Here is a 72,089-nt window from a genome sequence, read left to right as displayed (position 1 = left end):
CCCTAAATCCTCTGATAATCCAGAGCACAACTGCTGTAACAACCACACTTCCACGACAGAATCTCTCCTTTGGGACTGAATTGCCAAATCCCACAAGGACCTCTCCCCTGCAGGAGCCGCTTCCTACCTGACCCTATGACATGCGAGGCTGCTGCTTTTCCAGTGGAGTTAGGACTTCATGTTATTTTGTTGTTCTTATTTTTTAGCCACACCACGCGGCATGCGGGATCTTAGTTCCCCGACCAGGGATGGAACCCACACCCCCTGCAGTAGAAGAGCGGAGTCCTAACCACTGGGCTGCCAGGGAAGTCCCTGGACTTCACATTGTCTATGGAACATCCTTACTTCATCCCCTCTCTTTCAACTTGGCCCTGAAGACCTACCTGGAATAAGAAAATGGGTTCATTGCTGAATCATAGTTACAGGCTGTTAAAAGATACACTGAGGCATATTACAATTTTTAAGAGTTTATTTGAGCAAAAACTGATTCCAGTTGGGCAGCGCCAAACCGTTAATTGTTAGGGGGGCTCAGCCGACAAGAGCTGGGGAAAGACTGACACGGAGAAGGTAGGGAAGCAAAGCAAGGAAATGGTTGGACTGCTGCAGCCTGAAGCCTGGTTGGCTGTGATCCACAGGTTTCAATTTCTTACCCTTGAGGCATCTCAGGCTTCGGTTTTGGTTGGCTTGCAGAGACCACCAAAGCCCTGGAGCCACTTCTGTCTAATGGGCTCCTTGTTTAGTTGCTTTAACAAGGGCTACAGGCCGGAGTCCTCCTGGAGCAGGCTGTGGGGTCTGGGTTACATGCCTCCTAAGGGTCTGGCTAGACGGAGGGCCTTCCTTCCCCCAGGCCATGCTTATAAGACATACGGGGACCGGGAAAGCAGGACTCCGCTCTTCCAAATTCACTCAGAAATGAAAAATGGAAGCAAGAGAATAAAAAGGTCCAAATATGAAGAACAGGATGATCCCTATTTTATTTGAAAATGGAATAAAAAGCATAAAGTGTTGTCATTGGCCCTCTCTGTATGGATATTTTTTCTTTCATTCTATTTTTTTCCGCTTACTTATAATAAAAGAAAAAAACCCAAACAAACAATTAATATAGTACTTTGGAGACCCCAGTTGCTTAGAAACCGCTGGGAAATACAAAATTTGGAAGGACAAAGCAAAGGGGAGTGAGCACACTGGCCCAAGGTCACGGGTGCTCTGGTGGAGTCTTTGAATGCTGAACTTAACCGCAGGTCCTGTGTTCCAGTTGTGCACTCTGGGCCTTCCCGGCTTTACAGGACAGATAGTCATAGAGACTAAATCAGTAGCAGTTCTTCTTTTGGAGATGAACCGCCTTGGTTATCTTGGGTGTCGTGGGGTAGGTGATATATTCGCTTTCTGGTGGCAAGTGACGGAAACCCAACTCAAACCTGCTCCAGCAAAAATGGAGGGAGTACTGGTTCTTTTTTTTTTTTTTTTTTAAATATATATATATATATATAATTTTATTTATTTATTTATTTATGGCTATGTTGGGTCTTCGTTTCTGTGCGAGGGCTTCCTCTAGTTGCGGCAAGTGGGGGCCACTCTTCATCGCGGTGCGCGGGCCTCTCACTATCGCGGCCTCTCTTGTTGCGGAGCACAGGCTCCAGACGCGCAGGCTCAGTAGTCGTGGCTCACGGGCCCAGTTGCTCCGCGGCATGTGGGATCTTCCCAGACCAGGGCTCGAACCCGTGTGCCCTGCGTTGGCAGGCAGATTCTCAACCACTGTGCCACCAGGGAAGCCTCGGGAGTACTGGTTCTTCAAAGTGGAAATTCTAAGGGGACAAACTGCTTCAGGTGGGTGTGGGTGTTCAAACAACAACATCAGGACCTGATGTTCTCCACCTCTTGGCTCTGCTGCTCGTGTTGATTTTAGCATCGCTTGCTTCCCTGGCTTGTGATCACAGATAAAAAGTGAGCCTGTTTCCTAATAACTCAAACCAAAGTCCCTGGGAAGACTTTGACTGTCTAGTCATATGCCAATCCCTGCACCATCCTGAGTACTTGGGGGAGACCTTGCAGGCCTGGGTCACTTTGCCCCCCACAGCAGGGTCAGTGCCATGAAAGCATCAGAGCTAAGCAGGACCACGGGGGGAGGGGGAGGAGGGAAGAGGTGCTGGACAGACTAGCGTGTCTGCTGCAGGGGATGGCGATGACATTGGACACACTGCGTTGGACCAAGGGCTACACCAAGAATGTGGTCAGCATCAATCAATTCCCGTGAAAAACCCAACCTGATAAGAAGATGCCATGCACTTACCCAGTGCCTTTCAAACGCCCCTTCTCGTTTCATTGTAATCCAGTCTGATTTCCTTAAGTCTGTATCTATAGGACTTAGAAATCAAGATACTCCGTGCCTTATTCAAATGACAAATTATCTTATGGTAACACTTGAGTTTCGCTAAAGATGGCATACGGAATATGAATCCAAAGACAGCATGAAACACTTAGCAACTAGATACTCAGAAAGATGCAAAGGATATGAACAAGGTAAGACAATTTTGGGGTTTAAGTGACGCTTTAGAAATTAATTTTTCTGTAAGTATGAGCAATTTGATTTCATAGTGGGGATCTATACAGACTGTTCCTTGGATGATCAACACGTTTGTCTTTCTGAGGCAGAAATGTTCAAATAAATTATACTTAGCAAATATGGAAAAGATGTGGTCTATTGTTGCTTAGAGAATTCCATTGTGATTTGGGGCAGGTTTTTAAGATCTTGCAAGGGAACTGTGAAATGGTACATTCTATGGAGATAGAAGTTAACTAAAAAACAAAATAAACCAAAAAGTACAAGGAGAAGATGGCTGCAAATTCTGAAATAATAGTGACCCTTTAATCAGGAGATCCTTTAACACCCACAGTGAAAAGTGTCAACCAGGGCAGCAATGACAAACACTGGGGTCAGCATAGCATGGAGCCAGATAAAGCTTCACGGTTTAGGAAAATCAGGATTTTTCAAATTCTAGAATGGAAAAAAGAGATTGATGTGAATATGAAAAAATGGAAAGCCGTACACATGAAGTTAAGGTTGGTAAAAGGGCAGTGATTGAAACGTAAGAAGGTGAATTGTGAAAACTGAAAGAAAATGTGAGCATTCTGTCGCCTGTTGATAGGAAGTGTAGTGCTTTTATGCGCACCTGTTGAGTCATCTTCTTTTAGGTTAAGATGGCGACTTCAAGCAAGAGTGAGACCTGGCGTGGGAAGCTCGGAGAGAAGCAGGGTCGTTCTGGCATCGAACGTGTCTGTGGACTTGATTGCTGCTTTCACTAAGCACCCCGGGGGGTCTCTGGCCTTCGGAGACCACTTACTGGTGGGGCTTGAGGACGGTGGACAGAAGGGCTGCTTCTCTCTCCCTGCCCCTTGGTCTTTGAAAGGCAAAGCTAAATGCAGGTCTAATGACTCATAGATCAATATCTTTCAGGGACATTAGCACAACTTGGAGAAAGTCACCAGTCAGCTAATGATTCTCAGTGTAGAAATGGCAGAAGAGGCTAGCCGCCTCCCAGAGACGGCTTTAGAGAAGGTTTCCTTTAAATCATGCCAGTTAACAAGGGCCAGGCTAGGGTGTGTTGTCATGCTCTCACGGACAAACAAATGACTGGAACTGGAGCAGCGTCTCAGTAAAACGATTCAACATTAGTGGATTTGGGTGAGCTCCTCCCTGTGTTCATCCCCTTAAATAATTTGATCTCTCCCTCTGAGGGCGAAATCACTCGTATGATAGAGATGATTACTTTCAAATTATCTCTGCTTTTGCATCTGAGGTTTTTATAAAAGCATTTACAAAGCCAAATTATAATCCCACTTTATTTTGGATTGCTACGTTCATATATGTCTATAGATGTAAAAATGCTAAAATAAAATTGGTAGTTGTATATGTTGCATACCAGCTGCCATCGTTTCTCCTCTTCAAGCCCCATGCATGGTACCGATTCTTTCCTTGTGTGCTTTAAAAAGAAAGGGGCCAAGATTTATTATGTGTGGTTCAGACACTAAACACGTTTACAGTTGATATTCAGGTTGAAGGCAGAAAGATGGGTGCATACGCCAGAAACGAGCTCTATTCAGAATTGACAGAGAAACTGTTTTGAATGAGGTGAATAATCGGAAACCACAGGCCGTCCTCTGGGAAAACTGTTTACAGGTACATGGGACACCAAAAACTCCTCTGTTTCTAATTAAAATTAATAAATTGATTTGTAATTCTCAGGATTCTTCTCTACCTCATTGACTTGCTTAAATGTGAGATCTTGATAACCCTTGTTTATCCTCTTGGATGGAGATTCGATGCCTTTCCAACAATTCAAGTGAAACACATCCAAACGTCCCCTCTCCAGGAGGGAAGAGTTGAGCTGACCAGCAGGGGCATGGAGAGTTCCTGAAGGTCAAGGGCAAGCAGAGGTCTCTCTCATCCCAGGCAGCAGAGGACGCCAACAAGCTGAAAATGAAGCAGTGACGATGAGACCCAAGAAACTGGGAGGGGACTGCAGAAGTTTCTGAAGCCATAAGGGTGATCTGTGGGTAAAAAAGTCAGAACCTGGTTACCGGACATGGGAACAAGATGCGCTCAGGGAAGATGACGGGGCAAGGGGTGGGAAGTGGAGGAGGTTGTCACCTGGGACAACCAGGGATGAGTGGGGCACAGGTATGGTGCAGAGGTGGGTCACCCTGGTTTCAGGGGCCGGAGTCAGGATGGACAAGATCTTGGCATTTGAGTGCTGCCCTGGCTATTGCACTTACACTTACGATTTCTTAAGTAGATCATGGGGCTACACCAGAAATCTGAAATTGCATTGCTTATGAAAATTTGAGAAACTGGATGGCTGTAACTAGATTATGTTTACCAATCTCACTCTAAATTAAGTAATAGGATGGGTGACCAAAAAGTCCATCTGAAATACAAGATGTTTAATCCTGTAATGGGGTTTGCTGTCCCTTGATTAAAGACAAAACATAGTTTACTAATGTGTGGGGAAAAAGAATGAGCTTTGGGGTCTGAGTCTGCCTTGGGCATCCTATGTACTTCAACTTTTGATCATTTTCAACCTTATTATTTAAAGAAAAGAGAGACACCTGGATATGTATAATAATCACTGGCAAATTTACACATAATTTAGGTAAATACTATTTTTCACTATGCCTCAGTTATTTTTTTAAGGGAATTAGAGGCAGGGAAATAATTTTCACATTATGTAAAACAATCTGTTGATTGAATGTCTTTTATATTTTCAATTAGTGGTAATTGTATTGTCACCTCTTCATGTTATTACATTTCTCTACATTGGGTTATTTGTCAGAGACGATTTTAACCAAATTCGTAAGTTGATGTGAAGTTTATTAGTACTAACTCTAGTGGACTGAATGGTGGCTCCAAAGACATTAGGTCCCAGCCCCAGGAACCTGTAAATGTTACCTTATTTGGAAAAAGAGTCTTTGCAGATGCGATTAAGTTAAGAATCTTGAAATGAAGAGATAACCCTGGATTATCTGGGTGAACCCTAAAGGCCTTCACAGTGGCCTTATGCGAGAGAGGTAAAAGAAGACTCAACACACACACACACACACACACAGACAGAGGAGAAGGCCATGTGAAGATGGTGGCAGAGATTGGAGTGATGGGACCCCAAGGCAAGGACTGCCAGCAGCCATTGGAAGTTGAAAGAATTAAAGAACAGATTCTCCTCTAGAATCTCCAGAGGGAGTGCAGCCCTGCCCACACCTTGATTTTGGACTTCTGGCCTCCAGAGCTCGGGAATAAACATCTGTTGTTTCAAGCAACACTTAGTGGTAATTTGTCACTGCAGCCACAGGAAACTAATACACTAATGAATAAAATATTTTTGCAAAAGATGCATAAACATAAAATAGCAATGATAGGTCGGTGTTAGGATACACTTAAGGGCAATGTATATGTAATAAGCATTTCTAATATGATGTTTTCTTTAATGGCCTTAGAAGTTTGTATTCTGTCCAGTGATGAGAATATTATTCACACACATATTTTAATTTTCTCAATCATCATAGGATCAGGTAGCATGGACATGTTTGTTATTTTTTTCATAATCTATAAACCATTGCATGCAAAAAACAATTGTGTGTTTTACTGTATTTCTCTTTCTTTATACCAGTTTTCTGAACAAAGAGGCTGGTCAATATCCCGGATCACACGTGAAAGATGACCTATGAATATTTTTTTTTTTTTTTGACAAGGAGATTTTAAGGTTTTTTTAAAAATTAATTTTGGGCTTCCCTGGTGGCGCAGTGGTTGAGAGTCTGCCTGCCAATGCAGGGGACACGGGTTCGAGCCCTGGTCTGGGAAGATCCCACATGCCGCGGAGCAACTGGGCCCGTGAGCCACAATTACTGAGCCTGTGCGTCTGGAGCCTGTGCTCCGCAACAAGAGAGGCCGCGATAATGAGAGGCCCGCGCACCGCGATGAAGAGTGGCCCCCACTTGCCACAACTAGAGAAAGCCCTCACACAGAAATGAAGACCCAACACAGCCATAAATAAATAAATAAAATAAATAAATAAACCCAAAGTTAAAAAAAAAAAAAAAAAAAGTATTGTACCAATGTCAATTTCCTATTAAAAAAAAAAAAATTAATTTTATTCAAGTATAGTTGATTTAGAATGTATTAGTTTCTGCTGTACAGCAAAGTGATTCATTTATATTTATATATATATATATATATATATATATGTATATTCTTTTCCATTATGGTTTACCACAGAATATCGAATATAGTTCCCTGTTCTATACAGTAGGACACTGTTATTTATCCATCGTATATATAATAGTTTGCATCTGCTAATCCCAAACTCCCAACCCTTCCCTCCCTCACCTCCCCTCCCCCTTGGCAACAACACGTTTGTTCTCTATGTCTGAGAGTCTGTTTCGTAGATAAGTTCATTTGTGTCATATTTTAGATTCCACATATAAGTGATATCATATGGAGTTTGTCTTTCTCTGTCTGACTTACTTCACTTAGTATGATAATCTCTAGGTCCATCCATGTTGCTGCAAATGACATTATTTTATTCTTTTTTATGGCTGAGTGGTGTTCCATTGTATATATGCACCACATCTACTTTATCCATTCGGAAAGATGACCTATAAGTGTTCAATAACACATTCATTGGAAGGCAAACAAAGCTATAGGAAAATAGGAGATTGCAAGGTGGTGTTCGAACAGAAGGCATTTCTGGGACTTCACCCTGCATGGGTGAAAGAAAGGGTACGTGCGGGAACAGAGGAGCAGTTAGCCGAGGGGAGCTGCCCCAATAAAAAGCCACGTTCCTGTGCTCAGTTCAGAATCCACTGGTAGAAGAGATGGCTAAGTCCCCAGGAGGAAGGAAAGAAACACTGTGCGATTCCCTCAGGACTGCCCAGAGGGACCTCTGGCCATTGACTCGGGTCACTATACAATAGGGAGAAGGAGGTATCCAGACTTTCCTAGGGTTGTTGGGCCAGTCTCAGCTGACATGGATACTGGAGATCTGAAATGCCACCTGTGTGTGCCCCTCACCTCAGAGTCCTGGCTAAAGGGTGCCTTACAGTTGGCCCCTTACGGCCACACATCCACCTGACGGTCATTTTCTTGGGCCCTGAGTGTGTAATTGGCATCTCATGGTTTCATAAAAGAGAATGCACAATCAGGGACAAAGCATCATTTACTACACTGCTAACATGCAGTAATTTATATGTAAATATAAATTCTGGCATTTATGTACTCATTTCTGCGATTACTAGGTCATCTGGGCAGGCACAGTCTAATTTCACCTTAATGTATTTCTTCTGAAACTGAACCAAACTAGTAAGATGCATGAGTGATAAACCACACATTATCCAGGCTGTACTTTATATGGAACTATAGAAACTTAAAGGACGAGCCATTCACATTAAAATCCATAGCTCGCATCTGAATTGTGATTTCACTTCCATTCTTTGCTTGACAGTTCTTCAAAATTCATGATTCTATTGATCTTCGGCCAGATGAAAAATAGGAATAAGTATATCCCGTTTGCCACGTGTTCGTTTTATTTGTCTGAGCTTGTCAAATCACCTGGGCCAGGACAAAGGGGAAGAAGCAGCCTGGCTGACGGCTCAGCCTGCTTGCTGACTCTCGCTGGTCCTGAAGGTGAAACCGGCCAGAGCAGGGGATGGATGCTGCAGTGGAGCCCGGATGTGTGTGTCACTTGTCTTTGCCAGCAGGTTCCAGCCCTGGGGGTCAGTCACTTAAAGGGAGGTGGGGGGAAGTAAAGAGAGTGTGAGAAAGATAAGCCATGCGTGTGTGTTTCCAAGGGTTCCAGTAGTTTTTTAAAATCACATCTGTAAGGAAGTAAAATCTTGTGAACCACTGAGGCTAGGCTAAATTAAATTTCTCAGAGCCTTTTTTAAAAAATTGAAATATAGTTGATTTACAATGTTGTGTTAATTTCTGCTGTACAGCAAAGTGATTCAGTTATACATATATATACATTCTTTTTTAAAATATTCTTTTCCATTATGGTTTACCATAGAATATTGAATATAGCTCCCTGTGCTATAGAGTAGGATCTTGTTTATCCATTCTATATATAACAGTTTGCATCTGTCTCAGAGCCTCTTAATTCCAAAGAAATCCTCCATCTGAGGAAGCAGCTCAGTGAGTTTCCGTGATATAGCCATGTAATTGCATTGGAATAAAATTAAATCTACATACTTGGCTTCAACTGCTAATAAACATATAACAAATAGACAATGGCTAGAGCCATGGTACCAAGTAAAGTGCTAAGGACATTTACAGTTTTGGATGCTTCCTCTATCACGTTGTGCTATGAACTTGGTGTACACGTTTCATGGTACAAACTCTCCCGGTGAGTGAGTCCATGGGGGTCAGTGGGGTCCGGCCATACCTCCAGACTGACTTGAATGAACGGTGACTCTAGGGTTCCCACCCACCTCGCAGGTGCTCTGGTTGTGGTGAGTGAACTCATCACATCCATGTTTAGAATGAACTTTTCAGGTTCCTGATTGGTGACTGCCCAGGCCCCGCTAGGCTGGGTTTGTACTTAATCCTGGGGTCAGCCAGCCTTCATTCGGGCTATAGGCGTAAACCACGCTGTGAGGACTACAGGTCCTTGTTTATATCTGCATTAAAAGGTGACCCCCCAAACGCATTCATATTCTTATTTTTTAATCTCATGACTAGGAACTTAATATGCTGATGAGATATAGTCCAGACTTAGGCGACAGCACAAAGTTCAACAGGAGAACTAAAGAGAATTCCTTTGGGAGTAACTCTTTGCCAGATTGTGCTATTGAGTCTCCAGTGGTGACAGTTCAATTTTTTTGATTATTTTCTTTAGATAAAGTTATGATTCTAGTTATCCCAAGCTATATAACGTCTAAAAAGGGAGCCAAAAATGGACATTCATGCCTGCCCAAGAATGAGCAATTATGAAGTTAATAACAGCAATGGTGACATTTACTGGGCACTTACGAGTGCCAGGTATTGTGCTCAACCATTTACAAGTATCACCTCATTTAATTTTCACAACAACCCTGGGAGGTAACTAGTTGTATTATCCCCTTAGAAGTGAAAGGCCAGGAATTGAACCCGGATTGGAGTGAGCCTAAGCTCAGATCCCCAATATTGTTTAAAATGGCCAAGAAAAGTGAGGTAAAAAGAGCCCTTGAGGCAGAAGGAGACAGCCAGAGCACTATTACAGATGGAAATGATTAACCATGTGTGCTAAACAAAACCAGTGCTTTTATTCTTTTATTTTATTGGGGTAAAATATGCCTAACACGAAAATTACCATTTTAACCGTTTTTAAGTGCACATTTCAGTGGCATTAAGTACATTCACATTGCTGTGCAACCGTCACCATCATCACCTTCGGAACTTTCTTCACCTTCTCAAATGAAACCCTGCACGCATTAAACACTAACTCCCCCTCCCCCTCCCCCAGCCCCTGGCCACCACCATCCTACTTTCTGTCTCTACGAATTTGACTACTTTAGGTCCCTCATATATTACAGTAAATGGAATCATACAGTATTTGCTTTCTTTTTTTTTTTTTCTTTTTTGGCCACACGGCTTGTGGGATCTTAGTTTCCCAACCAGGGATTGAACCCCGGCCCTCGGCAGTGAAAGTGCCGAGTCCTAAGCACTGGACTGCCAGGGGTTCCCAAGAATCATACAGTATTTGTTCTTTTGTGTCTGGCCTCTTTCACTTAGCATAATGTCTTCAAGATTCATTTGCATTGTAGCATGTGTTAGAATTTCCTTTTCAAAGCTGAGTAATATTCTGTTGTATGTGTGTACCATATTTTGCTTATCCATGCTTCCAACTTTTTTGTTCTTAAGAAAAAACAAAAACGCTTTAGGAAAATAAATTAAAGGTTCTAGTAGAAAATCTTAGAGAGGTGAGTGTGTGTGTGTGTGTGTGTGTGTGTGTGTGTGTGTGTGTGTGTGTGTTTACCTGGCTATAAAAAAATGCCACGATCTTGAAATGGTCAGATATACTTGAAGCACTTCCTAACTCTCCCAGAGTTAATTTTTTTCAGCTCCTTCTCCTAACGCACGTCACGCATTGGATGATGCTTGCTTAAGTCCATTTAGACCATCAACCTCTTCAGTACTGAAATTAAGTATTCGTTTCCTTTGTGTCTGACCGAGCCTGTGCGATAGAGCACTTTGTCCCAGACAAGACATCAAGTAACAATTGGAATAAATGAATACAAAGAAACCAAGGCTCATTATTTTCAGAAAACCCTAGAAAACTCTCTTCTGTTTATGAAGTATCTCATTAAGAGATAACATTTGGTTGTGGATTTAAATGTCTAACAACTTATATAAACGTATGGCTGATATTTCAAAGGCGATATCAAATTGTGGGATCTATCATATAACAATCATTTAGTAAAAGCTTACTATTTGCCAAGCACCATGCTGAACACTTTGTACTCATAAGCAATATTAAATAGAAGTTGGACTGTTGCCATTTTATAGATAAGGTCATGAGTTTAATTGCATAACAGGGCAAAAAGTGATGAAGCCTGGATTCCAGTCTGCTGATGAACAAATGTGTGCTCTCCACCCGGTGTCTACTCCAGGTTTTGATAGGTTCGGAGACTAGAAGGGGTCAGATAAGGTCAGATGTGGATTTATTGTTCATAGGCATCCTTGGATTTCTTCTTGGTTGGTTTCCTTTAGGAATAACTGTATTTGTGGGAGAAAACACATTATTAACTGCAAAGAACCTGGTGCTTTACAGGTGCTTTGATCTTTGTAATCTAGAGAAATAAAATGGAATAAGCAGGAGGAGAAGGTGCATTCAATGAACAAGGATGGATTTAGGAAAGTGTACAATTTTGGAGACCAGAACTATTGCCCCAAACAATCCAAGGATACTTATACACGCCCCTTCTTCAGTTGCTGGTGTGAAGAGCGTCTAGCACTTGGTGAGGCTAGAGGAGATGGACACTCTCATAAGTTCCTGATGGAAGTGGGAACGGCTGCAACCCTTTGGATAAAATGTGTGCAATATATATCGAAATAGGAAATAGCCTTGATCTAGTGGTCCCATCACTGCGCATCTCCCTGCAGAAATAAAAGCATCCTATGATAAGGATGCGTGTATAAGGATGTTTCTTGCAGTGTTGTTTGTTGTGATAAAAGCCTAGATCAATTTACATGTTCATCAATAAGGGAACAAATGGTACCATAGTAGGGTAATCTATTCTATGGAAACAGCTATTAAAAGACTGAGTTAGATCTTTGCCAATTGACCTGATCAGATATCCATAATATACTGTCAGGTGAATAAAGCAACTGCATATGGTTTTACATATTTTACAAGAATTCTTATGAAAAAACGCAAAAGCCAAATAGCTATGTTTTCGTAAGTATGGATAAAGTTGGGGAGTGGTACACAACCGAGGCAGTTAGCATTGGTCACTCCAAGTGGAGTGAAAATTGGGAGATACAGGAGGAAACTTTTTATTCATATGCCTTTGGGTGGTGTCACTTGTTACAATAATCACACATTGCTTTTACAGAATAACAGATTAATTGAGAAAGCATTCTTCAAATTATTTTTCATAAACAAAGATTATTCATCTTATAGTTTTAACTGCTTTACATAGTCACACAAAGAAAAAGTCCCGGGATAAGTTTTTTTCTAACTCTTCTTCCAGCCTTGATTTTATCCGGTGAAGCTTCCACCTGCCTTCTCTTGGAATCTCTATTTCTCAGGGAAGTCTGACAAATATGCTATAACAAGCACCCCCATCGTACCACACTTCCATGAGCACTGCATCCCTGTGCTGCTTCCCGACCTCCTGCATGTTTCAGGTGGTTGTCACTCTCTATCCTATCTATGTGTTTTAGAAAGAGCCCATGGTGTGCAGTGACTGTGTTTCCTTCCCGTTGTAGCCCCAGGGTCCCCCTTTTACTCCGTGGGGTGGATGGCTTCCCGTCCTCACCTTACAGGACCGCTGAGCAGATTGCTACACCACTGACCTCCTTCTTGGTCCGCTCCTGGCTTCCCTGACGCCTCCCTCTCCGCAGCCCTCTATTATCACAGGCAGGAAGCAACGCAACAGGGGGAATTAGGTGCTTACAGAGTGTGGGGAGGGGAGGAGGGGCGGGATTTCCAGGAATGACTCCCAGGGGCAGACTGAGCCGCCCCACAGGGCAGCTACTCCCTCCCATGCTGCACGTCCGACCTCTGACCCAGGGATCTGGAAGCTGCTCTCAAGCAGGAGTCGCTGCTCCTGCTGACCCTGCAACAACTTACCGCCTCTGGATACAGGAAGCTAGTGACTGAGTGCTGGAACGCTGCTGCAGAAAGCTTCCAGGTTCCCGGCTGCCTCGGCAGAAAACAGACAGGGGCAGAAAGCCGGCCTCCGTCTCACTTTCAAATATCCCAGGAGTGTAACTCACTGGTCGAACTTATTCCAAGAACAGAATCCTACTTGCAAAGGAGCTATTTCACGTTCGTCTCTCTTGCTTGGATGTAAGCTTATAAGGGCAGAGACCATGTTTACTGGCTCACCACTGAATCACCCACATGCCGGGCACAGCAATCATTTAACATTTAACATTGATAAGGTAACAGTGCTGGAACAAGGCACTATTCTAAGCTCTTTGTGTGTATTAACTCATTTAATTCTCACAACAAACCTCGGTTGTAGGTTTCGTTATCCTTCCCAATTTACAAATGTAGAACAGGCACAGAGAGGTGAAGTAAGTTGCTATGACCACACAGCAGAAAATGGTGCTTGAACCCAGCCTGTACTCTGTATCCTTCTGCCTGACTGTCTGCTGAAGGTACGCTCATTTAAATGTTTACTGAGTTGAATTACGCAGAGGATTGATCATAAACAAATTCATAATTATAGACCACCTCTAGAGTAAAGGTTAACGTATTTAACTATGGAGAAGAAAGTAGTTGTACTTTGTTACCATTTATACTGGAAATTGGTGTGGTTTTTAAATTATTATTATTATTGCCAAATGCACAAGAGATAATCTGTGCAAAAGTGAAAATTATTGATGATTCAAGTAGGTTGAAGTAATATTCAAGGACTTTGTACCTCTTAGACTCATGAAAACTTGGGAGTTAGAGAAATATGCTTGAGTATATTTTTTGCTAATACCTTATTAAGGGATCTTTATGTAGCCACATTAATCAATGTAAAAAGAGCAATGAACATTGGGCCCCTGTTTCTCCATTCCAAATAATAGATGTCAATTACATTTAAAATTGTTGCCTTAATAACTTCTGGGTGTCATTTTTCGTGGCTTTGGGAAGAGCAAAAATGCACAGAGTAGAAAATTGGGCTACTTCCCTTCCCCACCTCCCTCCCCCCTCTATTTACTGACATAAGATGCTCTCACCTGTGTTTTCATTTCCATATTTAACAACAAAAGTTACACTTGCTAATTGTTATAAGGTTGTCCTGAGTAGCTGTGTTGTTTGTAAAGTTCTTGGAACTGTTAGAAGAAAGGTATTAATACCAAAGCACAAACCACTTAAATAGTGTGCTATTGAATGAGGGTATGCTGTGCTCTAAAACAGTAATAGGCGAATTATTCCAAAGAAGTTTCATGTATTCTTAGACCACCAGATCTGTAGATTCTTATAGGTTTAGACTCTATACCATTTTTGAAGCGATACTGTTAAGAGAAAAAGTGAAATGGGCAGAGGTTTCTGAATGATATAGACGTGGAAACTGGAATACATCCAATTTCGGCTTCCTCCTGAACTCACGGTGAACACGCCAACATTGCCCCACAGGGGAGAGACTGGCAAAGCCCTCAGCATGCTGGGCCTGCTAACTGGGGTTCCCAGTTAGCTTGCTGGGAAGACAAGTGTCCATCTGGCCGTGGAGGAACCAGTCCAGCCAGGCTAACTTGCCCATGGATAAGAGTTCTTAGGCAAGTAAAAAAAAAAAAAAAAAAAGAAAGAAAAGAAAAAAGGAGTTTGTGACAGCTTTAGGGTTGTCTGTTCACGACTAAACATATGTGGGAGCAAATCCCTTGAAGGGATTGTCAACCTAAACTTTTTTTTTTTAACCTTAAGGCCTCTTTTGGTAAACATAGAATTTGTGTATTCTTTAATGAGAACTGAAATTTTAAGATAATTTTGTGAATAAAAGGAACTCAAAGGAGACGTAAATTTAGAATAAGCTTTTCAAACTATTTAATAACCGCTCCCATCCTCCGAGGTTTTCCATTGCTCTCCTTTGGCACAGTCTGGTACGAATGCTAGGTTGGCTGTTCTGGAAAGCTATTCCCAGTTGGGCTCGGATGGCTGGACTGCTGTGAGAACGTAGACTTTGTGCCGCGCCTAGGCCGTGGTTCCATTTGTCTCATTTGTTTTCTAGACCCACTGGGCTGCTCCTTCATGGCAGCAGTATCAGTTTGTCCTTTGTTTCGTGGTGCTTCCTAGGGATTTGAATTTGAGCAGCACTGTAACGGTTTAGTTACGGCACATTCATCTTTTTCATGTTCTTGTCCCCGATTACCCTGGCAATCCGTTAAAGATTGGTCAGCAACTTTGCTGTTGGGATTTTTCTCCTTCGACTCAGTTTACTACAGGCTACCGTAAATGCTGCAGATGGAATTCGTTGCCAACATGTTAACGTGACACTGTTTTGGTTTGGGCTTATCATTATCAATCAAAACTGAAGAACAGATAACGGCAACAAACGTTGTAGATTTTGACTTTTATTTCCAGTTTGATAACGTGTGCCTCGTCAGATCCCCAACGACGCGTCTGCTTCTTAAAGGAGGCGTGTTTCCTCTTCGGCTTTTGCATTTCTGGAGAGAATTCAGGAAGGAGGAGAGCTTGGACTGGAGAGGCACAGAATTTAGTTCTACCGACGGAGGGATGGGTAGAATTAGGGAGCACGCTGACAGATCCACGCATGTTTTCCACAGGGCATCTTCTATATTTCTAACCAGGTGAACCTCGGGTCAGTCTCCAGAAGCTGTTTTTCTTTTTTAGCGCAAACGAGACACCCTCTGGGAACCAAAATGAGTGTTGGCGCGCCCCACCCCTGCCTCCAACCGACTCTTCTCCTTCCCGCCCGCCCACAGCCGCTACTACAACTCCCAGCAAACACCGCGCAGCGCCGCAGGGGGGACCAGCTCCGGCGGAGGCCCCGCCCCACGCGGAGCATGCTGGGAGTTGTAGTCAACAAAGCCTGACCACGCCTCCTTCTGCTATTAGGCATTCCCGCTTGGGAGATGGTAATTCGCTGCCGTAGCGGGTTCTCCAGTCTCGCAACCCTAACTGCGGCTAAACGGGACCGAGGATTGCGCCTTTCCGCCCCGTCGTGCGCGCCGCATCGGTGCCCCAGAGCTGAGCTCCGCCCCGTCGACACCCGCTCCCTTGACAGCTGGGCTGGGCTCGGAGCGCGGCGGGCCGGGAGCGCGCAGGCGCAGCAGCCGGCCGCGCGGGGCGGCGTGGAGGGCGGGCCGGGTGCGAGGCCTCGCAGCCGCCGGGGCGCGCACGTAGGCACGCAGAGGCGTCACGTGGGGCGCCGAGGATCGCAGTGCGCGTGGCCGCGGCGGCTGGTGTGGGGTTGAGTCAGTTGTGAGACCCGGAGCTGCGGACGGGCGGGCGGCCCAGCGAGCCGGCGACAGAGCGGCGGGCGTCGGGTTCGGGAGCCGAGCGCTGGCCCCGCGTCAAGTCGGGCCGAGCCGCGCCGCAGTCGCCGCCGCCGCCGCCGCCCCCCGCCCGCAGCCAGCGACCCGCCGCGGGCGCGCCCCCGCTCTGCGCTGTCTCCGATGGCGTCCGCCTCCGGGGCCATGGCGAAGCACGAGCAGATCCTGGTCCTCGACCCGCCCACAGACCTCAAATTCAAAGGTGGGCAGGGGCGGCCGGCGGGAGGGGCGGACTGGCGGGCGGGGGGTGGCGGCCGCGCCCGGTGGGCCCCCTCCCCCGCCGCCCGCGCTCGGCCCCGCCCGCGGGGGTGCGCGTTCCCTTGCCTCCTCCCGCCCCGCGCGCCCGCCGCCATCTTGCGGCGCGCGGGCGCCTCGCTGCGGCGGCGGCCTCGTCCTTGGCCCGCGGGCCGGGGCGGGGTCCGGACGTGGGCGGTGGGGCGGGAGGCCGGGCGCGGGCCGGGCTCTGCGTCAGCGGGGACAAGCGGCCGGACGTCCTCCGCGCCGGGCGACACCTGCGCCGGGGCGACACCTGCACATGGACTCTGGGGCTGCGGGGCCCGAGGGAGCTCTTCGGGGGGGTTTCTCCTGGGGATGCTGAGGGCGTGCGGGGAGCCTGCGGGGAAGCGGGGTTCGTCCCAGCTCCCGTCACGGGGAGACCGAATCCGCTTGTGCAGGAGTCCGTATCTTGTCCTTAATTCAGGGACTCTTCCGAGCACGGAGCCTGTGAGATGTGTGGCCGCTCTAGTGCTTAAATCAAATCCCTCGTTGTAGTCCAAGGTTGAGTCCGAAAGGAAAACAGATTGCTTTCCATAGGAAACGCTTTAAATAGCTTTAGGAGTTTTAAAATGTTGCATTCTGACGTTATGAGAGGAGTATTGTATAAAGCCTTCATTTTGGAAGCTCTAGTGCTTTTCCGAATTTCTTTGAATGGAAATGTCAGTGAGCTGCTTGTTAGGTAAGGATTCGGTTTTAAGACAACTCCACGAAATATTAATATTTTGAGAGGCGCTAAGTGCATTTTATTGTAGCAAGTTTATGTGCGCGGCATGATTTTACATAGTTGTAGGCGAAAGGAAAAAAAAAACTTTTGGGGAATCATGAATGTAATGATTTAGATAATACCTAACTCAAATAGCTATTATCTTAGGGTAGAGGAATTTAGTATAAACCTTTATGGTGTGTGGTTCTTCCGAGAACTTTAGTATTTTGCTTTTATTTTTCGGGAGGCTGAGTTTGCAGAGGAAGTTTTCTCTTCTGGTTAACCTGTGTGTGTTGCCATAAGGGACTTGGATGCCGTTAAAACTAGTTTTAGGTCAGGAAATGTTCGCAGAGTTTGACGCTTTCTGCTTAGAGAAGTTGTAATGTTTCCATAGTAAGAGACTAGTAATAGCGAAGAGGCAAGTTAAAAAAACAACCAAAAACCCTACACAGTGACTTGCCAAATAGTTAACTCATTTCAGGTATTGAAGATTTACTAGCTATGATGATAGAACAGGTTCTTGTGTTATGGATGAAAGTAGTTCACAGGACGTATTAAAGTTTGGACATAAGTTGACTTTAAAAAAAAAGAGTTTCACTGGAAATTTTATAGGGACACACATTCACTTGGGCCATTTACTTAGCAAACACTAGTGAAAGCTTTGTGCCGGGACTTCCTTGGTGGTCCAGTGGTTAAAACTTCACCTTCCAGCGCAGGGGGTGCGGGTTCAATCTCTGGTCGGGGAGCTAGGTTTCCACATGCCTCACCGCCAAAAACATGAAACAGAAGCAATATTGTAACAAATTCAATAAAGACTTTAAAAATGGTCCACATCAAAAAAAAAAAATCTTAAAAAAAAAAAGCTTTGTGCCATCTCTATATTTGATTAAGAGTATTCAACAATGAGTAATTTATTCAGCAGGTATCAGCTTACTTTTGGGGATTCAGTGGTAAGCAAGGTAGAGGGAAGGTCCACAGTTAGTTTGGTTTAATGGGGTAAGCATACAATTAACAACAGTAAAATGTGCTAGGTTTTATCTCAGCCCTTGAAGAACTCCTAGATGGAAAAGACATATAGATGCTGTAACAGAGGCAAAACAAGTATGAGGAAAGAAACCCCTTCTTCCTTCCTCCCCTCTTGCTTTAGGAAGCAGCTTGCTTTCAAATGGGGAAGGGGGAGGGCTGGTCAAGGGAATGGTTTGCTCCTTTACTGATGTGAGAGAAGGTTGGCTTGTACTTAAATAAGTGGGTTGCTGTGTGCTTCGGTCTGAAAGTGGGGTAATGGGGAGGATTGGGAAAGAGGAGGGGTAGGATGAATTGGGAAGTGACATTTGGTGTCATTTGAACTTCTTAATAAAAGTTACTCTTCTAGTCAAAGGTAAATAGATTGCTCTGATGGAAAGCTCTCTGTATTCCGAAGAGCAGTTCAACACTAAGTGAGGAGACTCAGTTAGAATCAGCAATCTCTTTATGCTTCATTTGATGGTGGTATAAAAAGTCATTTACCTTTACCGTGAATTACCCGTAATTTTCAGTTTAAGTAAAAGTCTATTAAAGGATAGTTTTGCAAAATGTCACCTGCTGGTAGGTTTATTTGAATTAGTTTGACTTTACATTTGATTAAGATGGTTTCTCCAAGAGTGAGTCATTTAATCATTCTGAGATTGGGTGGTGAATTTTTCTGTTATATGCATAACAAAGTCATCTTGATATGAATTATCATCACTTTGCACAATTGTGGAGAAGCAGATAGCAGTTTAATAGATTTTCTACATACCTCAATATTTTATTGAAGTTTATTGTTTTCTACAATTGTTTATATGAAAATACGTTTAGAATGATGTCATGAATTCTAAAGTAGTTCTTTTGTTGCATTAGTAACGAAAAAGAGGTAGATATTTTCAAATTCTGTTTTTTAAGCCCTGGCAGTAATTTGACGTAGAATTCAGATTTGAAATTTGATATTACATGTGAGAGACTTTTTTGGGGGGGTCCTTAAAATGTTTATTTACTATTATAAAATTTCTTCCTTTGTATTATACAACATTTTATTTTTCCAGCCTGTTAGTAATTCTGGAGGAGAGTTTGGAGAAGAAAGTTTAGAAAATGCTAAAATAAATTGTGAATGTATTCTTCCTCCTAATGATCAGAGAAAGAGGAAAATAGACCAAAATCATTGTATTGAAGGTGGCCCATAACAGTAACATCAGTAAAGAAAACTAAGCACTCTGACTGACGAGGGACCTGCAGTGTGTCAGCCAAAGCATCTTTGAATAGCAGCACATCACGATGAGGAGGCCTGAGTGAGGATGGGGAATACTCCTCCTCTTGGTGGGTATTTGGCACATTTTTAGGTATTTCAGATCATTCCTGTTTCACAGTGGCTACATCAAATCCCTGGGGTGATTCCGGCCCCCCCTCCCCCCCAAATAGGACGTGGTTGTCTTATTACTCTGTTCCTTAACAGTTTTCAAGGAGCTCTCGACTGCCCACCAGATAAAAGCGTAAGTCTTAGTATGACATACAAGCCCTTCCGTGATGTGCTGTCTCCTCTTGTTACACCTGTTCGTCGGCACACGTCCACACTTTCTTCTCTGAGAAAGAAAAACCCTTCTCATATTTAAGCTTATTTATTCTGTTATTTTTGCTGGTTAAGGTAAAAGTCTTCATGACTCAGACCATGTTCCATCAGATATTTTCTCGGTCATGTTTTCAACCACTGGCTTCTTCCTTTAAACATAAAAATGCACTTAAGTCTTTCATTTTAAAAACAAATAAGCCAACAAAATACTTCCTTGACTCCCAGCTCCTTGTGGTACTTGCCCCTCCTGTGCTTCATTTCCTTTGCAGTCAGACTTCTTGGAAAAGTAGTTCATGTTCCCCGTCTCCCTGTTCCTCTCCTCCTGTCCACTGTCCTCCCTGCTTCCTGATGGCTGCTGCGGTGACCACTGCCACTTTCTCTCTGCTTTGACCTCTCTTGGGCACTTGCCATTATTGACAGTTCGTCTTTTTAAAAACTCGATTCTTTTGCCTTCTGTGACACAGTTGTCTTCTGGTTTTCTTCTTTGCTCTTTACTGTCTCATTTGTGACCTTTTTCTTAAATGCTCATGTTTCTGAGATTCTGACTTGGTTTCAACTTTATCTCTGAACTTCCCTTGTTCAGGCTTCCTTGTTTTGAGGGCTTCTCTTTCCCCTCCTTGCTCTCTTTTTGCACACATTGGTATACTCCCAAATCTGTGTTGAATTCAGACTTAAAATCACCTTTGGAATACATACTAATTACTTATTGACATTTGGATTTGAATGTTGCTCAGACATCTCAAACTGCGCATATCCCAAACTGGTTTTTTACATTGATGTTAAGGGGGAGAACGGTACAGGTGTGGAGGTAGTGGAGTGATGTCATATTTGTAGTTAAGGAAACACACTTCTGGTAGCAATATGGAGTAATATGGGAGGGAGAGATGAATTAGGCAGCTGCTGCTGTCCACGCAAGAGGTGACCGCTTGTGGGGTGGTGTTGGAGATGCAAAAAGTTAAAGACCGTCAAGCTGGTGAGACCCGGGGGTCTCTTAGGTGTGTGCACTGGGAGAGTGTGTCTTGAAGGCTCTGATTTCTGGCTTACACACCTGGAGAGAGGGGAGAACAAGCCCTGGCTGTCTCATGAGAACGGGTGCGTTTTACCCAGGAGGAGTGGGAGAGGAAGGTCCTCATCTCCTTGGACAGGTTAGCTACATTTAGGTCCTTTCAGGGTTGTCACGAGGAGGTGAATCGTAGGCCTTTGGTGGTACGGGCGTGTTACTCGGGAGAGCTCTGGGCTTGGCCAATTTCTTTGCTTCAGGTGACTCTCTTTCCTCTACTGGTCAGCAGCTGGTCTCCTTTTCTCTAGCATCCCCTCCCTCCAGCCTGTCGTCTACACGGATGCTAGAAAGAACTACCCTTTGAAAAGTGCACACCTGATACCGTTGCTCCCTGGGTTGAAGAACCTGCACCATTTTCCCATTATGCACTTGACAAAGCTCCACATCCACCGCCTGCCTCTTCATTTCTCTTCTGCCGTAGCTTTCTTTGGTTATATGAAACCATCTCTCCAGATGCTTTCAGCTGTTGCAAGCCTCTCCAGATGCTCTTTTCAGAGTGTTGTCCTCCCTCCTGTCAGGCAGGCTTTCTCCACTTCAAGAGCCCCTTCCTCTTGTGCTGTCTTTGATTTTCCCAGGCCACTTGGTCACTGCCTTCTTCATGCCACTATCCAAGCTTGTGCTTATCTGCAGTTACAGCACTCACCATTGTACAGTATTTATGTTTACGTACTTTTCTCTCACAATCTGTACTGTAAAGTACTTGAGGATATGCTCATTTATTTTTATGTCCATAATAACAAGATCTGGCATGGGATGATTGTCCAGTGAGTGTTGATTGCACTAATAAGACTCAGATGATTTCTCCTGTAATTCATGTTTTCTGTCTTGGATCTCTTTTCAGTAGGGTTTTTCATCTGCCTTTGCAGGTACTTGTGTTTTCAGAGTTTTGTAGTTACAGAAAAGGGTATTTTGTTAAGAGCTGACTAACGATAGATACATTGTTCATTCTTTATGCTTCACCTTTATTTGTTAAGTGAGAAGTGGGACTGGGTGATTTCTTGGGTGGTGGCCGGGCTGTCAGGGTTTGTGAATGTATACGACAGTTGAGTGCAAAAGGAAGACACAATTTTTCCCTGCAAAAGAAAAACACAGTTTTTCTCTTTACATATGTAAAGAATTGGGAGACCTTGATTGAGTTAAGTTCTGCAGAGTTTGGTATTTTGTGATTGTTAGTGTTGGTAATTTTGTCGTTGGTTTACTGTACTAGTTACCTGTTAGATTTCCTTTAAGACCTTCCTTAACCATACACAGATGGTCTGTGAAGAGAGTTTGTTAGCAAGGACCCTTTTATTTTCTCAGAGGCTCTTCCTGACTCTCTTTTTCTTGTTGCTTTTCTATCTTGACTGACCGACCCTTCAATGAACTCCTGTCTTTCAGAGGAGATAGTGGTTAATATAGGATGGATCCTACTTTCTTTCATAAAAAGTTGGTTTAAAAGAAAATTACGTGTTCGCCAGTTTATTAAACTTTACAGACCACAAAATATAATATTATTTTGTATAACTACTAAAGAAAAATTCTTGTTAAAAAAAGAATTAAATGCAAGAGGGGGTTATTTTTGCAAATGCTTGTTTACTGGGTTTATTATAACTGAAATGTGACTCAAATTACTCTGTTTAAAATTTCTTATGAAAACTTTCAAACATTTATAAAAACCTTTATACACTTAACGAAACCTCTATACTCTTAAATTTAATAATTTCATATATACTTAAGTTTAATGATTATTAGTATTTTACTGTGTTTTTTTGGGGGGGTGGGGTTACCACAGTATTTTAAACAAATTCTGGCTGTTAGCATCTCAAGCTTAAATATCTGAGCTTGCATTTCTAATAAACAAAAAAAGGGTAATTTTCTTTGCAGAATCATGACACCATTGTCACTTAATAAAACCAAAAATAATTCTTCAATAATCTGATATTTTGTCTATTGAAATCTTCCCAGTTACAGTCCTGGTTTTTAGTTGGTTTGTTCAGTCTATGCATTGCATGCGGCTGTTGTATCCAGGTCGTCTTATCTTAACAGTGCCTCCACCACTTCCTTTTTATCATGCCATTTACTTGTTGAAAAGACCAGGTCGTTGTCCAGCGGAATGTCCTATATTGATATTTCTGGTATGTAGTTCCTGTAAATTTGGAGTTGGATTTAAGGGCTTGAAGATTCAGGTTTCAGTATTTTTTTGGTAAAAATACTGCGTAGATAGAATTGTGTCACATCAGGTGTGGATAACGTCTGGTTGTCCAACTTGTCGTGATGTTAAGTTGCTTGGTGATGACCGCCTTATCCCTCCCTTGAAAAGTTGCGTAAGTATGAGTGCATTTATGGTAATACGTGTGAGGGAAAAGATCAGAAAGAAAATAACGTTAGCAGTCATTAGCTCTACTTTAGGATGCTTTTGTTTTCACGTTTTTACTTTTCTGTGTTTTCCAAGATTTCTGCAATGAACATTCAGTGCCTTTAATGGTAAGAGAAAAAAATTATTTTGTTATTAGACTCAGTACTTTGAGAGGTTATATCAAAAGTCTTGTTTGTCCTACCTGTAATACTTTGTTTTATTTTTTATTAATAACTTAAGCCTTTTATACAGGCTGAAGTCTTTTTTTTTTTTTTAATAATAAAGCAGTTATATAAGGTCAATAGAAAACAAGTCTGTAACTATACCGTAGCAGTTCAGAAATCAAGGCATATAAAGACAAGTAGAAAATCATGTTTGTTTGAAAGCAAAACTAATTTATAACTAACTGTACATACATCTGTTAAGTTTCATTGGGCTCTTACTGTTAGGATCAATTGGTGGTCTCTTGTGAGAGCGTGGTAGATTAGTTTGGGGTATTTATTTCTCAGAGAATGGGCCCTGCCCATAGACTGTATTAGAGGCAAGTAGGTCTAAGCAGCGTGTAAGTTCACAGGATCCCTCTTCGTCCAGACAGTGCGGAGGGTTCAGTGGTGGGCACCTCGCCCAAGGCCAGCCAATATAGACATACTGATGATTGGCTAGTCACAATGTTGAAGCCTCCTCTTTAAACACAATAGGTTTTAGAATTTTAAGGTCACAGAGACTTGGAGACAGTGGCTGATTTGGGCCATGTCAAGCAGAAGTAGCCAGTTGGGAGAGAACAGGGAGAGGAAAGCAGGCAAGAGAGGTCTTGTGGTTCCAGTGTCAGTTTCTCTTGAATGCAGCCTTTTGTGAGGCCAGCTGTACCTCATGTCCTGTGTCACTGAGATTGCTTTCATCTTTATAATCAACGCTTAAGTATGATTTTATTCTTCATAATAAAATTCCTTGCTTAAATAAAATTAGACTTCAACATTTATGAGACTGTGTTCAACTTTATGACTGTGACACATATTTCACTTTATAAAAATAACCTCAACTAATGTCTTAAATTTTTATAAGTACCATTTTTGATGCCGTGTCATTAATATACCATAGAATTTATTTTTTTAAATTTTATTTTATTTTTGTCTGCATTGGGTCTTCATTGCTGCGCACGGGCTTTCTTTAGTTGCGGTGCACGGGCTTCTCATTGCGGTGGCTTCTCTTTGTTGCGGAGCATGGCATGGGCTCTAGGCACGCGGGCTGCAGTAGTTGTGGCACGTGGGCTCAGTAGTTGTGGCTCGCGGGTTCTAGAGCGCAGGCTCAGTAGTTTTGGCGCAGAGGCGTAGTTCCGCGGCATGTGGGATCTTCCCGGACCAGGGATCGAATCCGTGTCCCCTGCATTGGCAGGCGGATTCTTAACTGCTGTGCCACCAGGGAAGTCCCAGTATACCATAGTTAGCTTAGCTACTTTTCTCTGGCATTTGGGGAGTTCTCTAGGATAGTTACCTCGAACATTTGGTACTGTTTTCAAAATTCAGGCTTAAATGAATGAGATGTTTAGTTACTTATGTTTCAGCTTTTAAAGGATGTGATTGGATTCAGTGGCCATTTTTAAAAATAGTTATGTTAAAGAATTGTTAATATGAGAGAGCTTTAAAGTACTGGTTTGTAATATAAATTGACAGGTTTCTTATGGGCCTACATTTTGACAGCCTTTTATTTTGTAGCTATATACTTCCATATATACTCATCCATATATATTTACATGTGTGTGTGTGTATATATACATACATATTTTTATTTTGGTACTTGGATAATCTGACATGAATTTGAGTGACTGCTGTACCTTTAAAGGTATAGAGCACCTTTACATCATGGAGTGTGTTTTCTGTTTGTTTTCTCTGTGAACAGGTTTTACTTTTATAGCTTATAGGGGAAGATGAATCCCTTGGTTTTGTTTTCTAAGTACTGTTCCCACTGCCAAAAATCTCAGTAACAGCACCTTCAAAAGATAGCTTTTTCTGAATCTTTTCAGTCCCCACCCCCCCACTTTAAAAATAAAAGATTTTATGAACAAATTAAGGTAATATGAATTCACGTTTAAAAGTCCCTTCTGATTATAAAATCAATGCTTAATGTAGAAAGTTGAAAAAGCATAGAACAGTATAAAGCAAATAAAAATTACTCAATCCTACCACCTATAAATAACCAGTTTCTTTTTTAAAAAATATATTTATTTATTTATATTGGCTGCGCCAGGTCTTAGTTGCGGCATACAGACTTCTTAGTTGTGGCATGTGAACTCTTAGTTGCGGCATGCATGCGGGATCTAGTTCCCTGACCAGGGGTCAAACCCAGGCCCCCCTGCATTGGGAGCACAGAGTCTTACCACTGGACCACCAGGGAAGTCCCTAAATAATCACTGTTAACAGTTGATTATTTTTTCTGTGTATGACTCTTTTATATCCTATATTTTTTAGTTAATATTATTGTGATAATTTTCCCACGTTATAAGTATTTTGCTTCTAATCTGACAGGAGCTTTAGATCTGTAAATGGTGCTAAAAACATTTATTACAGGTTCTCCCGAAGATATCCATTTCTCTTTTATTCTTTCCCATCCTGCCTACCTAGATTTTAAAGAGTAATCTAAACTCTTCAGATATGGAACGCTTATTTCTGTTTTAACAAAGGTGTTAATTTAAGCATATTTAATGTTTAATCCTGAGTGCAAGCATGCAAAAAAATTTTTTTTATGTGTGTGTACATCTTATTTTTCTCTAGAAAGTTACACAGTGGAAGGACATAAGATTTATATAAAAATGTTACAAATCAAAATGTTTCATTTCTGTGTGAAGACAGTGTTGTTTATTCTCTCCCACTTGTTTTCAGGATTGTGTCACAAAGATTGTTTAGGTCAGAGTGAGCAGTCTGTGCATCAAAAGGTCAGAAAAAGTACTTCTAAAATGTTTAGTAGCTTTATACAAAATGTCAGTGAGGCTGTGATCATCTAGGATTGAATTACCGGCCATGTTACCACGGAGTAGTAGGTGTTTTCTAATTAAGGCAGTAAGTAAAGTTGTTCATAAATGTCACATACTTTGAGGGCTGAGAGGAGTCTTAGAGATGGTTTTGTGTACTGAGCTAGAGTGGAGGGTTAGACTGTGCTGGAGAAGTGACATGATTTGCTCAAGGTCAGTCCCCTTGTTGATGGTGTTAGATTGTGAGCCTCTAACTCAACACACTGCATTATGCTTTTTACAGAAGTCAGTACGTACACCATCAATAGCAGACCGCCCCCCGCCCCCGCCCCCCCACCACCCGCAGGAAGGTGATGGATGAGTATTTAACTTTGTGCTCAGAACACTGCTGTATTAACTGAAAGTGCTGAAAAAGAAAGAAAAGACATGGTTCCTGCCTGTTGGTTACTTTTAACTATAACTTTAAGCCCCTAGAGTGGGAAAACTTTTTTTTTTTTTAATGACAACACACTACTATGTTAAGTGGATTTTGGACATTTTTTCATGATACATTTTGAAATTCTTTGTTGATTATGTAATGTGGATAAACAAGGGCAGTGAAGCGGTTTAAGAAATCAGAGCTTTTCTTAAATAGTAGAAGATTTAAATAAAATAGGCAAGTTTGGCTTTTGTATTAATCTCAGGGTCCATACTTTTGTAAGGTTAATGAAAGCTTATAAAAAGATATGTTTAGTGCTTTAATAACTAAACCATCTTGAATAGAAATGACTCATTTTGTTTCCCGGAAAGTGGTCTTCTGTTTATTTTTACACTAATGTTTGTACAGTAATATTTATTCAGTACCTACTATGCCAGGGATTGTCCAGCTGAGGATACAGCTGCAAATAGAACAGAGACCCAGTCTTCATGGAGCTTACATTCGCTCAAGTCTGAGATTTCAGTGTGTTTGGGAAAAAAATACAGTAAATAAATTAAGGTAACTTCATCTTTAAAATTTGTAATGAAGATGTTTTAGGGCTTTCTTTGATGTAAAACATAAAAACTGTTTTCTTGGTGTTTGATACTTGTTTCCAGAAATATTCATCCTGTGGAACCAAGGGAAATACAATAAAATATCCAATAAAAATCTTTTTCTTATATTACTGATTTGACTACAGTTTCATGCTTTAACGCTGCAGAAATCTGCCTGGAATGGCTCATGAATTAGGAAATAAATAGAGCTTAGGTATTTGCATAAAATACATAGAGAATTTATGAGAGTTCAGGCTCTGGAGGCAGACCTGACTTCCCACTTCCATGGCTTTGTGCTTGTCTGACCTTGGACAAGTATTCTAACTTCTGACTCAGAGTTGACTCATCTGTAAAATGAGGATAAGTAATAAAAGTATCAGCCTCATAGGCTTGTTATTAGGGTTAGTGACATAATTCACGCAAAGTTCTTGATACATGGTGAGTGTCCAGTAAAGGCTAGATTGTAAAAACTTCTGTTATCACTGTTTTTACTAGTACTGTTGCTGCCATGCTACTATTACTGAGGGAGTTATTAGTAGATGTTCTGTATGCTGTACAGCATATAATTCAGATGTGTGATTAAGTTAACGTAGCAAGACGTATTCAGCAACATAACCCTGTGTTACTGGAAAGCTGTTTAATCAGTGATGCAGCCGTTAATTTGCTAACACCTGTGGAAACATTGAAACAGTCATCACTGACTTCACTGCAGCTACATTATTTATATATTTGAGCTGAGCATCCAGCCTGCCTCATTAGGATTTTTACCTATTCTGTTTCAGTACAGATGGGATGGAGGAGTGAAAATGTCATGCTGGGATAAATGATTTATGAATACCTAGAGTCATAGCAGAACGTACATACTTCTGATATTTTTTGTTGTTATTGCATGTTGATTAAGAACAATCCATGTGATTGCTCAGCCATACTCAGGTTAAGGCCGGTGTGCATTACTCCAGTTCATTCAGGGATGAGCCGGTTTCTTCTCAGGGAGCTTATAGTTAGTGGGTGATTTAAGACGTACATAAATAATAAATAAAGTGAGACATGCGGGGAGAGAGGTAGGGACACTGTGCTATGGTAGTTGTATGGTCACCCTTGTTTCTCCTCAGCGATGCATGCTTTGGTTCATTGCACTTTCTGTTGTTATCCTCCCGAGGTCACTAACTCAATCTGTACCCCATAGCCAAGAACTCAGAGCTTGTCCAGAACCAGAGTCTGAAAGGTGAGCCTGCTTCAGTGTTACAGGTGCTGTAGAAGACATGGGACTCCTGGGTTTAGAGACAAAGGATGTTATTCTCAGGGCACTGCAGGCAGCAACTTCATAGTTGTGTTGGTTTCCTTTGCCCCTCAAATTCCATGGGGGCAACACAAAGGGGTTCAGTGCAGGTGGGTGCTGCCCACCTGGTGGGTTTGCGTCATAGCTGAGAAACCTTGAGTCTAGGGCCCCTGAATCTTTTGTGATGGGCTGCACAGAAACCTGCCTGACCTTTTTCCAGAGGAGGACCTGAGCATTATCACACTGGACAGTAAACAAACCTGCCCTCTCCTCAAGAGGGAGATGCTGACTGTCAGATGCAAGACTGTTCACAAGGATCTACTGTAGTAGATCCTTGAAAAGACAGTTTGTATGAAAGCCTCCAGGGCCTCAACTGGCAAAAGGTGCAGAAATGCTAGAGACCCATGGAGACTTGTCTCACAACAGACCTCCGGGTTGCTGGTCTAAACGATGCTACGGAGTTCGTGAGTTAACATTCATGCACATAGCCTGTTTATTCTTGAGCTGCATCCCAGAGGCCTTTTCTGTTTCTGAAATGCTCCATGCTATATTCAGGACCACTTATCCTGAAATAAAATTTGATTCTCTTCTTAGTAAGCAGATACTGTTGAACTCAAGTTGATATACATGCTGAGGTGTTTAGGAGTCTTCAGTTACTTTGGAATGCATCAAAATAAGATGGATGGATGGCCAGAGATGGCTAGGTAGATTGATAGGTCTCAAAGTAAGTAACAGCAAAGTGTTAATTGTAGAGTCTAGGTTATGGGTGTATAATCATAATTGTTCACTGTTCAATTTCTTTGAAGTTTTTCAAAATGCGGGGGGAAAAGCCAAGTGCTCTCTCCCCTTATTTCCCCCAAGTCAGTTTTCTTTGCAACTAAACAAAGCCTGGCATTTCAAGAAAACTTTAACGGCAATTTACATCAAAATAGGTATATATGATAACCATTTAAGAAACTGTTTAGTCAGAGTGGTTCTACTTTTAGCTGTTTTTAGCTTAATTGTGTTCCTTTTAAGAGTGGGAGGTTTGGAGAACTATTTAAGAGGAAATCATTGCTCTAAATTTTTTTTATGACATTTTTTTAAAAATATATTATTTATTTATTTATTTTTGGCTGCATTGGGTGTTCGTTGCTGTGCACTTTCTCTGGTTGCGGCAAACGGGGGCTACTGTTCTTTGTGGTGTGTGGGCTTCTCATTATGGTGGCTTCTCTTGTTGCAGAGCACGGGCTCTAGGCATGCGAGTTTCAGTAGTTTGGCACGCAGGCTCACTAGCTGTGGCTCGCGGGCTCTAGAGCACAGGCTCAGTAGTTGTGGCGCACAGGCTTAGTTGCCCTGCGGCATGTGGGATCTTCCTGGACCAGGGCTCGAGCCTGTGTCCCCTGCATTGGCAGGCGGATTCTTAACCACGTCGCCACCGGGGAAGCCCTGCTCTAAATTTTAGGTATACAGCGTTTCATGCCGGAAATATATTTTTAGGTAAAGGAGTCAGGCTAGTCTCACTTAGGACATCCTTCTGGGTGAGCCGCCCTAAACTTTTCCTACGTTTTTGAAGTTTGAGGTTCCAAGTTTTTTCCAAACTTTTTAACACAGGGACCATATTTATGTATGTTATATTTCCATCTGTTAGAATTTGGGACTGAGAATAGGACTTTGGCTTACTGGGAATGATAATGTAGTAGAGCTAGGATAGAATACTTAGTGACAGGAAGTGGCGTGGGAGATTGAAGGAGGGCAGCCTGTGTAATTAAAAGGTGGAGTTTTAAAATTTAATTTTGTTTTTTCAGTAAAAGAGTTCAAGTAAATGTTATCTGTGTGGAATTTTGTTTTATATGGTATATTTTTACATATAAACAGTGAAATTTCATCTGTAAAGTAGGAGGTATCAGATGGTATCTGTGGTTGGTGACTAGTTTACAATCAAGTAATCATAAAATGGACTGTTGCAGTGATTGTTCCTAAATGTTAAACTAAGCATTTATATTGAACAAATGGCAGAATTGTCTTCAATTACAAGGATTAAGTTTTAGAAATCCTCAAAACATGAGTATTTATTTCCTATATAAGTTGCTTCGAATGTTTCACTTTTTCATCAAAACACTGCTTTTCACTTTTTTTAAAAAAATTAATTAATTTATTTATTTATTTTTGGCTGTGTTGGGTCTTCGTTTCTGTGCGAGGGCTTCCTCTAGTTGCGGCGAGCAGGGGCCACTCTTCATCGCTGTGCGCGGACCTCTCACTATCGCGACCTCCCTTGTTGCGGAGCACAGGCTCCAGACGCGCAGGCTCAGTAATTGTGGCTCACGGGCCCAGTTGCTCCGTGGCATGTGGGATCTTCCCAGACCAGGGCTCCAACCCGTGTCCCCTGCATTGGCAGGCAGATTCTCAACCACTGCACCACCAGGGAAGCCCTGCTTTTCACTTTTTTTTCAGTTTAATTTTTTTAAGCTTACACCAAGGGTCAGCTTTTCTTAAAAACAAGAACAACAACAAAAAAATCTTTACTGTTTTTCATAAAAGAAAAATATGTACAGTATAAAGAATTATCAAGAAGTCAGTAGCTCTGCAGTCACTGCTCAGGTTCAGAAATAGAACTTGTGTGTTGCAAAGCTCTCCTCGTACCCTCTCCCTGCAAAGTTAACTCCTGTTTTTTATGGTAACCATTTACTTGTTTTTCTTAATGGTTTAAACACGTAAGCATTGCAGGGGATATTAGTAAAGCAGGAGATTATTGATATAATGCAGTGGTTTTTAACCTTATTTGACACGATATCCCATTTTGATATTTTATATTTTGTAATGCCCATTTTTCCATCCTGAAGTGAAATTCATATATAAAATTACCTACCGACATACACAGTTAAAATTTTTTAATATAATGCCTTAACTATAACATAAAGGAGAAGAAAGTGAATTTGTGATGAAATATGCATTTCAATGTGTAAATGTTTGGGCATGACTGTAGTAGAAGACTAATGAATTAGCCAGATGCCTGTAACTTACTTAAATAAATGAGTTTGGATTTAAGGGAAGTTAAGGGAGGAGTTATCTGATAGAGGGTTTTCTCTAACGTTTTGAAATAAGGGCAAGAGAATATTTATGCATGTGGGTAGAATCATGTGAATGTGTCACCCATACATGTGTGCTGACTGGGCCAGACGTTTGTAGGGATTTAAGTGTCCTGAGTGACATTGCTGTTGGTAGAATAATTTTCTGTAATGGTAAACTCACCTTGCAGAGTTTTAGGGAAAGAGAAAAAGGTTTCTTGTTTTACACAATAGATGTATTTCTGGGAAAGAGGGTTTTTTTCTTAAACCAATGTGGATTTCTGGAGGGGTATGTGAAGATCTGGTGGGATGGGGGCCTAATACTGTACTTGATTGCGTGGATCTACCCGGGTGTTGCGAAACGTCTAACATCCTGTTCCTCTTCCCCCCCAACAGTAGCACCACCCAGTCCTAATGTCAGACAGAAGTACCTGACAGTGGCAGTATTACCCTGGATTTAGGCTTGTGTTGTAGCAGATAAATTACATAACTTTTCTCTATTTTTGAGGGCCTGTAAGGATAGATTCTATCAGGTCTGTTAAACCTGCAGGCTCCAGGGATCCACGATACACCCCCACCCCAGATCGCCCCATCTCACCCTCACCCTCCAGAAAAACCCAAGGTAAAATTGTTGTGAATATTTGCCTGTGTATGTTTTTCTGGGTTAGTATATAGTTTTCATGAGATTCGTAAAGAGTTTCTGTGACCCACAAAGGTGGAACAGATGTTTCTGCCTAAGACCTCTTCCAGCTGTTAAATCTGGTTATTATGCTAGTGGTCATTAGTACTTGCTGATTTTGCATTTTAACCAGGAAAATGGACTCAGACTCTGAACTGGCTGCTGGGGGCAACCCTTACTGAGAGGCTTGGTTAGAGGGACACAGTGGAGTAGAAAATCTCAAATTCATTTGTTAGGTGGCTTTATTGTAGGTAATTTTACAGTTTACTGATAAGGTTAACATATTCAGTAAAGAATTTGGCTTTTGGTGGAATTTTTTTCTTTTGACATATTATCTTCATCTTTAGGTAGTTTGCATTTTTATGTCTAGAAAGACTACCGATCTATTACTTAAGATTTATAATCCCTTTTGGGCAATATAAAATGTAAGTACTGTTTCAGAATTCATATGTTGATGAAAATTGACACATGGTCATTTTCTAAGTCAGTTTAAAAAATCAGTTATTTTACCTTGTTTTGGATAGTTGGTACTTTCCTCTAAAATTGGGGAAGTTTAAAAAATTGAATTTAAAATTACGAATTAAAACTTACATAATTATGTTATAAAAATATAGGATTGTTCAAAATTAAAATTTTGTAAAATGTTTCTTTTGTTATTTTACTAAGGAACTTTTAAAAATAAATTTATACTTAGTGCTAATGTTAAATTCCTAGTTGAAATAGTCACATAAAAATGTACACATTCTCAGTTACCTGTAGTAATTTATGGATTTTCAGAATGTTAAGAAATGGAATCTATGTCTTTAAGACTTGTAGTTTTAACAGTTTAAAATGTGTCTCTAGCCAACGATTTTGTGGATTCACGCAGCAAAATGGACAGATTGGAGCTTTCCCCTTCACTCCCCCGGGCCAGTGTATGGTGGGGTAGTTAGCTGCTAGCCAAAAAATGCAAGCAATTGGGATTGAAGAAGCAGCAAAGGATGTAAAATAATATATAAATGCAGTGATTAACTTGACCATGTAATTCAAGCAAGCCGTCCAAAAGATTGTAGGACTTATATATATTGTATATATATTTTTAAAAAATGTGTACTTGTTGATTTAAATGTCTATTTCACATTAGAATTTTTTCCATAACTGGTTCTCTGCCTTTATATGTTTTCTTCTAATGTTCTCTTATTTCTGTCTCTTCCCTTTCATCCCAGTTCCAAATCTTTATTTGTTAGAAAATATCTTACAACTCACAAAGTTTAAGCATAGGATAAAATTAATTCATTTCCTAGGACCTGAAATGAGTGCCTTTCATTTCAAGTCTCTTCTTTTCCTCTCCTTGCCATCAGGCAGGTCTACTTTCAGCCCCTGCTCTCTTCCCAGTGCCTCTTCATTGTCTGTTGTTCCCCTTCAAGCCTTTGTCTAAGATAATTTTCCAATATTCAGCAAAATGGGAAACTATCTGGCAGAGTTGGGGAATCTTCTCAGTCTGGACTCTATACTAGAAATATTTTAAAGTTTTAAAAGACATGCTTGTTCTGGTTTATTTAATAAAGGAAAGATAGACTTTATAATTGTCTTTGATTTCAGCCTTCTAGCTTTTTTTTTTTTTTTTATTTAAAGTATAACTTAAAATTAATTGTTTCAGAAACCACTGAAAATTGCTTTTGGGTTAGTTAGAAGTGTGTTGTTGTTGCTTCCATTGAGACATATTTATCTTCAGTCTCCAAATTAACAGGTATTCAGTTTATTGTCTAAATCTGTATAAAATATCTTTAGGCTTTTCTTCGGCCAAGAACAAAAGTGGCGGTACTGTTTCTCCACACCCCACTCCCCCGTTTTTTAAACAAAAAATGGTTTAGGACTTATTTAATTCAGGCAGGACTGCATCACCTTTTGGGTTCTTTGTTTTGCAGTTTTATGTTTGGGTGTAGAGTCAAAGCTTAAAAAAAACTTTGTATGTAGAGCATTTGACACAGTGCTCTTAATAAACACTTGACAAATATGTGAGTGAAAGAATGAACGAGTGAAGGGATCAAACTTACTTGAGGTGAAGCAAGAGCACCCTGTCATTGGGTTTGTTGGCTTCTGATGGAGAGGTTTTGTGGTCGGCTCTGTCAGGTGAATCTGAAGATTGGCATTGGTTTGCAGACCACTGGATAATCTCGATCTTTTCAGTCATGTGGTAAGAGCATACTCTAGGAATACAATTTTGGGCTTATTTCATAAATTGGAACTTTCAAAATACATTTTATTTGATAGGAACAATACATGTTCATGTAGTGATTTTATAAAGTCTGGTAAGGAATGAAGAAGAAAATAAAACTGCTTTGTTTTATATAAAACTGGAGGTATATTTAGGTACACAGACTTTCAGTACATACTCTATATAAAATTGAGGTTATGTGCATCCAGTTTTGAATTCTGCTTGTGTGTGTGTGTGTGTGAATCCAATTAAAATTTTTTTTCCCTGTTTTTGGTTTTTAAACCTTACAGGCCCCTTCACAGATGTAGTCACTACAAATCTTAAGTTGCGAAATCCATCGGATAGAAAGGTGTGTTTCAAAGTGAAGACTACAGCACCTCGTCGGTACTGTGTGAGGCCCAACAGTGGAATTATTGACCCAGGGTTGACTGTGACTGTTTCAGGTAGCAAACCATGTCTTGAATTTATGCTGTTCTTTTACTATATGCAAACTGCTGCAGGAAATGTCTTATCTTGGGGTGAGGGTGTATGTGGTCAGTTTGTAAGCAGTTACTGTCGTTCAAAAAAATGTTATATCTATTCTTTATTTCTACAGCTTACTATCACATTCTCTGCCCTTATTATTTTGTCTTTGAAATTTTGTATAATTTTTGTGATTGCTCATTCTCATTCATTCACATCTCTAGCTGTTGTTACGTATTGCATGCGGCTATGGAGGTGTTATCCTAAATCTTTTGCTTAAAAATGTACAGTGCCTCTTTTTTGCCAATAGCTGTAAACTTAGATGCGTCTTTCTGCCTTTTATTGTTAATGCCAACAGTGCCCCGCACTTGAAAACTTCAGTTTTGTCATCCCCTTTTGTGTTTACTTGTAGTCCAGGGAGTGTGCTTGGTTCCTTCCATGTATGGATTGCTTACTCCTGCCGTGGAGTCTGCTGGTGCCAGAGTTAATGCCCTCAGACTTCCCTGACGGTATCCTTTCATGATAGCATCTAACATAGCAGAGCGATAGGAAGCAAGTAGGAGGATGTAGTTTACTTATGGGAGAACTTCTCAGGCCCCTCACAGAGACCATTTACCCTTATTTTCTAGCAGTAGTTCTCACCTCAGTGAAGGTCTGCCATAATTGCACAGAGAGCAGGAACACACGCGGACCTTTCCAGATTAGAATCTCTGGGGACACAACCTAGGCATGTGTATGTTAAACAAAACAAAACATGCCTGCATAATCCTGATAGGTATTCCTAAGCTATTAAAATAATTCTGTATCAGTTTTCTAGTTTTCAAGCCCACAGCAGATTAAAAACAGCAAATTATACAAAGAGTGAGCGCCCGGGGCAGGCTCACTGAGACGTTCATCAGTGGAACCTGACTGCAGAGGCAGTCAAGGACAGACCTCAGAGTTCTTGGGGCACTTAATCCTCCCTCAGTAACTGTATACCCAAACTCAGAGCTAGGAGGCCCTAGAGAAGATGCTTTTAGTGAGTCTTGTGGTGTGGTGGCCTGGCAGGCCTGCTTTCATGTTTGTCTGACCGAACTGTCAGTTCATGGGGAAGATGGGTGGGCAATAAGAAGAGTGGGCAGTGAGTACGAGTGTTCTGGAAGTTGCTCTCTAAGTCCACAAGCCTTTTTAGCTCAATTGGAAGAAGATAAAATTATTTCTATCCACATGGTTAAAAACAGATTTTGGTGCAAGCAGCTATATCCCTAGGAATCCATGGAACCATTCAGAAGGCCTTTTTCTTTAGGATTCTAGCTTTCTGAAGTTTTACTGTATTAACATTTCTTAAGAACCTGTATACTTCTCAAAGCCCTTTCTCCCACATAAGCCCCTTGTATTGAGCACCTGACTTACTAAAAACTCCTTACACACCAGTTACTGTTTCCATGCACGCCCTTGATCCCTCTCCTCCATTGAGAACTCGGCACTCCAGTTTTCAGTGCAATGCCTTTCCGGGTGAGCAGGCACTCCAGCCACGCTTCCTCCAGCAGCCTTCCCTGATTGGCTCTGTCTACATACTCACTCCTTTTCTCCCTCTCTCCCTTTAGCATGCAGCTTTATGGATTTACTCCTTTAATATGTGCTAAGATTGTCTTCCTCTTGTTACATGGGCTGTAGCCTTAGAAGTATGACTGTCATAAAGTCACAACCATGTTTGAAGTTTTCTTTTTATCCAGTTTCTAGTGAATAGTGTAGGGTGGTTGTTCAGTGAAGGGTGTTCCTGGAGATATATTGTGCCTTATCTGGGTTCTGGGCATTTATCCTGTGCATTTTCTACAGCTGTATATTTGGCCCTTAAAAATTTTTTTTTAACCATGATGGGAGTTAATGGACTTCTCAGACATACCTTATAAAGAAGATGTTCTTATATAATTGATATTTCTTACATTTGCTTCATTTCATCTTTTTGAAAATGTTGACATTTGTCTATCTTAGAAATAATCTAAATATTAGCAGGGAAGTAATCTCCACAATATTGTATACATATTGTGTACAATTGCTGATTCATTCTTTATATTCTCTTATTAGATTTATATTACATAATTTAAAACCACATGGAACACCTAAAAACCCTCTTGTAGGCCACTGAAAATCATAAATACTTCAGAAAAAAATTTGAATATAATTTTTAGGAAGCTGGAAAAAGTTTAGAAATCATGAGGCTGTATGGCTTCCTTGTACACTTTGTTGTCCTAGACTCATTTAAACAAATTGATAAACTCTTCTTGAATAGGTGTGTATTTAAAATCTATTTTAGAAAAATTAGTTATATCAGAACATTAATATATGGTAGTGAGTTTTTAAGTTACTTAGAATTTCTCCTATAAATATTACAGTTGTCTAATTTTAAGAGCTGTTATCACTAAATACTAATGCGAAACCTGTTTATATTATAAGTGGTTTTAATAGACAATTTACTAGATTTTGAGTTTATAGGCATTTTAATAGTTAATGTTGGCAAAGTTTTGAAAATTTTCCAAACTTAAGTTTAGAGAGGGCAATCATAGATTGATATTTATTTTTTTTAAATAGACATTTGTTTATTTTGTGGGTTGTTAAAGACTTAGCAAATCAGAAAGGTAGACAATTTAAAAATAATTGGAAACCATAAAGTTGATTCTGGATCCTTACTGTAAATAATCCAGTGTGTGGTTTCTTGCACCCTTCCTGGTTTTCTTTAAATTTGCAAATTAGTGAGTGAGTACTAGGAATGCAAAGAAGCAAACAAATGCAGAAGTCACTGTCATGTGTCCTTTCTTCTTCTTTAGTAATGCTGCAGCCTTTTGACTATGACCCCAATGAGAAGAGTAAACACAAGTTTATGGTACAGACCATCTTTGCTCCACCAAACATTTCAGATATGGAAGCTGTGGTGAGTAGAGAAGTTGAACAGAAGTTGTCCGGGGGAATGTTGTTTAAACTGTGGGTTTTGTTTAGTTCTCCATTGAGAAACCTGATTTTTAAAATTAACAAAATCTGTAAATCTGTTCACTACAGATAATCCTGACTCATTTCAAAAACGAAGGAATTTTGAAATAGTGTCCTTAGAGACAATTTTGAAGTGCTACTATTAAGAGTAAAGTCCTGTAATCTCTAGGGATGTTAGTGTGATTTTTAACGGATTGTGATAGTAGCTCTTCATAGGGTTCTATAGGAAGTTCTGTGGCATTGCTGGTACCTGTGGTGGGTGAGAATAACGCAGTGTGTACAGGCAGCTGTAGTCCTGGCTGACCTGGGGAACCCCCTGCGTGCGTGCGCGCACACACACGCACACACACAAACACACACGGCAGCTACACTAACCCTTCAGTTGTCCCTTGAGGTGAAACCTATTTGTCCCCATCATATCTCCTCTGTCTCATTGTTTGGTTTTGTTTGCTTTTAGTGGAAAGAGGCAAAACCCGATGAATTGATGGATTCTAAATTGAGATGTGTATTTGAAATGCCCAATGAAAATGATAAATTGGTAAGTAGGAAAATATAAGAAAATTGGAAGCTATTAAGCTCTCAGTTACTTTGAGATTGAATTCTGCTTCTGGTTTTGGCCTTTGTGATTGTGTGATATGGCTGTTCCACTTTATCAGACTCAGTGTTTACGTTTTTTAAAAACAATGTGTATATGCTCTTTTCATTTCATAACATTTTGTTCAAGAAGAAAAATACTTTTAGATACAAGCTGGATGATGGAGAAGAACCACCTAATTCTACCAAAATTTTGCTACTTAAACCACTTCAAGTTCTTTATTAGAATGAGACGTGTATACATAAATACAATTAAATTACAGACATAAACCACTTTTTGGCAACTATATACCTGCAGTCTGGGGATAAGATTTAGTTTACATGGACAAACAGTTTATTCCAAATTTGGCTATTCCCAGGTATTTTGTTCACTGTTGATTTTGGTCAAAATACATCTGATTTTATTCCTTAGTAAATAATTTTTATGTTGCTTTTTGATTAGCGTGAGGCAAATAAAATTTGAGGGACTGAAGTGTATGTGCATGGAGTTTAAAAAGTAGTCTTATAGAATAGGTTGTGGTCACTTTATTCCTTTTCTGAAATGCAAATTTGAATTTTTTTCTGTGGTTTGTAGGAGGAACTTGAAGGGTAAGTAGGTTTTTGTGTGTGTGATTTAACATATAAAATAATATGGATAAATAGAATTGTTTGGCACAATCAGGTTATAATTTTACATGACTTTTTTCTTTGATCTGGAGGCCATTTGCCCTGTTGAAAAGTAAACTTGCAGATTAAATACGTGGGGTCAATTGTTGTGTTACTCTTTTAGGATAAGCTGAAATGAAGAAGTGCCTGAATGGTAATTAGGTGTTGACCAAATCATTTATTGTGTTTTTAATGCCTTATTAAAGGGATTTTGAAATATTTGCCAAAAACAAAAAAATGTGAACACATATGTTGTTATTGGAAAGTGAGATTTGATGGCATGTTGATGCTTCCCATTTGGAGTTTACTTTCTCTTTTGCTAGGCTGCCAGGATGCTAGTAGCTTGCGTAGCTCTTATTATTGGAACCAAGAAAAGAGCACATTCGTCTCGGTTGACTTATTTTACTTCTAGTTTTATTGAGCTATAGTTGACGTACAACACTGTATAAGTTGAAGGTGTCAGCATAAACACTAGTGTTACATATATTGTGGAATGATTACTACAGTAAGTTTAGTTAACATCCACCATCTCATATAGCTACCAAAAAAAAAAGTTTTTCCCCCTCTGATGGGAACTCTTAGGGTCTGCTCACTTAACAACTGTCAATATACCGAACAGTGGTGTTAGCTAGAGTCAGCATGTGGTACATTACATCCCCAGTTTTTGTTTATCTTCAATTTTGTACCTTCTGGCACCCTTCATCCAGTCCCTCCTCCCCGTGCCCCGCTTCTGGTAACCACAAACCTGATCTCTTTCTACAGGTTTGGGGCTTTGTTGTTGTTGTTTTGTTTTAAGATTCCATGTATAAGTGAGCTCATACAGTATTTGTCTTTCTCTGACTTATTTCACTTAGCATAATGCCCTTAGAGTTTCGTCCGTGTTGTCACAAATGGCAGGATTTCCTTTTTTTAATGGCTGAAATAATATTCCATTGTATCTGTATATTCCAGTCTGTATATATATATACCACAACTTCTTTATCCATTCATCTCTTGATGGACACTTAGGTTGTTTCCTTGTCTTGGCAGTTGTAGATAATGCTGCTTTATGAACATGGGAATGCAAATATCTCTTCAACATAGTATTTTCATGTCCTTCAGATGTATGCCAAGAAGTAGAATTCATTGGAATAAGGGTTGACTTACTTTCAAAACACGTTTGGATATTTTCTCACTTTTATGAGTTTTATGCCATTTTTACAGTCATTTAATAAACATAGAGCTATCTTTCAGCTGGGCTTCTCTTATGCTCTGGATAGCAGACAATTTGAGATTATAGTCTGAAAAGGGCTGGAACCCAAGTATTTGATATTGCTGATTGGACACCAAACCAGAAGTTGATGGAAATGATATGACTGTGATTGGTGAGCCTAGCCATCTTACTACCTCACAGAGGAGAGTAGCAGGTGTACCTAACACATAGGTATAGCCCATAGTAATCCAACAAAGTGGCTTTGCGTCTGCTAAAGGGCTTGAACAAATACTGCATGGAGATCCCAGAGCCCCCCACACACCCTGGAGCTCGAGCAGAGGTAGTTTGGTCCGGGAACTTTTTCATAGCAGGTTGTTAGTAACCCAAAGTCTGTTCAGTAATTTCAAAGTATGCCAGAGAATATCCGATTCTGAGCCTGGATGCGCTGACTGCAGAATGTATTTGCACTAATTGAACTACTTGGACTTGCAGTATAGTTATTATTGACCCATTAAATTATAGGGAATACTTGCTAAAGATAATGATTTTTTTGAAGCAGTTTATTTTGAAAAACTTTAAATACCTAGAAAAGTGGACAGTACAGTGAACCCGTGGCCAGCTTTATTAACAGTGACCAGTTTATGCTTAATTTTATTTTATGTAAACCCCACCACTTCCCATCTCACATACTGTTTTAAGGCACATCTCAGACATAATTTTATCTGTAACTGTTTCAGTATATATCGTTCAAAGATAAGGACTTTAAGAAAAGGAAGAAAAGAGCAATGACAATACTATCATTAGTCTTTGAAAGCTTAATGTATCATTAATATCAGACTATTCAGGCAGCATTCACATTTGCCTCACAAGTGTCATTTACACATTTGTTTTTTTGCAGTTAGTTTGATTTGAAATCAAAATAAAGTCCACATACTGCTATTGGATATGTTTCTGAAGTCTCTTAATCTATAGATTTCCCCCTGTTTTTCTCTTGTAAATTATTTATTAAAGAAACCAGGTTTGTCCTGTAGACTTTCCCATGGACTAGATTTTGCTGATTGCATCCTTCAGGTATCTTTTAACTTCTCTGCTGTCTTCGGTATTTCCTGTCATTGGATCTAGAGACTTGATTAAATTGAGGCTTATTGTTGCTGGTGAGGGAGAGGCAGGACTGCTTTGTAGGTGGTTATCTGTTCTCTCAGGGAGGTACCTAATGTCTGTTTTTTTTGTTTTGAAGTTAGCAGCTGTTGGTGTGCAGTGTGTAGATGAGTGGTCCCAGCCAGGGGTGGTTTGCCCCCCAGGGGACATTTGTCAATGTCTGGAGACATTTTTGGTTGTCACAGCTAGCGTGGAGGGGTCTATAGATGTCTAGTGGGTAGAGGCCAGGGATGCTGCTCAACTTCCTGCAATGCACAGGACTGTCCCCACAACAAAGGTTCTCCAGCCCCAAATGTCAGTACAGTCGGAAGTGAGTAAATACAGTTTAAGTCCATTGATTCATTCAAGGTTGCGTAATGGTGACTTTGTCATTACTGCTTCATTGTATTAGTTAGAGAGTAACTGGGGCTCATCTGATACTTGCTGATTCATTCAATGGTGGAGTTCTAAAGCTTTCTCTTAAGTTATAGGCTTTCAAAAAATGAGTTGGTCACAGTGTCCCTCTGATGATGTACAGTCAGCTTTCCGTCCTCCTTCCTTTCCTCCCCCTCCCTCTTTGCCGTGTTGTTATGGACTCACGGACTTAAACTTAACTACTGTTTCAGGCCCTTGCAGTTATCGTATTGGTGCTCAGATTGGCTAGTAGCCGGTCCCTTCACCTTAGTAGTCTTTGGTAATTTCCTTCATGTCTAATATGGCAAGGTACTTCCAGGCTCAGACCTGGGATTAGACATTTCTTCAAGCCCTGGGTTCTTTCAGTGGGAGATGGTATTTCGAGACCACAAGCTGGGCACTGGGAGTAAGACAGTGATTTTTAGTTTTGTGAGAATTCCTATCAAACCATTCTTTTGGCCAAGATTCTAGTGGAGGCCTGATTGTCAGTTGAAGGCACTTTTAATGGTAAAATTTTAATGGTGAAATTAGTCAGCATCACATAAATCACATAAGATGAGGCTCATCCTTTTATTTCTTGAGGTGTCGTGATTGTGTTTAATGGTTGGGTTATGTTCTTGAAGCTCTTGGATAATTCAAATTGTGTAAAGTCCAACACTAACTGAGAAGAATGGGCAGGTACTCTTGTGCACCAGCTGCAGTGCTGTTGGAATATAGCAACTCATATAGCAACTCATAGCTTTGCTGTTATGCTTCTTGATGGACATTTTTAAGTGTTTGGAATTCACATTTCAAGTTTGGCACATAAAATGAGACTTTTAATATTTCAGTATATCAGTATTTCAGATTTATATAATTCAAATGTGCAAAAATATTTGTATCGATACTAGAGGTGGCCCTAATTGATTAATGTGCATGTTAAAAAGAAGGGCTGAAATACAGCTGTGTTTTTATGAGGCGGTGTTTGCCAGAATGTGTTGGTTTGGAAGGGCTCTGTGGTCAGATGAGTTTGGAAAAGTGCTATAAATAAGCACACTGCATATTTGCACATTAAAGGCTCTGAATAAAGAAAATCTGATTAACCTAGTATTTCTTTTTTGTTTCATATAATGCAATTAACTTCCCACGGAATGCCAGGTGTTCTGTAAAATACACTTTTGGAAACGCTGTTCCTGCTTAAACTCATTCTTGTGGTGCTGCTAACGTGCAGGTTCTACGGGAAATCCCCATTACCGAGGGATCACTGCAGTGGGCGCAGCCTGGTACAGACATGGTGCTGTCCGAATTGTTGATTAGTGACTTCCTGTCAAGTCATCAGCTTGCTGTTGCATCGCATCCTTTACAGAAAATGTGAAACCTCAGAGTAACCAAATCTGGAGTGTTTATAATAGTATAAAATATATAAAGTTTTTGTGTATTTGTTATAATGATTAAAGATGAAACCTTTTATACATACATACACACGCACACACACATAAAACACCTCTTTTTTAATACTTTATTCATGTGGTAATAAAACCCTGTTGGTAAGACCCTAATGGTATCTTGCCATTTCCGGTTTAGTATTGTCTACAGATGAAGTTGATGAAACTGCTTAAAGACCATAGTATCTCTGACATACTGGTTTCTTTCTAGTATCCATAGATACAGTTACAAAATTACTTAATATCCTTTTTCTGTATGTCTGTCTTCAGTTTACTATGAACTTTGTCTGTTAGGAAATTAGGGCATCATTGAGTAGTGTTTTACCTAGATAAAGTTTGTCAGTTTACTACAGATAAATTGGTAAGATGCCATATGAAGCTGAATCCTGACTACACAAATTGATTAAAGATGAAACGCCCTTATTCAAGGAAAACACATTTCTAAATGTGGAAGATTCACAGAAATATGAGAACTGTTGGTAACCTGTATTTTTAGAATTAGAGTACAAAATATATTTTTTAGTTTATATAGTCATGATTGCTGTTAGTAAATTCCTATAGTGACATGGTTTGACCCCTTATTTTAGTTTGTTTGTCAATATGTTTTAAAAAGTTCGTTAATTTAAGCAAACTTCAGTTTAGTTTTTAACTAAGTTGCTGGTGACAACTTTAATACACAGCTCTCTCCAGATGGCATATGCACTTTGTGTTCAGCCTTAGTGTTCAGAGCAGTGGAGAAGCCCATGTTCAGTTACACATTTACTCCAAAGAGTTGCTTATCAGAATTTATGATCTTTAGTAATCAACTTAGAAAAATTTGGTTAGCATCCAAAGCAGTTAGATAGCACAATAGCTATCATGGTTATTGATACTTTCTTCTCAGAGTTGGTGTAGGTAGCAGGTAGCAAAGCATGCTGTTGATTCAGTGTTTCTTATGTTAGGTACCCCATCCCACTCTCACCCCTGCCTGCAGCTCCTCACCCACCTCCCCGAGCCCCCAAAAGAAGTAGGCAGGCAGTTCAGTACGTTATGTAAGTATACCTTACCTGTTTGAGGATCTGGATCTTTTTAGGTATGCTGTTATTTCTTGGGCATTTACTGTTTCTAAAGACAGTTGGAAACGGCTGTGTTATTATTTTGTTGATTTCTTTAGGTTTTTTAGGACCTTGATACTGAATATACAACTCAGAAAATGATTGAAGTTTTTAGTCATCTTGTAGGATAAGAAAGGTGCCAGCTTTAGAAGTATGGTGGTTGAGTCCATGTTTTTATTTTTATGGTTTAAAGAGATCATTTTTGTGATAAAACAGTCCTAATTTATTTGGAACCATCATTAGAATATGGGCTTCTTTTTGGAAAATAGCTCTCTGATTTGGAGCATACATAGAATGACCAAGAACCCTTTTATTTTAGAATAAAAGGAGGTACTATTAATAGTTATTCCTGGACAACAGGCATTAACTAATACTGCCCTTAGGCACTAAGGTGTGTGGTCCCCCTAGTCCTCAGGGACAGCAGGTCTTTGACTGGATGCATTTCAGTAAGTTAATGGCCCACAGTCTTCAACTGAGTTATGTTCAGGGCTACTACTGAGAGCCGCTCAGCACATTCCCTGGGTTGTTGATAGCTGGATGCAGATGATACTGGAGTGTTGACTACTTTATATTTTACAAACTGGAGTTCTGTGAATTATTAGCTCTTTTTAGTTATTATAAACTCTGTATTATGAACTCTAATGTCTAGTTAGTGGTTGTGTTTTTTTTAGGATTGAGTGTGGTTTTAATTAACTTGTTAGTTATGATGTTTTCTAACCTCTTCAATTCTTTATGTTGAAATAAAAAAAAATTTTTGGTTTATTTTAGGCCACCAACTCTACTTGACATTTTCCAAATTTTAAAAAATTATTACATTTCATTTATGCCCTCCATTTAACATCTGTTAATGACATATTTTCTAGGGAAAAATACTTGTCATAATGAAGCCTGAAGGACTGTTAAGAATAGGGAAGTCTGCCAGTGTCACTGGTTATGGTGATGTGGTCACCCAGCACGTATGAGGTGTTTATTGTGAGTGTGTTGTGAAGGAATTAAAATTGAAAATGTCAACTATGTTTAAAATTACAGTAGAACCAGAATCACTTAAAAACCAGGCATACAAACTGTTCTGTTCTAAAATAACAAATTCCACACTTAATAACATCTCAGTAGTGAGCAGGACAAATGTAAGTGGGAACATTATTATGAAATTGGTGTAATTTTCCCTGTCACTGAGATTTAGGGAGCATCCTCTAAAAAAAATGTGAACAGACCAGCAGGTGTAGCAGTAAAGGTGGGAGCTGGTGAATATCACTCTCCAGGCAAGTACTTGTGTTTATATATAAAAAAAAAAGATAAATGAGATTACTGCTTTATGTTTTCTTATCCAGTACAAATAACAGTAACCCTTCTTTAACTGTCATTGTTAGTTATTTACAGTGCCCCGGGGTAGGAGAATTTGTGGCAAAAGCCCTAAAGATCTTAGGTCATATTTGAATTTATTCATGTCTCCGTGTGTGTGTGTGTGTGTGTGTGTGTGTGTGTGTGTGGGCGCATGTGCGCATGTGTGTACACTTAACATTCACTCAAGTACAATGCCAGCACATCAGTAGATGACAGTGACCTCCTGGTGGTGTCCTGGGTGCTGTATGATTCCCTTTCTCATTTCCTGCTTGTTGGGAACTCCGGGAACCCCACAGTTTGAACAGGCTGCTGATACTTTGATTTGGCTTTGCAGAGAATGTGTATACTAAGGCTTAAACAAAACCTGATCCTTTATCTAAATGTCTGATACTTTTAAAATTTTGTGATTTTCGTTATTTACTTCTGGGAATCATGATCCTAGAGAAAAAGAGTAAGTGGGTTGTTCAGAGTGAAAATATATCTTCGGTAACCTTATTATTCAAATACTACCTCTTCCCAGTTAAGGCCTTACTCAGGCCTCCTGACAGTGTCCTGCTGTGGCTCTAGGCCTTGCCTTTTACCTCCCTGTAGTACACTTGATCCCTTACTCTTAACAGGAGTCACGAGAATGTAGCCTCGTGTTTACATTCTTTGGCTCCTTTGTCCATCCCAAGGCTTCAATTCAAAAACTGAATTTGCCTTGTATTTATATTTCCTTTTCTGAACAGTTCCAAAGTCCTCACTTTTTCTAATTACCCCCAAAAGGAATAATTTAGAATATTGGAACTGAAATTCTAAAGGTTGTTTAAAAAAAAGTGCAGAAGTAAATTCAACTCATAGATGGGGGGAGATCACTGCAGGTAGGCTAAATAATATAAAAGAGTGGAAAATGCATGAGATACCGTGTTTTCTCTTGTCTCAATACCATGGCCTGACCGTCGAGTCTGTTCTGAGTTGCAGTGTTAGGTATAATGTGCGTGCAGTGTCACTCCTCAGCTGCCTCAGAGTCAGAGAGTGTCAGGTCCCTCCAGATTGCTTGTTCCATGGTTCTCAGAACAGCCAGTCTCCTCTTTCGGGACCAGTCTGAAGCAGCTCTCAAGGAACACGCTGTTTTCCTGGAGCCAGACCTCACCGTGGCGCTCCTGAAGGGAAGCCTGTAGCTGTCTCAGCAGCCTTAGTGTTCCCACCAGGCTCCCCAGCTTGTCTCCACGCCCGTGACTCTCCCCCCACCCCACCCCCTTTAACCACCACCCAGTTAACTTATACAGGCTTCTACTTAATTAATTAATCAATCAATTAGATTTTTTTGCCTCTGCTCTGTATGTTGCCTGGTTTGTAGGGGCCTAAATGGTTGTGAGCACATTGGGGTAAGTGGGTTTACTCAGTGTGACTGTTTTGTTACTTGTTTGGCTTACTTTGGACAGTGTTTAGGCTTCACTGTTATCGTTTGCACTCTCGTCTTAACATTTATGCTCCACAGATGGGTTATGACATTTCTTCTCCTTTTTCTTGTAAAAGCAATATATCAACATTAAGAAAAATTTTCAATAAAAAGAGAAATCTAATTCTGCCACCATGAGAAGATACTGATTGACATGTTAATTAAAATCCCAGAGTGGGAAGCTACCCATCAAATGTCTAACAAGAGTGAAATGTTGAAGTAATTTTGGTAAGGCACAGAATAGAATATTTAATGACATCGTGTCATTTAAAATGATAATTAAAAGATGTACATATAAATGAATAAAGATTAAAAAGTTACATGTATGCTGATTTTATAAAATATGCATATGAAAGAGAATATTGGAAGATAATATATAAATAATAGTTATTTTAGGTTGATGAGAGAATGGGAGGTAATTCTCAATTTTCTGGAATTTCAAGAATTTGTTTAAAAATAAAAAGCCAATTGTGAAGAGTTTGATGATTCCTCATTCTAATTTTTTTTGTCTTCACTTTTTGGCCTTTTGTATCTCCTCGTAATTTCTTAGTCAACTTTCTGGTACGAGTGTGATATTTTCCCCCAAACCTAAAGATTGCTGAGTTGCCATGTTGTTGACTGTTCGTCTTCACAGAGGAAGGCCATGTGCCATTCTGGTTCCCAGAAGCTGGACTAGTTCTAGGTTGGAAAGTGCACACTTGAGAAGTCATTTTGAAATGAATTCTAATTACTGTTAAGGAAAAGAATAGGAAAAGAAATTGGTGGAGAGCAAAAACATCTGAAACAGGGTTTGTAACAGTACGATGGGATTGGTTGGGACAGGCAGGACAGAGTGGAGAACAAGAGGCTCGCACAGGAAGCACAGAGCCAGATGGTGAAGCAGGCTTCCTAAAACCCGTCACGGCGGGGACGCTTCTGAAGAGGAGTGGGAAAATCTGAATGATGACTGGAACCTCAGTACATACAGTGCTGCTAACTTTTACATGGATTTAGACAATGGCGATCAAATCATAGCCCCTTCATACGAAATACTAGTTTTGTCCCTGTTTATACTGAAAGTAAATTCAGGAGCTGGGATGCTGTGGTAGGTGTGTGACCTATAATTAAATCTTCCTGATGAGTGCTGTGGAAAATGCCATAAAGTTGATTTTGGAAATGTTCTTGTTAGAAGTTTATATCTGAATAAAGCGGTTTATACCTTTCTTTTTGAAAAGTTAAATTTTTAGCAAGTAAAATTTTAATTAAAGACAAGAATTGTGCTAGTCCTATTAGGGAGCTTGTGAAGGCAGAGATGAGATTCCGGTGGATGGGTGTTGAGTTGAGGCTCAGGGACGCTTAGGCCCCGCCCTGTGCCTTTCTCTCCATGTCTTTGCCACTAGTTCCAATGGGTGAGTGCTGGCAGGAGTTAAGATTTGGGGGCTCATAATTTTAAAGGTGCCTGAGTACCACTGTGGTTCCATATTGAGTTTCATGAGTTAAAGCAGGTAGTGTTACTAATGATTTGAAGCGATCGTTTATATTTGAGTTTAAAGTCATGAAGTGGACTCCCTCCCCTCTTTTTTTCCCCATGATACATGTTTGTGTTCATTATCTCCCCTTCGGTGCTCATATCCTTCAGTTATTTTTTCCCATGAATAGAAGTTAGGTTTTCTTTCAAATGTTTTTTTTAGGTAGTCTCCTGATTTCATTGCGTGTTTGCAATAACATCCCCCCTTCCCTCCAGAACCTCATTTGAATTGCAGAATCAGAGCACTGAAAATGAACTTCATGTTTGGATTTTGGTTGGCGTCACTCAGCATACTTATTGAGTAACTGCTGTTGGCCATAGTGCTGGGTTTAGGGGTAAATGCAAAGAGGAATGACTCTTGCTCTACCCAGGCTTTGAAGCGTTGTAGGAAAGAACACCAAAAGTACAGTGTTGTGCTGTGTGCTCAGTGCTCTGGTGGAGGTAAGTGCACGGGGTGGCGGGCGCAGAGGAGGGGTGGTTCGCGTGCTTTGACCTCGCTGACTGCTGGTGTTTACTGCTGTCGTCCTGTGCAGTTGTTCACAGATGACCAGACACTGGGTATTTAAAAAACTTTTTAATAATGAAATTGAAAACTGTCAAAACTTTGCATGTAAATAATTTCTTGGAGATGGATGTGTGGAGTTTAAGTTGTTGTTTAAAAACCTGTAAGGAGAGTTAGTCAGTTGAAAAACGCCCCGCCCTCTGTCTTTGTGCTGCAGAACGACATGGAACCCAGCAAAGCCGTTCCCCTGAACGCTGCGAAGCAGGACGGGCCCGTGCCAAAGCCACACAGTGTTTCCCTCAATGATACTGAGACGAGGAAGCTCATGGAAGAGTGCAAGAGGCTCCAGGGAGAGATGATGAAGCTATCGGAAGAAAACCGACACCTGAGAGTAAGTGCTCGCTCCTGGGAAAGGAACGTGATTGCAGTGAAGGCAGCGGGGAGGTGAACGTTGTTGGGCCATTTTGTCTGTCAGCTTTTACATTTACCCTTTTTCAGTTCTTTTTCCTTTTCCCAATTTGCTTCTGTCCTGGCCTTGGCTTCCCGCCAGCCTCTTCCTACACTTTGGCTGTGGCTTCTCCTGTCCCGTGCTCCCTTGCCAGCAGCTGGCCTGGGTGTTGGGGTCTGGCTGTGGCCTTGCTGGCTTCCTGTCTCCCTTGTGCAGCCTTTGCATTCTGGGCCCTGGTCCTGTCACCTGATGCAGCAGTGCTGTCCCCAGACTGGCACCCGTCGTCCAGGGCGCTTGAAATGTGCTTAGTTGGAATTAAGATGTGCTGTGAGTGACATAGTGCCAAAAATAACCAAAAAAACCTCTTTTTTTTTTCATATTGTTACATGTTGAAATAATATTTTGGTTATATTGGATTGAATAAAATATATCATTAAAATGTTGCCAATTTTTTGTACCTTTTTAAATGTGCTGTTAGAAAATTTAAAACTCCATGTAGGGCACCCATTGGAAGCGCCTCTTCGGGTCATGTCGGTCAGCACTGGGCTGGGGGTCCTGGAGGAGCCTCCGCTGCTGTAGCAGGAGCGCTTCCCTCCGAGGGCGGCCCGGCGCCCTGTCCCTGCCCACGTGGCATGCACACACGCACACACGTCTCACGGTGCTCGGTTCTCATCACCTTGTCAGTATGACCTTTTCTGGGACTCTCTTCCCCTGAAAAGAAAAGAGAAACAGTCTTGGAATGCTGCCTCCTCTGTTTCCAGGCTGCCGCTTACCTCTTCCGGCTCCCGTTTGTCCGTCTCCCTCCAGCGGGCTGCGGTGTCTTGGGGGCAGGGGCTGTGTTCACCGCCTCTGCGTTCACAGCACACGTGCACAGTGTTCATTCACATTTGAGTGAGTGAGCAATGGGCTGTGGGATAGTGTGGAGTTTACTAATATTTCAAGACCTGAAGACCTTTAAGTTGCTTTTTGAGGCTTTGTTTGAAGCTTTTCACATCAAAGTAGATAGTATTAATACTAAAATGTACTTAAAGTAAATAAGCTAAATTGTGGAACGTAATCTACATCTGATTATTTCATAGCCTGTGGAAACTACACTCTGAATCAAAGGCACTATGTCTTGGCTTGATGTGTGCTGAGACGGCTTTTCTGGCTATTCCTATTCCACAGCCCCGCCGCAGAGGCCCCTGCCCCCAGCCTGTCTGGAGAGTGGAGAGGTGGTCTCATGTTACACCCACACCCACACCCATGCCCTATGGAGTTCTGAGGGTGCTGTTATTTGTTACTTTTCCTTTATGTGCCATGACTTCCTCAGTCCTGTATGTGATGGAAGATGTGCTCCTCAGCGTACTGAGAGCCACGGCCCGTCGCCTGGCTGGGAGGGAGAGGTGCCTGGGTCGGGCCGGGCTGGGGAGATAGGTGATAAGATTGATTCCCGGTCCCGACTCTTTATGGACTAACGTTCTGTAGATGTTATTTGAAAAAGCATTCTGCTGTTTAAAAGAGAAAACAAAAGAACCTTGAAGACCACTGGTTTACAGAGTCAACTTCTGGACCTTTAACAGTTCACACTAAGGCCCATCATCGCTGGTTGCCAGGTTGACTTCCTTGAGGGGTCTCATCACTGCCCTTTATGTTCCGCAGCCCTGGCCTTCTTCATCCAGCCTGTGCATCGGAATCTGCCGTGAGCTCTTAAACACACATGTTCAGGCCCTCCCGAGACCCCGTGAGGCAGAGTCACCTGGAGTAGCTTTTAAAGTTCTTGCCGGGACTGAGCATCATTGTTCTGTCCACACGGGACTAATCAGAACAAGACCCAAACCCGCAAACCCTCAGAAAGTCCAGTCATGCAAATAAAACAGCATGACATCAGGTGCACTCTTCCACTGGGTGTTATTAGTGAACACACTAGAGAAATGAATCAGTGTGAGAAAGTAAAAAGGAGCTTGTGCTGAGGAGGTGAAAGCCTGCCCCGTATTCATCTGGTTGGGATGATGGACCAGGTAAAGCCAGCTGCCTAGGTAAACCGGCGTCAGTATTTTCCCCAAGGTCATTCTGCAGCTGGTAAAGTGTCATAACAACCTCCTGCTTAGAGTGACTGCTGTCCTGTTACTGAGAAACCTGGTCCCCTAAAGTCATAGACTGTCAGAAACTTCACTGGGTGAGGCTGTGTCAGTCAGCACGGAGCAGCCACCTGGTCTGGAGGATGGGAGTCACTGTGATGGCAGAGAAGCGGCCTCCCTTTCTGGTCCAGGTGCAGAGCTTCAGGTGCGGGGCTCTGCCTACAGCATCCCACCCCTGTTGTATTTGTAGTTTCCAAAGAAACGATTCTGTCTCTCCTCTACAGTCCAGACCCTGGTGCTGACCCTTTTACACAAAGACCTCCTGCTTTGCTTTGAGCACATTGAAACGCTGCGTTTAAATTCCATCCTGCACTCCCCCTCCCCAGTCCTGTAGAGTCCTGTCTCTTCCCTGCGCTCTGCTGTGTGGGGCCCTGCTTGCGGCGGGTCAGACTAATGACCTAACTTTGTTTCTGGTGGTCTTTGGCTGATGGAGCCCAGCGTGAAGATGCTGTCGGCCACCTTGGGGAAAGTGCACACGTAGGATTCTTCTTTAATTGTATTAATTTTAGTGGGATTTTTTCCTTCTATGTAAATATAACTGTACCTGATATTTCAGTTTTTTAGAAGTATATTTCTTGGCTCTAGTTTTTAAAATCGGCATTATTGAGGTGTAATTTACATTCCATGAAGACACCCGTTGCGAGTGTACATTTCAGTGATTTTTTTTTTTAGTAAATTTATGGAATGTGCAGCCATCACTGGAATCAGGTTTTAGACTGTTTGTATCACCCTAGAAAGTTTCCTTAGGCTGGGTAGCAGCTCGCCCCTGCTCTCGCCCCCAGTCGCATGCATACTGACCTGCTTTCTGTCTGTATGTTTGTAGCTCACTAGTTTTATGAATATTTGTTTTTAAAACCTCTTTTTGTGCATATATTTTTTTCTAGGATGAAGGCTTAAGGCTCAGAAAGGTAGCACATTCGGATAAACCTGGATCCACCTCAGCTGCATCCTTCAGAGATAATGTCACCAGTCCTCTTCCTTCACTTCTTGTTGTAATTGCAGCCATTTTCATTGGATTCTTTCTAGGGAAATTCATCTTGTAGAGTGAAGCATGCAGAGTGCTATTTCTTTTTTTTTCTCTTGACCAGAAAAAGATTTGTTTACCTACCATCTCACTGGTAGTGTGGCCCACGGTGACCATTCTTTGTGTGTACAGCGTCATATAGGCCTCGCCTGTAACAGTCTCACGGTTAGAAACACAGTAAGAGCAGAGTGTTGGGCTCCCGGACAGCGTGAACGTCACCAGACCATCCCTAGCAGGTGTCATTGCACATTCAGTCCTTTATGAAATTCATAAGTAAAGAATTGTTCTTTCTTTGTGGTTTTAATAAGAGTTCAAGAATTGTTCAGAGTCTTGTAAATGTTATTTTAATAATCCCTTTAAATTTTATCTGTTGCTGTTACCTCTTGAAATATGATTTATTTAGATTGCTAATCCCACTCATTCAGGAAATGCCAAGAGGTATTCTGTGGGGAAATGGTGCCTCTTACAGTGTAAATTTTCTCCTTTACCTTTGCTAATATCATGGCAGAATTTTTCTTATCCCTTGTGAGGCAGTTGTTGACTGAGTTTTTCATCCTTCCAACCCTGTCCCATGGTATTTAACACAAAAATAATAAAACTGTTAACAGATTCTTGCTCGATAGCTTGTGTTTGTCATGTCATTAGACGGGGTGCCAAGGAGTGTGCTGTGTGGTGATCTGGGTTATAAAATGCATAATTTTATCTCATGGAAACCCTTGCGGATATTGAGTATTTGTGGTTCAAAGTCCTCATTCTTTTAAGGAAAGGAATTGATAAAATTTCAGGCCATTTTTGGAATTTTGGAAGATCATAATCCATTTGTCCTCAAGATAATAAAAAACAAGCAAATGGCATGAGTATAAAAGTGCTGTAATTTCAGTCAGTTTACATGTCTGCCCTGTGGCTCTATTGTGTTTAATTTATCCTATTCTAAATAGGTTCTTTTAGTGTCTTCTCAAGAAAGACTGATTCTCCTTGATTCTAGTCACCGCTTTTTGACCAGCCTAAGAATTCCTTTTATTTTATAACATTTCGTAATAATAGTTAAAAGTAGGTTTTTCCCTGTCCAGTTTGACACGCACAGTAATTTCCATTATGGAAATTTGGTATTACTGAGTAAATCTTGGGAATTCCTTTGTGAAAAATGACCTTATCCTTTGCAGATCTCTACGTCAACCACATGAAATGCGTTTGCACTATAAATGCATGACAGGGTCTGGTGTACTTTTCCTGTACTTAGTCTTATGTCTCATTTAGTTAATTTGTGTTGGCATAGAAAATTTTGGAACCAGAAACAATAGATTCAGTTTTTCTACTAAGTACAGTCTAATACAAGCGAATTTTGATTTTTGAAAATAGGTGTTGGTTTTGTGAAAGATGCACTTATATTTGAAAGGGAAATTGGACTCTGGGACTTGACATGGTGCAGAGAAGTATGTTGGCCCCAGGGCTGTGTGTACCTTTTATAATGGAGTGAAATGCTCTGAAGTATTTTGGTTGCATTTTCATTTCAAGTATGTTTTGAACTCGTCAGAGCCCGTGTACTGTGGTGTTGTGCTGTATGTTATCTTCTAGAAAACCTCTTGCTTGAGTGCAAGAGTAACTAAGAACAAGGGCACGTCTTCCCCGCACGTGCTGCAGGTGCCGCCTGGCGCAGTCATTGTAAAAGCTCCTTCCCACTCTGGTACCTGGGAAAGCATGCCAACAAGCTTTGCATTTCCGTCCCATCCGTGCAGAATCACTAATTCCTTGGCTTCAGTCTCTTTCTATAATCAGCATTACCGGTGATGAGCATCAGGCTTGAGATTTCATAACTATCAGTTTTTAAACAATTTAAGTTCTCAAAAATTTAGTAGAAGCCCGTTTTATGGGAATGCTCCTTAGAGTTCATTTTGTTCAACCTCTTTGTTTTATAGTTGAGGGATTTGAGGCCTTCGCGAGAGCTCAGAGAACTTTCCTCATGTCTCACAAGGGCAGAGGCAGGGCTGGACCTGAAACCTGCTCTTCTGACTCTAGCTCAGTGTCTGTTTCTGGGAACTTTGTAGAAAAAAATGTACCCCAATTTGATACGACTGAATAGTGGACGTAAGATGCTCAGAGTGTGAGATTTCCTGTCGTAAGACTGTACCACAGGCAGCTGTGGAATAGTCTCATGCACATGTCTGGTTTTAGTGTTTAGGCTAGAAATCCCCCCTCCCAGTTGGTAATAAATAAATGCATTTTTAGGTGGGCATTTCACAAGATGCATAATGCAGTGGTTGGTCTTGAGCTAGAATGTAGTCTGGGTGTTGTCTGCAAAATAAAGTCCACATGGGCTTCTTTACTGCTTTACATAGCAGGACATGCTCCGACTGTTCAGGAGACTCTTAACTGCTGTGCGAAATGTGGTCAAATTATTTTACTACCGACAGAGTCCAACTGTATTAATTGACTGGTAATATATAGATTAAACTATTCATCTTCATTCCTTACACGTTCAGAAATTTTTGCTTTGTCTGCCTGCTTACTTGTGAATGTCAGCATGAGGGAAATACACTGTTGCCACCTCTGAAGCCACAACCAAGTAACTAAGGCCTTTAAGTTCTTATCTGACACTAAATGCACTACCTTCCTTCATTCTTTCTATAACTAATGTATCTTAATTTTGCCCATTCTTGTATTTACAAGAGACAAATTTAAGAATTGTATTCTGAGTGTGCAGTATGTTACCTTAAAAAAAAAGAAGAAATGACGCTTGGAAAAAAAATATGTATCAAATTCGGAAGTTCTCGTCAGAGAAAAATAATATTCTTAATTTCTCCTTCAGTTATCTTAGTTCAAAATATGCCGCTTTGAAAACAGCCTTTATCAATAAGATAAAAAATACAGTTCCTTATAGGGTATATCCCCCAATTTTAATCTTCTGCCAGTTTGAAAACATTCAAGTACTAGTTTTCCCAGAGCTTTGCACATTCCTTTCAGTGATTTTGGTATGTGCATAGATTTTTAAAAATTCACCTTTATGAGAATTAGGGAAAGACCAGTTTTACCATATGGAAAAACAACAAAATAAGGTAAATAAATGATCTTCATATTCCAGCTTTCAAAGGAAAATAAACTATTGTGTGAATAAATAAACTGTTTAAAAATGTGGTGAAGTGTCATTTTCCTTACTGAAAAGCAACAAAAAGGAATTTGATGTCAACAGACTGTGGTGGTGTGTGTATTTATGTTCTGTCAGGTAATAGCAGCCAGTCCCTGGGGCCTGAGGCCCGCTGGCAGGTGGTCTTTTCTTAGTGACCTGGAGGTTGAGGGCTTTTGGGTAGGACATGGGGACACGTGCTTCTTCAGCTCCACACTTGAGAGCCCACCTTGGTAGAAGCTGTGCTTCTGGAGAGTTCTGTGCAGGAACAGTGGCCTCTTGGGATGCCCAGCCTGCAGGGACTGGTGCAGAGAAGTTTGAACATGATCCTTGAAGGGAAAGAAAGTTCTAGCTTCCTGCATTTCTGCTTGTAGAAATAATGTGTGCATCTTAGGGAATTTGGAAAATAGTTTATAAAAAATAAATGCTGAACTCTGCATCGGTTTCTCTGAACATTTATTTCCTTATAATACTGGTGCTCTTTAAGCATAATCATAAATTACATACAACCTTGTATCTTTTTTTTTTTTAATTTTAATCTACTTTCTCTGGTTTATTGAAAACCAAGTATAAGTGACTGCAAAAGTACTTTTTATGATCCTAAAATATTTTTATGATCATGTTTGTGACCGTAAGGTTATGAACATTTTATTTACAATGTAAAGCTCTATTGGCCAGATAATTCCCTTTCTAATTATGCATACACTCCTATTACCACATTTCTCTTGTTTTAAAACTGCGTTTCTTGTTTTCCAGTTGTTCCTATATGTAACACCCACCTTGAAAAAAGGTGCAGGGAACTACTAAGATAACTATTCATTATGCTAGATCTTAGTGGTGGTATGCAGCTACAGCATGTGTTAACACGTGTGATGCACTCCAGAAAGTATCCTGACACTTGGACGGTACCTGCAGATATACTGCCTGAAGATTGGTCGGGGGTGGAGACCCGGCTCGGTCATTTGTTTTTAAGCTCCAGTCATTTTAATCTGCAGCCAAGACAACTGCTTAAGAGGCTTTCAAATGCCAAAAGACAGATGCCAAGTACGTTCAAGTAAGACTTAAGTCCTGTAATGTAGGGAACCTGGCATTTTCAGAGTTCTTTGTATGTTAATCTTTTAAAAAAATTAAGTTGCAGGAATCAGCTTGAGAGGTTGCTTATTGCAAGAGCTGTCTTTGTGAAGTTAGCGTTGCTAGAACACCAGTAAAGGGTTTTTGCTTGCAAATAGGTCTGAGCTGTCTGTGCAAAAATAAATGATTTCAGAAATGTGGGGTTGAGCTTTAATTACCACTTTGCTAGCAGACACCCGAAGTGATTGCCCACCTAAGCAATTTATTTCACCCATCGTGTGTTTCTCAAAGCATGAAATGGTTTTCAAGATGCTTATCCCAGCGCGCCAGGTGTTAGTTTTATGTCAAGTCATAATCCTTCCCAGGATCCTGTGATACAGGTACTGTTCTTATCTCCTTTGTAGGGGACGAGCAGGCAGGTTTAGGGAAGTTAGGTATGCTCAGGTTTACACAACTTTAGGTAACAGCACAGGCTCTGGATCCCGATGGTCTGGTCATCAGAGCGCAGGCTCTTAACCACTGTAATCTACCACGCAGAGGAGATGCTTTCTATCCTGTCCAAATCGGGTACTGTCTCTAGTGTGGTCCTTTTGTGATGCCTTTGATTCACTGTGAAGACAGTACAGTTGTCCCTCTGTGACCAAGGGCGGATTGGTTTCAAGATTCACCGTGGAAACCAAGATCCAGGGATGCCCAGTCCCGTGTATAAAATGGCTGAGTACAGTCAGCCCCCCTGTGTACACTGATGCGAAGCCCATAGATAACAGAGGGCCGACTGTAACATTTCTTTGTGGAACCTTGTGGCCCTAGATTTTCTAAGACTTTTTTTCTTGCTTTTATCTACCAAAGAAGTGAGAAGAAATAAGTGGCCATTAGCAATCTCAGCTCTTAATAAAACCAGTATGAGCATAACTAAACAACTTTATTAACGTTTTAATAAAAGAAGGGGACTGTGGAACTCATTATGTAACCTTCAAGGCTGGAGAACAGAGTGTGACCTCAGTCTTTTCTGTATATGGTCCTTAAAGATTTAATGATTATTTAAACCAAGTGTGTGGGTTTTGATAATTCATGGTCTAAAATCTCGATACTGTTTGTAATCCTACAGAGAACAAAGGATGTCAGGTAATGTACACACTTAAGGACCTTGAGAAAAAATATAGATTTTTTTGGGGGGAGAGAAATTATTGATAATTAAGTTCCAAAACAAGTTATGGAGAGTTGCAGTTGCAAGTAATTTTCTATTTTACATTCTGAGCAATAAGAATTACTCATTTTAGTACATTCCATGTTTCAAGAAGTAGAGGTTTGTCAGGAGTTATATAAAGAGTTTAATGTAGTTTTGGGGGCAAACTTGCTTTTTCATTGTGTACTATTTTCATCCAAAGTGTGTATCCTTAAATGTGCAATATGTAATAGATAAATGTATGAGGGTGTGTATCAAGCTACTTTGATTTAAATTTAGGGAAATACTTAATTTGAAAAATCCAACTTAAACTTTTGAGAAGCAAAGGAGAGCTTTGTTGCAAAGTATTTCTTTGGATGCCATTCTGTACTTTGCCATCAACTAAGTTTTATGAGATTATTGAAATAAAATTCAGAATTTCTTGTAAAAGTTGAATGATCATGTTTAATTTATCAAATTAAATGAATTCTCATCTTCTCAAGGGAAAAATGCTCTTACACTGTGAGACCCGCCCCACTCCCCCCATGGAATTTGTCAACCGGGGAATTTCCTTACATGTTTTAAGAAATCAGTTTCTTATCAAGATTCTACATTCTGTAATGAGGAAATGGCTTAATAAGAACCTTAGTTTTTAATTGGGTAAAGTGTTCCTTTGTCAGACAAGTGGTGGGTGGAATTTCAGAGAGATAAGTACATTGGAATATATACTTAGGTTCTGGATGTGAACTTTATAAAGTGCTAAAAATTTGTGTGTTCATCTTTATAATGTTTGCATGGTGAGGCCGTGCAAGGGACACAGCTGCCGTTCCTGAGTTTTTAACAAGTCTTGTAACATCTCTGCATTTGGTTGAGGCAGTAAATGCTATAAATGTTCCCAACGAGTAGTGTTCACACTATCTAAATATGTAAATATTTCTTTCCATCCAATACTTAGATCTCTTAACTCTAAAAAAGTACATTGCAGAAGCTGGTGTGTTCCCCACCCCGCAGTGGGGGGTAAGGTAAGCTGTAGTGCCTGCAGAATGGGGTTGCCTCCCTCCTTGGATTTTATTTTTTTCACTGTGAAGTTTTCTTCAGCTTTGATGTTTTATTTTTACATATTTGCCTTAGATTTCTCGGCTGCTTTTAAAAAGTAAATCATCAAAGATAATAACTGGCGTCCCCTTTATACCCTTCCCTGATGACATTTCCCTCTGGCAGGCCACTAACCTGAAATGTATGTGGACGATTCTCGTCCTTGCATCAAGATTTTACCCCACTTGTATGTAACGGTCAGCATATAGAGTGTCTTGCATGTTTTAAACTGTGACATAAACGTGTCCTTTACTCAGAATATGATTTCTCTAGTTCTCCCCTCACCTAAAAGTTCTTACTGGGAAGCGTGCACTCTTCCAAGTATCCCCTCAGGATGTCTTGTACGTGTTCCGTGACCTAATACACCGTTTTCTCCTCTGCTCTCCAGCTTGGACCCATCGTAGGAATGTTTTCTGTCACTGACAAGTCTAGCGTGGAAATTGTGACACCAAGACCTCCCAAAGGTCCCGCCACTTCTGCTGAAGCTGCATCTCTCAGGGTTGGGGTTTGTTGACAAATGCTGCCCTAAAAGCCACCTGCTCTGTGTGCCTGTGTGGACATAACGCGCACAGAACTAGGGAAGGAGGTCAGTCAGTCTAAGGGGAGGGACCCTCGTGTGGCTGCACGTCCTTGCTGTTTGTGTGTTTGTGCACGTGCTGCGGACTCTTATGTTCGTGTGTGTGTTGGATGGAGGTGGTTTTTCTTGCATGTTTTGGAAATGGAGAAATGTTACATAAAAACTGGGGATTCGTACTTTGGAAAACCTCAAGGTACGGATTTGGTTCCCATGTGCGAAGATTGATTTCCTTTTTCAGACTCTGTTTCACTTCTGAGTTACCTGTGCAATTCCCGGATTCACCTGAGCTTGTGAACCTGGCTTAGGTCCTCAGCACATGTTACTGACGTTGACTCCTTCCCTGAGCCAGGCACTGGTGGCTGTGGGCTGGGGTGAGATGACACCAGATTGGGATTGAGTTCTGGATGGTGGGATCCACAGGAATCCTGTTCTCAGGAAGCAAAAGATCCCTAAACACACTTGTACCTTAGTCAACAGGTGGTTGGGCCCAGACGGTCCAAAACGTGGTCAAGCAGCCTTAAAATTTGAGGAGCAACGGAAGGTACTTTCAGGGGTACCCATTGTATGTCAGGTGCTTTATATAATCTTTCCGGAACAAACAAACTTTTTAACAGAGGAGAAGAGCTGGGAGGAACGGGCTTGTCCAGGCCCACTGTGTAGAGCCGAGTCCGGGTCCCAGGCGTGGGCCTCCCCTGTGCCCTGCGCCTTTGAGAAGGAGGGGGATGAAACTGTGTAAGTGGCCTAATGGTGTTCAATAAAAACAAGAGCTCGCTTTGGTCTCAGGCACTCAGTACTGAGAGTATTAAATAAACAATTTTCTGCTTTTGAAAATCTTGGTGTCAAGAACAATACTACACACTTATTACACACTGCGTTAGTGGCTAGAAGCTGGGGCGTGGCCGCAATATGGTTTCAGAATTTAAGGTATTTTGCAGTCCAGGCTCTTTATAGCTGGGCTTTTGACCAGCTAACTTAGATGACTAGCTATATAAATGGTGTTTAGCATTATAGTTTCAAGTATGAAACATGAGTGGCTTGGGAAGGAAGCCTGTCAAAGAGGTTAACGAGCCTGGGGCCTGGGCTGACAGGGCGTAGGTTATGGTTTGGGCTTGGTCACTGCCTTAGTTACTACCCGGGGCGTTTCTGTTCTCTGTGCTGCAGCTTTCCCCTCGTAAGGCTGCTTCACTGGGTGCGAAGGGGCTGGAAGAGCAGACACTTAGCAGATGGAAGCAGGTACTGTCCACCTACAAGTGAGGTGGACAGTGGGCGAGTTGTCTGATTATTTGGGTCAAGAATTCAAGTGAAATATCCGGAGAGTGGGTATTGGCTTGACATGATAAAGTCAGGAACCAGTTCTGCAGCTGAAACAGTATCTGGCCAAATGCAGACACCTTTCACTGAACCTGTAGAGGCAGCAGGACACTGCGTGGGTTTCAGAGGAGGGACGAGCCAGGATTCGGATCTCAGCTCTGCCCTGGCACACAGTGGAGCCTTGGCAAGGCCCCCGTCAGCAACACGCCTGCTGGTCACACTCTGTAAGCCAGGGAGGGGGTGTGGTGAGGACTGTAGGGCATTTTAAAGAACCCAGCATAGTTTGGGGAACATAATGAACATATTAAAATTGCATTTATACTCTGTCCTTTAGTCACGTATCAGAAAGATAACACCAAGAGTTTAGACGTTTCTAACAGCTGCTTAGTGGAAATGGATGATCTTGAGTTAGAAAATGTAAAAATATCTTAAAAATTTAAAGGAGGCTGTTCTTACAGGTAAGCAGCCGGTGAGAATTATATGTGATGCACTTTTGTTTTTTGATTTCTTTTTCTCTGAATATGAAGGTAACACTGATGGATTATAGAAGCTTAGAAATTATGGAAAAGCCTATAGTAGAATTCCGATATCCCACTCCTGAGACAACTAACAGCTTCTTTAATGCTGAGCTGAGCATCAAATATGTGTAATTAACATAATACTTAGTGTAAATATATATTAATACTGTTAAAATCAATGTGTGTCTTTGTAAGCCAATTAACAAAATTATTAAAATAATTCACTTTTGATCTGGAAACAGTTTTTGAAATTATTGTAAGAATAGCACAAAAACCACTCATATACCCTTTAGGCAGATTCGTCAGTTGCTAACATTTTACCTCATTTGCTTCAGCCTTTGTGCTTGCTCTCTCCACACACAAGTACACATTTTATATGCACACATGCACATGCACGCACTCCCGGCATGTGGCACATGTGTACACACACGTACACATTCACACGAGTGCATATATACCCATGCACACATGCACCCACGTTTTATTTTCTCTGAACCAGCCGAACCTAGGTTGCATGTGGCGTGGAGCGTGTGTGATCCATCCCTCCCCACTTCCGTGTGGTTTCCTGGGAAAGCTCTCTCACGGGCGTGCAGTGCAGTTGGCAACCTCAGGAGGTGGAGCGCTGATTGGACACTTTGTCCGTGTCATTTACAGCATCTCCGCTTCAGTGCAAGGTCCAGGCTGGGCTCATGTGTGGTGTTTGGTCGTCCCGTCCCTCTAGGCTCCTTTACCCTGAAATAGTTCCTCAGCCTCTGACTTTTATGACATTGAGCCTTCTGAAGATACAGTCATCCCTCACCTCCACCTTTTAAAATTGCTCATTTGGGCTTTCTTTGCTGTTTCCTCACTATTAGATTCAAGAAATGGGTTCTTAGCGGGAAGACTACAGAGCTATTGTCCTCTTCAGGGTCTGGTGCCCAGAGGCCCACGAGGTCCTGCCCCTTGTTTGTGGATAAAGATACAACTGAAGGGGCGGTGGGGAGAGGACTCACAGACTTTGTGGTTGAGGCTCTGGCATCAGACGGCCGGGGTTGAGCGCTGGCTTCCATGTGACCTTGGATGAGCTTTCAACTTTGCTGTCTCAGTTTCCTCATCTGTAAAAAGAGGAGTGGTTCTGAAGGTGGCTCTTGAATTGAGGGAATATGTGTAAGTTGTTGGAAAGAGCAGCTGTCCGGACGAGCACCACATGGGACAGCCATCGTCTTGGATGCTGGCTCTTCCCATTAATGTGAAAAGTTAATATGGTCACCAAAGCGGAAAGGTGGGGGGATAAATTAGGAGTTTGGGATTAACATAGACACGCTACTATATTTAAAACATAACCAACAAGGACCTACTGTATAGCACAGGGAACTCTACTCAGTATTCTGTAATAACCTAAATGGGAAAAGAATCAGAAAAGGGATAGATGCATGTATATGTAGAACTGAATCATTTTGCTGTACAGTTGAAGCTCACAGAACACTGTAAATCAACTATACTCCAATACAAAATTTTAAAAATCCCCAAACAAAAAAAAGACAAAAAAAAAAAAAGTTAAATAAGAAAGTCTCAGAAATGCTGAAATGGTAGGTGCACCGTTTCAGCTCACACAGGTAGGATTCTAAGTCTCAGAAGTTAACCCCCAATCTCTCCTGATTCGTGACACCTCCAGTTTTTACAAGCTCCGTGGAAGCACCTTATTTCTACCGAGTAGATTTAAAAGCCGTCAGGAGGGTTTATCCTTGTGTCGCAGGGGTGGCACCTCCAGGAGCAAGGGTGGAGGGAGTGGTTCCCACCCTCACGCTGCCTGGAGAAGCAGGCACCATGGCTGTCCCTCTGTGCCTTTGAGAAATGGGGACTCTGTCCATCGCTGTCAGAGGAGGCATCACCAGATAAAACACATGAAGTGTATTTTGATAAATCTTTGACCATTTGTGGAAAATATTTGGAGCTTTTTAGTGTAAGAATGGTGCTAATTTCCAAATGAACACTCAGGCATTGTGGTAAAATTGGTAGTTTCCCTTTATGTGTGTTTGCATAGGACTGGGATGATCTGGGAATATTCCTTTCTTCGTTTTTGAACGAGGCCTCCTTTCTGTGCGTTGGGACAGGCAGAGGCATGTCAAGAGCAGTCTGGTTCCTCTCCTCCCTCGTCTGCTTAGATACTCAAATTTAAAACTCACCTAGGTCTCCAGCCATGTCACTTCTTATTTTGGGAAGGGGTTTGATTCCATTGATTTTGTAGGGGAACCACAACGACCTGGAAACTCTATTCCAACAGGGGCAGTAGATCCATGAGCAGAACCGAGGCTCTTCTCACGGGCGACAATTCACTCGACGCGATGCAGGAGTCCCTGGGCGGCCGCCCACTCCCGAGCACCTTCCTCGCCAGCCTGCGAGGTGGCACCCCCGCCTCCTGCCCTGCCGCCTGCCCCTCAGTCTTCAGTGGGTTAGGACGCCAGAGTGGAGAGAATGAAAGGGACGGTGACCAGCTGTGCTTACCGAGTGGAAGACCTTCACTCCATCTTGCTGGTCTTGCTGATCTCAGACTCGGCTTGAAAGGTCAGCAGGGCAGGGCTGGCCTTGCAGGGCTGGGTAGCAGGCCAAGGCCAGGGGCTCTGGGCGCCCGCCGGCCCCGCCCCCCGGGGTGTCCCTGTGAGCATTCAGGGAGCAGGCCTGGCGAAAGCCCACCATCCAGTGATGGAGATAGTGTGGCCTCAACGTGGATAATTTGGTCAGATTTATACCCGACTCTAGTTCTGTGTGGATTGTACTGTGTTGAGCTAGGAATCGTCTTGGGGAGTGTTCTGGATCCTGAAGCCTGAGGATGCCCCCTGCCAAGAGCCCTTTCCCGAGACTTCAGGGAAGAGTCTTCTCCCCACCTTCACCCCAAGATGCAGCAGCGCGTCCTCTTCTTGTCCATAAATTGTTGGCTAAATCGCCTTGTCTTAGGAAATTCTCCTTAAAACCTCAGCCCCAATTTTTTAACTGTTGTGACATGTTTGAAATGAGGATCACCAGAATTCATTGGCTTCACGTAACACCTGTGCTTGGAACTTCTTTCAGGTTTTCTAAAAGTAGGTAAATAACTGTATTTGGTTTCCTAACCTCAGAGCCTTGTCGATTTGGTTTTGGCTGAATGGCTCGGCTGGTTTTAAGGTAAACAGAAGGATCTTGGAAGTGTGCTGCGTCCTCCACCAGGGACACCCGGAGGCCACTTACTGGGTTCCAGGGTTCCAGGTGTCAGTGGGGTCGGGCTTTGTTCCCCAGGAGCGATGAGACTAACGGCTTTTCTAAGAAGATTTGGACGTTTTGTTTTAATTCGGCACCTCCAACCCCCTGTCCCTCAGACTCTTTCATTTTTCTTGAAGTCAAATGATAACCACTTTTTCATTTTTTAAATAGCAAACCAAAGTCTGGCAGGCTCTCAAAATGAATCATTGTAAAACTCGATCCTGCCACCAGGTGGCAGTGTGGTCTTTTAAAAAATTATTTATTTATTTTTGGCTGCGTTGGGTCGTCGTTGCTCTTCGGTGTGCGCGGGCTTTCTCTAGTTGCTGAGAGCGGGGGCTACTCTTCGTTGCGGTGCGTGGGCTTCTCGTTGCGGTGGCTTCTCTTGTTGTGGAGCACGGGCTCTAGGTGCACAGACTTCAGTAGTTGTGGCACGTGGGCTCAGTAGTTGTGGCTCGCGGGCTCTGGAGCGCAGGCTCAGTAGTTGTGGTGCACGGGCTTAGTTGCTCCGCGGCATGTGGGATCTTCCTGGACCAGGGCTTGAACCCGTGTTCCCTGCATTAGCAGGCAGATTCTTAACCACTGCGCCACCAGGGAAGTCCCGGCAGTGCGGTCTTAAGTCCTGAGGCCGGACCCCGGAAACCCCCAGCTAGTGGGTTTATCATCTCAAATAAATCGGACTATTATGTTTTTTATTCAAAGTGTAGTTACCAACCGAAGGAAACGTCTGCCTTGATTCTAAGGGTAGATACGAAACTTCTCTCCTCTCCCTTAGAAGACAACAGATAGTTGATGTAAAGTTTGTTTTTCCATTATAAAATTGGGATAATTATAGCAATAATGTGGGTAAACCCTTGGGATGTCTTTAATGAAAAGATGCTATAGAATAATACCTTTAATTTCATTGTTAACTTTCATTGCAAGCATTAAGTTTTTATAATGTCTCATAATTGCTTAAGGTGTTATGTGATTTGCATCTGGTCCTTCACTCAAATGTTGAACAGCTTTTTTTGTTTTGTTTTGTTTTAATTTTAATGTTTTGGCCATGCCCCGAGGCATGTGAGATCTTAGTTCCCTGACCAGGGATTGAACCCGGGCCCACAGCTGTGAAAACGCGGAGTCCCAACCACTGGACTGCCAGAGAAGTCCCAAACAGCTTTTTGATTTAATAATTGAAGTGGATAAATTCTGGGTTCCTTATGTATCCCTCCTGCCCCCTGGGCTAATGTGTAAGAGGCCTGTCCTATGTACCAACTGTCAGATTGAACCTCTAGGAAGGGGAGTGCAGAGCTTGAACAGGGGCTTAAAAACAGAAAATTTAAAAGCAAAAACTCCTACACTTTTCATTGTTAAAAGTGTTAATACATAATTGTCTTGAGCTTAATGTTTTGAACTCTAATGAGAGTGGTCTCATTACCTTTCTGATTTTTGAAAGCTTTAGCTTTCCTCTGCTCTCTGCCTGGAGGGGTGGCCATGGGGGTGCTGGAGGGGTGCTCGGGTTAGAGCAGGCTTCAGGCCCCTGCTGGGTGAGGGTGGAGCCCTCCACAAACTGGGCGAACGTCAGTTCACTCACGGTTCATGCCATCCTTCCAACAAGCCCATGCCCCCCGCTTTCTCAGAGGAGAAAGCAGGTCCCACAGAGTGGCAGGCAGAATAATGTCCACAGAGATGTCCAGGCTGTAAACCCTGGAAACTGGGTGTGCTGTGGACCATGGCAAGTGGTGTGAAGGCTGCAGATGGAATTAAGTTTGCTAGTCAGCTGAATTCAAAATAGGGCGATTATCCAGATTATCCGAGTGGGCCCCGTGGACTAGGGACCCTCCCCTGGACCCTCAGGGGTCCCCCGAGGCTGCTGGCTTTGAGGACGGGAAGGGAGCTACAGGCTGAGGAATCTGGACAGGACACTACCTGCCAACACCTTGAGACCCATTTGAACTTCTGACCTCCAGACTTGTGAGATAATAAATCTATGTTGTTTTGAGCCCGTCAGATTGCCGTGAGTTGTCACAGCGGCCACAGGAAACGAGTGCCCGGTGTCACACAGCACCGGTTCCACCCTCAGGGGAGGGTGGTTCCTGCTGTCTCTTGGCTCAGAGGACTGAGAAATGACAATTTCTTTGTTTTGTAGATGAAGTGACCATTCTCACCGACCTCCTCACCTGCATGTAGAGGATGAAGGGAAATGCACTTTTAGTTCTTCCTGAAATCTAGTCTTAATCCAGTAATTAAAAAAAAAAATCCCTTCAGGCCATGCTGTGTTTTTTATAGTTGTTCACTCTCTCCTTCCCTCCTTGGTCACCTGCTCTACCTGGTGGAGTGAGTGCAGGAGGTGACTGGTGGCGGTGGGGAGGCGTCTTTGAGGCCCCTCGGTGCCCACAGGCAGGCTGGGCTCTGCAGACGCATGTCCTCAAGTCCACCCACCCTCCACGGATGCTGCTCCAACTGGGTCCACAGGACCTGTGACCTGTGACCCACGAGGACCCTGCCGGCTGCCGGCTGGGCTGTCCCAAGTTGGCGTGGGCCTCTCTGGTGGCCTTTCAGAAGGTTCTAGACCTGCTGACCCTCCCCCCTCCCCCCCACCCCTCTGGTCTAGTCCTAGTGACAGGGAGGGGGTGAAATTGATTTGAGTTCTCCAACTTTGGTTTTTTAAAAACTGAAGGAAGTTGTAATACCCTTCCCAACAGGTAAGCAAGCCTGGTTTTCAGGCCTCTTGCCCCAGGCCAGTCACTCTGGACACCACAGAGGAACATGGTGTTTAAAGTGGGCTGTTGCAGTGCACAAGCTAGGATTTGCTGTACGTGTCTCTATAGCAGAGGGTTACCTGTCAGTCGCAGCCTATGATAGTGATGCTCTTGGCTAGGGGTGCCTGGGGCGCTCACCTGGGCCGTCCTACCTGCAGCAGCCTCCACAGACATTTCCCTGACCAGGATCCAGTGACGTGGCTGGACCGGACCTTGTGGGTCTTGTGACTGCAGGACGCACCTCAGCGACAACTGTCAGGGAACCTTAGGAAAAAAGATTCATGACTCACAGGTCCTGGAGGACACACAGCACACCCGGGGCCACACATCGTGGTCAGGGTGGAGGGAGGGAGGGAGGGAGTGAGGACCTGGGGCTCTGCCTTTATTAGGGTCCCAGGTGGGGTGGGTGAGGTTTTGTGGGTTCACTCTTTATTGGCGAATTTAAAGCGTAAGAGTGGGAACTGGGGTCCAGGAAGGGAGAAGAGGGATTACTTGAGTGGTCACTTACCCAGGTCACCCAGGGCCTTCTGAAAGGGGACCTTCCTGGGTGGGCGGCCAGCTCCTCACCTAGTTGTGTAGCTGGAAGTCTTTGAAGTGGGTGCCTCCACAATCAAAAGCTAATTGTCAGGCACTTATCTGTCCCAGGGGTGGAGCTGGCATTGGATCTCTGTCCTCAAATGTGCAAACCCTACACCATGGGCAGGTGGGCAGAGGTGGAAATCTGGTCTTGTGGCCAGTCTGGAGGGGAAGGACAGTGTTGCCCCGCTGTAATGAAAGGGGTGTCTTCCCCTCTGCCTGGCACAGAGAACCAGGAAAAAGGGAATGACCGGCGCCCTCTGCAAACAGCTCCTTCTGAAGCTGTCTGCCTCGAAGGGAGAGCAGAGGGCGGGGGCCACTGGGACCGTCTGCTTCTCATTACGCTGTGCAGAGAGCACAGTTGGGTGGAGTTCATTAGCACCGTTAGATGGTTTATCGTAAGGATGAGTAAATACACTTCCTCGACCTACCTCAATGGAAAGGAATGATGCCTCAGGACACTTTCAATTAAAAAAATCTGATTTTTAACTTTTGGGGAACAGTTTTAGGTTTATTCCTCTGCATACCATTTCTAATGATGTTCTTTGACTTCTAAGAGGACATTTTTATTGACCGTAAAGAATAAAACAATCTTTGTGGTGTCCAAACCATATTCTACAGATTCAGCCTGGAAGCATCTGTAAAAAGCAAACAAACAAACCATAAAACGCCACACAGACTTTCAGAGAATAGAATGTAACTTTTAAGAAGATGTTTACTGCTCTGAATAAAGACATTTTGGAAATCCAAGCAGGCGTTACAATGAGTTTTTACAAAGTTAGGAGAATGGATTTCCTGTGAAATTGGCATGGCTGCAGCAGGCCTACCTGCCTTTTCTCCACCCCACTCTCCCTTCCTTCTTCACCCACAGATCCTGCTGTTGTTTGGAGTAGCATTTGCTGGACGAAAACAATGACATTTCTTGTTGGGGGGATGATCATGTGCTACTGAACAGTCAGAAGTAGGTGGGAGACTGCTGGAAATTTCTGGGACATTTCATTTTCTTACTTTTGCTCCCATCACTTTTTTCCTGTTGTTATTTTCCAGACTGAAACGTGAATTTGGTTGGCTTTACCTCTAGTGGTCATCTTGGGACCATGAAGTAAAGACTAAGAATCTCAGAACTTCTCTCCTGCCAGCCTCCCCACACCTCACAATTGACCAAAGGTGTCCATACTGCTTCCAAAACCGGGCAGAGAGAGAAATGCTTCCCAAACGATACTGCTGTGGTTGAAAAGTATTCCTGATCTCTGATGCTTCCTAGCCTGCCCTTGCTACAGCCTGTCTTTTAAAAAATTTATCTGAAAATGTCATCATTTCACCTATATTCTGGAAGGATATTTTTGCTGAGTGTACCATCTGGGTTTGCCGTTATTTTCTTTCAGTCCTTTAAAAATATGCTTCCATTGTCATTGGCTTCCACTGTTTCTGTAAGAAGTCAGCCATCAGTCTATTTATTGCTCCTTTAAAGGAATTTGTCTATTTGTTCAGGCTTCTTTAAGGTATTCTCATTGTCTTTTTGTTTTTAGCAGTTTTACTATCATGCAATGAGATGTGGGCTTGTTATTGTTGCTGTTTGTTTATTTGTTTGGGATTTGAGAGACTTCTTCACTTTGTGACTGATATTTTCATCAGTTTGGGAATATTTTCCACCATTATCTCTTCTAAGACAGCTTCTACCTAAATTCCTTCTTCTCCTCTAATGAACTTCTAATTATTTATATGTTAGACTTCCTTATTGTATTCCCTGTATATCTTACCCTCTCTCCTGAAAAACATTTTATTTATTTATTTATTTTAAAATTTATTTATTTTAAATTTTTTATTGAAGTATAGATGACATACAGTATTATCTTACTTTCAGGTGTACAACATAGTGATTTGACAATCAAATACTTTACAAAATGATCACCCCGATAAATCTAGTAACCGTCTGTCACCATACAGGGTTATTACAACATTGTTGATCATATTCCTTATGCTGTATATTATATCCCCTTGACTCATTTATTTTATAACTGCAGGTTTATACCTCTTAATATCCCTCACCTATTTAACCTAATTAACCTCCCCTCCCCATTCCTGCCCCCTCTGGCAAAGACCAGTTCGCTCTCTGTAAATGTGAGTCTATTTCTGTTTTGTTATGTTTGCTCACTTGTTTTGTTTTTTTGACTCCACATATAAGTGAAATCATATTGTATTTATCTTTCTCTGTCTGACTTATTTCACTTAGCATAATACCCTTATTTCACTTAGCATAATACTCTATTATTGTATTATTGTCAGTTTCTCCTTTTATGTCTGTTAGTATTTACTTTATATATTTAAGTGCTCATATGTTGGGTGCATATATATTTATAAGTGTTATATCTGTTTTTTGGATTGATCCCTTTATCATTATGTAATGCCCTTCTTTGTCTCTTCTTATAGTCCTTGTTTTAAAGTCTGTTCTATCTGATATAATAAGTATTGGTACCCTAACTTTCCTTTCATTTCCATTTCCATGGAATATCTTTTCCCATCCCCTCACTTTTAGTCTGTATGTGTCTTTTGATCTGAAGTAGGCAGCATATACATGGGTCTTGTTTTTCTTTTTTTTTTTTATTAAATTCATTCAGTCCCCCTATATCTTTTGATTGGAGTCTTTGGTCCATTTATATTTAAAGTAATTATTGATATAGGTACTTATTGGCATTTAAAAAATCATTTTCTGGTTATTTTTGTGGTTCTTTGCTGTCCTTTTCTTCTTTTGCTCTCTTCCCTTGTGATTTGATGACTGTGTTTAGTGTTATGTTTTATTCCTTTCTCTTTATTTATTTATTTATTTTTGTGTGTATCTATTATTGGTTTTTGGTTTGTGGTTACCATGAGGTTCTTGTATAGCAACCTATGTATATAGTGGTCTATTTTAAGTTGATGGTTGCTTAAGTTTGAGTGTGCTCTAAAAGTACTACATTTTTACTCTCCCCCTACCACATTTTTTGTCTTCGATGTCACCTTTTATATCTTTTTATTTTGTATATCTCTTAACTAATTATTGTAGATACATATGATTTTACTAGTTTTGTCTTTTAAACTTCATACTAGTGATATAGGTGGTTGATCCACTATCTTTACTATATTTTTGCCTTTACTGGTCAGAATTTTTTCTTTCATAATTTTAATATTTCTAGTTATGGTCTTTTCTGTTTCAATAAGTTCTTTTAACATTTCTTATAAGGTTGATTTAGTGGTGATGAGCACCTTTAGTTTTTGCTTGTCTGGGAAACTCTTTATATCTCCTTCATCTTTGAATGATAACCTGGCTGGATAGAGTATTCTTGGTTGTAAGTTTTTTCCTTTCAGCACTTGCATATGTCATGTCACTTCCTTCTGGTCTGCAAAGTTTCTGCTTAAAAGTCAACTGATAGTCTTTGGGAGGCTCCTCTGAGTGTAACCAGTTGTTTTCCTCTTGCTGCTGTTTAGAGTCTCTCTTTAACTTTTGACATTTTAATTATAATGTGTCTTGGTGTGGGTCTCTGGGTTTATCTTGTTTGAGGCTCTCTGTGCTTCCTGGACCTGGATGTCTGTTTCCTTCACAAGGTTAGGAATGTTTTCAACTATTATTTCTCCAAGTAGGTTTTATGTTCCTTTATCTTTCTCTTCTCCTCTGGGACCCCCATACTACAGAGTTAGTAAGCTTGATGTTGTCTCTTAAACACCTTCATTTATTTCCTTTTTGCTATTCTGATTGGGTTATTTTCACTAGCCTGTCTTCCAGGTCACTGATCTGTTCTTCTGCATCATCTAATATGCTCTTAGTTCCCTCTAGTATATTTTTTCATTTCAGTTATTGTATTCTTCAGCTCTGATTAGTTCTTTTTAATATTTTCTACCTCTTTGTTGAAGTTCTCAATGTGTTCCTCCATTCTTCTGAGTTCAGTGAGTAGCTTTATCACTAGTACTTTTGACTCCTTATCTAGAAGGTTGCTTATCTCTGTTTTGTTTAGTTCTTTTTCTGAAGTTTTGTCTGTTTTTGTTTGGAACATATTCCTTTGTCTCCTCATTTTGCCTAA

At 41.5% G+C, this 72,089-nt stretch overlaps 1 protein-coding gene across 3 annotated transcripts; it reads left to right on the top strand.

Annotated features, from left to right (window-relative positions):
* Positions 1-16,078: 16,078 nt before the first annotated feature.
* Positions 16,079-53,268, top strand: VAPA (VAMP associated protein A). Of its 3 annotated transcripts, none has more exons than XM_036874151.1 (7): positions 16,079-16,400; positions 32,006-32,077; positions 34,622-34,774; positions 37,601-37,704; positions 38,218-38,298; positions 49,272-49,445; positions 52,507-53,268. In XM_036874151.1, exons 1-7 carry the CDS (start codon positions 16,322-16,324, stop codon positions 52,663-52,665), a joined length of 822 nt encoding a protein of 273 aa, XP_036730046.1. In that variant the 5' UTR covers positions 16,079-16,321; the 3' UTR covers positions 52,666-53,268. The 3 variants fall into 3 exon arrangements, with proteins under 3 accessions (XP_036730046.1, XP_036730045.1, XP_036730048.1); XM_036874150.1 differs by having other exon boundaries at positions 31,979-32,077; XM_036874153.1 differs by lacking the exon at positions 32,006-32,077 and having other exon boundaries at positions 16,082-16,400.
* The last annotated feature ends 18,821 nt before the right edge of the window (positions 53,269-72,089 follow it).

This window comes from Balaenoptera musculus, chromosome 14 (assembly GCF_009873245.2).
Source record: "Balaenoptera musculus isolate JJ_BM4_2016_0621 chromosome 14, mBalMus1.pri.v3, whole genome shotgun sequence".
NCBI classification, from domain to species: domain Eukaryota; kingdom Metazoa; phylum Chordata; class Mammalia; order Artiodactyla; family Balaenopteridae; genus Balaenoptera; species Balaenoptera musculus.
Note: the sequence above shows the minus strand (reverse complement) of the source record. Positions and strands in the feature narration are given on the sequence as shown.

Bases quoted from the DNA above. Each gene is read 5' to 3' on its own strand.
- VAPA (XM_036874150.1), top strand. From the start codon at position 16,322: ATGGCGTCCGCCTCCGGGGCCATGGCGAAGCACGAGCAGATCCTGGTC. The intron at 34,775-37,600 runs GTAGCAAACCAT...CTTCTTCTTTAG, and splicing joins GTTGACTGTGACTGTTTCAG to TAATGCTGCAGCCTTTTGAC. The intron at 38,299-49,271 runs GTAAGTAGGAAA...TTTGTGCTGCAG, and splicing joins CCAATGAAAATGATAAATTG to AACGACATGGAACCCAGCAA.